General features: G+C 39.0%; 2 protein-coding genes across 6 annotated transcripts; both read left to right on the forward strand.

Annotated features, from left to right (window-relative positions):
• The first annotated feature begins 4,510 nt into the window (after positions 1-4,510).
• LOC104896346 (hypothetical protein) lies at positions 4,511-12,378 on the forward strand. 5 transcript variants are annotated; one of them, XM_048647456.2, is made up of 9 exons: positions 4,511-4,706; positions 7,103-7,488; positions 8,054-8,126; positions 8,215-8,290; positions 8,409-8,489; positions 9,024-9,157; positions 10,583-10,832; positions 11,353-11,416; positions 11,591-12,378. In XM_048647456.2, the coding sequence occupies exons 2-9, from the start codon at positions 7,188-7,190 to the stop codon at positions 12,061-12,063; spliced, it is 1,452 nt and encodes a 483-aa protein (XP_048503413.1). In that variant the 5' UTR covers positions 4,511-4,706; positions 7,103-7,187; the 3' UTR covers positions 12,064-12,378. The 5 variants fall into 5 exon arrangements, with proteins under 5 accessions (XP_048503413.1, XP_057251553.1, XP_057251551.1 ...); XM_057395570.1 differs by having other exon boundaries at positions 7,107-7,488; XM_057395568.1 differs by lacking the exon at positions 4,511-4,706 and adding an exon at positions 5,506-6,465 and having other exon boundaries at positions 7,107-7,488.
• Positions 12,379-16,440: 4,062 nt separating this feature from the next.
• Positions 16,441-17,770, forward strand: LOC104896348 (protein MIZU-KUSSEI 1). The gene has a single exon (XM_010683093.4). The coding sequence runs from the start codon at positions 16,739-16,741 to the stop codon at positions 17,615-17,617; it is 879 nt and encodes a 292-aa protein (XP_010681395.2). The 5' UTR covers positions 16,441-16,738; the 3' UTR covers positions 17,618-17,770.
• The last annotated feature ends 54,319 nt before the right edge of the window (positions 17,771-72,089 follow it).

Raw genomic sequence — 72,089 nt, forward strand, 5'->3', positions numbered from 1 at the left:
TTGGGTCAGTTTTTGCCAGCCCTAGATGAACCATGGGCATGGAATCCCTGTCATCATCGTCACTACCGGCCCCCTCGACCACCGACGCTGGTGGGGATTGACGTAAATCGGCGAGCGGGTTTCAGCGACATGTTGTTTATTGGCTCGTAGTTTAGATTAAGGTGCAACGTCTCCCAGATAAGATGCTCCCAGCCTATACACGCATAAGAACGAAGAATTAGAAATGCGATCAACACCAATGAAATTAACATCAAAACTATATAGAAGCAAAAGAGGCAGGTAAAACCCACCGTGTGGCTTAGAAATACAGAAGCCAAGAGCAGATAGGGTCGGATTGCCCAGTATGTAGTCCACATGAGGCAACCAATACAACGGTACCGGACCCTTTTCTTCCCCCTCAATGCCGGAATGGTAGTGGCAGCAAAAAAGTCAAAAGCCTCCCTCTCCCGGCCACTTAGTCCTCTATCAGGGATGTGCTCCATCCGGGAGTGGGGTCTAGTCCATTGGCGACGAAGGGGAAAATCTGATGGCACTCTCACCCAAAAGAATCTCTCCCTACAATGCTTTAGGGAGGTGAGTTTGGGGTATACAGTAAGTTTGCCGGCCCGGGTATACGGAGACATATAGCCTCCGCGACCGCCTTGGTCATCAGTGGTACAGGCCCGTTTCTTCCTCCCAGCGCCCTTTTCCTTTGCGGAGCCATCCTCCTTTGTCTAGTGAAGTTTTCGGAATAAGTTAAGGGTCTTTAGGAACCCCTTATACCGTACAACCCAGGCATAGGCGATTAAGTTGCGCCACCCTAACGGCATCAACTGTGCCAAACATATATTACAGGCCCGGAAGATCTTGACAATAAAAGAGTCTAGTGGGAAGCGTAGGCCAAAATCTAGCATGTGCGCATAAATCGCAACATGCCCGAGAGGGCAGTCCAGTATTGTATCCCCTACGACCGGCATCGCCAACTGATACTCATCAGGGAAAGCAAAGTATAATGGCCCCTTAACGAGAAAGTTATTCTCGTGGCATATGTCGGCCCACCTACTATCCACTTTTACGATGGCAGGACTACTGGCCTTCCGGGGCAGTAGATATGGTTGGGCCAGTTCCTCCTCGTCCTCTTCTTCCGCGATAGTTTCAGGAGGATCCTCATCCTCCTCATCCTCAATAGTAGTCGACTCTTCATCGGACTCCTCTAAGGCGGGGACTACACTATCGACTTCGTCCGAATCCACGGACGACACTTCCGGTTGAGCAGGTGGCGGCCTGGCCGAGGTCTCCCCCTTTTCTATTAATCTTACCAGTCTCGAAGAAGAAGGCCTAGTAGGGGGAAACAACTCGAGAGAGCATTCAGCAAGGCCTAACATAGTCCCATACTGGCCATAGATTGACACTCCTAATGCGTTGCCAAGTCCCACTACCACTCCTAAAGGGGAGGCACGCAATGTCGGTTCATCATCTGGCCTACCAGAGGTACTACAGTCATTTTGGCTTTTGGCCCTAAGTTCTCTAATATTATCCTCTATCGGTGAATTGTCAAAGACTATTAGACTAGATGAAGTGCTATCAGAATTGTTATCACTATCGGACATAGAGGCGGGGCTTCCAGATATATTTTGTGAATCAGAATTTGAAGATATGATGAATAAGACGGTATGAAAGATAGGGAAAGATTTTGTGGAAATACCTGGAAGAGGGAAATTGAAGAAGGAGTAATAGGTATCCGCAGGTGCGTGAAGACCGGAAGAAGAGATCCAATAAAAAACCATCAAGGATGCAGAGAGTCAACTTAGAGAGAGAAAGTCCGTCATACGGATCAAAGCAAATGAAGGATGATGAGAATGAGGAGCGAAGGTCACTCAAAGCGTATTTATAGAAAAACTCACGGTTTGGATTAAGCGACTCTTCGTCTTCCCGTCCTTGATCACGCCACGTGTTATTAAGCTCAGCAGCAGTTGTGAAGCAACTTCACATAATGAGCTATAACAGCAGCCATCGAGGCGACGATTGAGATTCCCGAGCAACGGTTAACCTTCTCACGCTACTTCATATCAAACATACCCATGACGGTCTAAAATGTACTAAGCAGGATACGTCTTCGCCAGACATACCGGCTTGGGGGCTAGTTGTATGGGGGCTGACTAAGTTCCATACTGATCTCCCCATACCGATATTAATCATTCTGGTCAATGCACTCACTATAGAACCAGTATCTATCCAGAATAGCCTATGGGCCTAAGGATAAAACTTCAATAGAGGATAAAAGTATATCCCAAAGGAATATACCTGCATCCAACCAATAGGAGCAGAGTCCTACTTGAACAAGGCCTCTTGCCGGCGCCTATAAATACCCCGTTGATCTGAGTCATAAGGTACGTTCACAAACACAATCAGACTCCACTTGAGAGCCACTGGTTTACCCAATACTGACTTAGGCATCAGAGGGGCGTTCCTCGGATCAACCCCCGAGGTTAGTTTACATGCTCTGTTTTACAGGACTTCGAACCGACTTACACATACGCAGGAGGTACCGGTTCACACCCTACCATTTATTCCATACCGGACCGGTGGACAGGAATCCTGATATTCGGCGGACCGTAGACCGGACTGGACCGAAATCTGCGAACCGGGGATCAGACCGGTTTCTGCACACCCGAACCATGAGTATACATAAGACAAAGATAATTATGCAGAATCTTGTTTAATTCATTTCAATTGACTCCCATAAGACAAAGATAATCATGCATAATCTTGTTTAATTCGTTTCAATAGACTCCCTCCATCCCTCCAATAGATTTCCATTTCCCTATCATTTTTGCAAATAAACGTTTTGTGTCATTAATATCTTCAATTATATATTAATAAAAATTATAAAAGTTTGATTTTTCTAATAGGCATAATGAGACGAAACAAAGAAGACCCCTACATGACTATGTTTTTTTTCTTGTATATAGCAATTTTTTGTAGGATTTTCTTTGCCTATGGATAGTGCTCAAATTAGAAATGAGAAATCTATTGAGGAACAGATGGAATATTAAGTATATACTTAAAGAAACATCAATGGATCTTATTGATAGGTAAAGTTTGGCGTTGTGAGAGACGGAGAATAACTGTACAAAAACACACGAATTTAAGTTTAGAAAAAAAAACTCCAAGAAAAAAGTTGAGGAGAGTATAGCCTTTAAGAGCATGGGCACTAATGACCGAAAAAGTCATACAGTCGTCTCTCTCTTATCAACTTTCTCTCTTATCTTATAAAATTGATCATACCTCATGACCCATTTTGACAAATGCACGCTACTCATAACTAGAATAAACAACATCATCCGAAAATAAAAACTCAAGTGTATAAAATCTAAACAGAAAAAAAAATTTAAAAGTGTGTCAAAATATAGCAAACTAGATGTTCATATATAGAACTCAAAATTTATCACAACTGGTAACTTGTGTAATTTATTTTGCTTTGTGGTTTTTAAGATATTCCAATTATACAAATTTCGAATTACATATCATACATGTGATCCCCACGACCCCGACCTTTACTTGCTCATGACTTGTTCCATGACTTTGTCATGGGATGATCTGAATTGCAATATGTAATGGGATGATCCAAATTAAATCACCCAAAAATTATGAGTGAAAGACTATAATTTTTTTAATCGGTTTTTTCACCAATACCCCCAAATATTCAAAAAATTCATGAGATACCCCCATCCTTTCAAAATACACAGGGTATCCATAAGTTTCATAATAATACATCCATATGTCCTTAATAACTAACGACAATTAATTTCGTTAATCTTAACCCTAACTAACTCCTAATTAAACCCGAAAACCTAACTTCTAACTAACCCCAACCTCTCTCTTCTAAACCTAACCCTAACTCCCTCCCACCACACAACAGCCCCCTCCCCAACCCCCAGCAGCTCCCTTCCCCATCGAATTCCCCTTCCCCTAACCCCCGTCGAAACCCCCTCCCCTAACATCCGTCGAATTCCTTCCCTTCTTCAATTTCCGCCGCACAGGAAGGTCAATTTCCGCCGCACAGGGGGTCCCTGTTGAATTGAACTGGGTTTGGGCTGCGGGGTTAGGGGCGCGAGGATGGGAAGTGGGGAGGGGGTCTCGGGGGTAAGGGCTGCGCGGGGGGGGGGGGAGGGTAGGGGAGGGGGGCTTGGGTGGCAGTGGCTGCAGGGGTGGGGGAAGGATAGTTGGGATTAGAAGTTAATTAGGGTTTAAAATAGAAAATTAGGGTTAACGACTAACGATGGTTAACAACTTAGTCACTAAGAGTATTTGAGTGTATTATAATGAAACTTAGGGGTATTTTATATATTGTGAAAAGTAAGAAATATCTCGTAAATTTTATAAAAACTCGAGATATTTGGTGAAAAACATGTTTTTTCAATCAATCCATGACACATTTTCATAATCTGAACAGACGTTGAGTGGCTTGGGCTTAGGCTTACGCCATGTTGTTGGATTGGGCGATAAACCTCGTCGGTGATAAGAATGAAGCAATGCTGAAATACTCATTTACACAATTACCCATAAAAACATCGAATCTCCTCATCTTCCTTGGAATTTCTCTCTCTCTTAAGTCTCAGCTCCTAACTGACTTCTGAAATTCTGAAGGCGGGCGAACCCCTTTCAATTCTTTATCTCTCCTCCTCGACGGCTTAACTGCCCTTCAGTAGTAGCAGCAGCAGCAGGTTAGTCTTTATACCTTCAATCAAACTCTTTTACTACTTGTTGCATCACAGCATCAGCTTCGACTTTATATTTTATATTGCATATTATAGTATCACTTCTAAGTATTCATTTCGGCGAAATGTTTGCTCATGCTTGAAGCTTTTTTGTAGTTATGGTTTAATTTTCTTATTTCTTAATGTTCTTGATGAAATTATCAGTCCAATTGACAGATTAGTTTCTGTTAACTGTTCTAACTTGTAACTTTTGAGAAAATTAACATGCAAAAAACTAGTTTGAAGGTGAAGGACACAAGTAGCTAGGAATCTTGTGTGTGTGTGTCTCATTGGGTTTCGGTATCGGCAATTAGAGAAAGATGATGAAACTTTGATTGTGGTTCAAGGAGTAAAGATTTGGACTTGGAGTTGATTAATTTGGGATTTGGATTATAGGTCTTGAAGTTGAAGTGCTGGACTGCATTTTGGTCATAGTACTTTTGGTTTTAGTCTGCAGCTATATGGTGATGGGTGCATTTGTAAATTTTCGAAAGGGATTTATGTAGTGAGGGATCTAAGGCTTGAGTTTGGAGGAACAATTGACTAGGGTTTGTTTAGGGCTAATTGATTTTGATATATGTGGAATATATCATATATGGGAAGATGCACAGGATAGATATTGATTAAAGATGGCACAGGTTGTGCCGGTTCGTGCTGGAGGCTCGCCTGTCTCATTCTATATGAGGTCGGTTTGACCAAAATATACGTATGGGCCCGTCATGTCAGGTTGTGCTCTGCTTTCGTGCCAATATTTAAAAATTGTGAGTTTTCCGCGCTTTTTGATGCCGAGGTTCGTGCCTCATGCATGCTGTGTTTTTCCATCCAACCATGTATCATAAGCACTACCCACAGCCTGGCACATATAGTTCCCTTCGTGCCCGTGCCGTGCAAGTCTAGCTTAGTGCCATATTCAGATGGAGTCACATTAAGCTGGCTCTAGTTAATGATTGGTTGTTTGTCGAAGAAAACAAATCAGACTATGCACTTTTGGGGAGGATTTATATACTTTGTATAGATTTTCATGAAGCTCTTAAAGGTTAAAGGAGGGTTGATGATTTGAAGACAAAAACAAAGGAAGTAGGAACTTTATTTTGAAATGACAAGTCACCATAGTCTCCTTATGACGAAAGACTTGGAATTTGAAATCCTCGGTTTTAGTAGAATGCCCAAAAGCTAGGTTCTATGTACTTTAAAGTTGAACTTTTATCTGATAGTGGGTCAAACTATTTTGAGAAGGAGGGAGTATATGTAAAAGATCATTTAAGTATGTGAATCGTAGTTTGCCTTAGATGGTGTAGAACCTTTAAAATACCGAGTCGAGGTGACTCTTATGATCTCCGTCCAGCCTGACATGCTATGGACCCACATAAGCAACTTAAAGGCATGTTCATTATCACTGTTACTTTAAAGTCATAAGATACAGGTAATCATGTTTAGTATGAAAACTCACAACAAGGAAAATACTTTCTCTGGTTTTGATATCTTTGTTTATAGTTCTTCAAAGACGCTAAAACCTCGAAACTAGAAAAATATAACAATTAGGCACTATGTTGTTTTTGGATTTGGCTCAGCCTATGAAACATGCAGGAGGAGCTTCAGTGTACAAGCTACGAGGATAACAGGGCCTGCCATCCGCTTTGGAATAGGATTGACCTCAACCCGGAGATAGATTTTTATGAATTAGGAGGATAAAATGACAAACGACAAGAGAAACAGTGTAGCAATTGTAAGGCACTCTATGATTGATTTGAAATTGAAGTATGATGACAATAGGTTATTGCCTTTCATTTTAACTTGCTACAGTTGGCCAATTACAACTCTCTGATTTACTTATAATACAAGAGAAAAGGGCTTGTACATTGGTGAAACATTAAACTGGGAAGCAGAGGACTCAAATATTAGTGTATAGGTAGTTGGATTTAATTTATAAATACTTTGTCTCTGTATCTGCCTGTGCTAAAGATTTCCTTCTTCTTTTTTTGGGTAGGAATCTCCCATTCAATTTCCAATCTGAGCATGCCAGAGTTATAAATTGGTCTAATCATATGCTTTGTTTTTTATCCTAAAGGGGGTTTATGCAACGACCTTCTCGTAAAGATTGAATAGATGCATGAAAGAATTATTGATGAACAGAAATGATCATTTGTAAACGTGCCTTTATAGTTTTTCCTGTTGAGTGGACAATATTATTCTAGTAGTTTATTTTGTTCCTGATTAATGATTGAATTTATTGAACTTTCTCATTGTTAATCATCTATTAACAATCCACTGCTCTACAAGCTTAAATTGTTATGGATCGAAGTGCTTTATTTACAGATCAGTAATATCAGTACTAGTTTTGCTAAAGAAGCTCTGTTGTTTAGCTAGATTTTGGGGGCAAGGATTGAGCCACGAAGCACGGTTGCTGAGAAGGTCGTTCAACACTGTACCCAAAGTGAAGCAAATGATATGAAAGCATTGGATTCTTATTCCAATGTCGAAAATATTTCAAATGGACTTCAACCGGGTGTCTTTAGCATGGAAGATTTAGGACAGGCAAAGGAAGTAATTCAAGACTCTAATACTATGGTTAAATGCCTCGAGAATGAAGTAACTTTGCAGCCACCAATGCAGAGCCTTGAATTGGTTGAATCAATGTCAGCTAGTCACTTTTTAGAGTTGGATGCTATCCAATCTAACAATAATGGTGGAAATGGTTCCCTGGTTGGCCTGAATGAAGAACTTGGCAGTGGCACTGATGAGGTTGATGGTAAGTCTTCCTAGTACTCTAACTTGAAACTCGTGAAGTTGTTACTGAGTCCACAACGTCTGCTTGCCTCCTGGAATCATCTCTTTGTTTTATTGTTATGAAATCAACCCATGACTTTATATTTTGTTGACTTTTGGTGTTGCTGATGCATTATTCTGGAAAGTTGATATGATAGGCAAAGTTTAGCTTGTAAATGTTAAGTCTATGTTCTTATCCTTGTGAGGTTGTAGATAAAAAGAATTAAAATATCATGTTATAGGTAACCAACTATGTGTCTATTATTTGCTTGCTGTTTTTACAAAGTAGCCTGTTATTAGTTTGAGGTACTTGCTTGGATATGTATTTTGGAAAACAAGCGTTATCTTGTTTAATTTTTACTTTATAGTATCTTTGAACCATAGCATTTGCATTGTGTATCTTTGTTGCTGTCAATCATAAAGAGATTGCTGTAAATCAACAGTTCTTAGCAGAGATCCAATGATATGATGCTTATAGCTCTCTTAGACACTTACTATAGTCTTATATCTACTTTTCTTTCTTAATGTGGGTTTGCCACCATGAATAGGCTCTAAAAGACCTGAAGATGAATGCAAAAACAAAGAGTCATCAGTTCGTATAGTTTATAGTTCTTTACCAAGGTTGGTATGAATGTCGGTATTTTCTAGAATAATATTTTTTTACTACTGCAGTTTTGTTTACTTTAACTTTGCTATGTTCTTATTGCAGTCAGAGCAAAAGAAAGCTTGAAGAACTCTTACACCAGTGGTCTGAGTGGCACACTCAGAATTTTAAGTCAGCTGATGTGAGCATTTTTCTTCGAACCACCAGGCTCATGTGCGCACAGCCGCACATTGATGTATCTATCTAGTGGGGGTAAATTTCACTTGCTAACTGACCATGACATATTGAATGTATTTCAGGATCTAGCTGATTGTTTAGAATCTGGTGAAGAAACATACTTTCCTGCAATACATGTAGGTTCAGAGAAGTCTTTGACAGTGGTATGTTCTCTTTCTCATCCAAGTAATTGAAAGTCGAAACGCCCAGTGTTTTGTTGTTGGACATTTAAACTCTTCCCAGCTATGCCAAAGAAAGTCATTTTATAGTTACTATGAAATGCTGAAACTGAACAATTTTATCAATTGGATAAAAAAAGATTAGCTCCCCTCCTCCCCATGAGTTTTGAAGATTTAGATTTCTTACAACTAGAGGTTAAATGGAGGGTCATTAGTTTACTTCTTCACAACCATATAATATGTTTTGAGTCAAACGTTTAATATGTATTTTCCATGTTATGCACTTAAATTGCTGTTTTGGGAATGGAAACCGGAAAACCTAGAGGTTTCCATGCTTCATAGGTCATGCATGTTCAAAGCAGCCTATATCGTGAAACCATCGCTGACCTTTAACCTTTATTAGACATTTACTTACAAATTACAATCTAATTTAGCATAGGAGTTAGCGGTGTCCTTGTGATGAAACTAACTTCTATATTCAAAGTTTCTTCCTAACCTATATTTTCTTTTAAATGCTAGTCATTTTCGATGGATGTTCATGTCCGGAAAAGGCAACGTAAAGAGTCATTATCCCTGAATAATGATGGCTCACCGTTGTATGATCGAGGATATGCTGTTGGCTTGGCATCTGATGAGGGGATCATTGAAGAAAGGTAAGAAATGTGCAAGGCCTGGTTATGTATGACTAAAGTAGAATGTTATGATAAGTACTCTAGTACCTTATTTGGTGGACCAAAGGGAATCGAGAAATTCATCTAAGAATTAAAGTGGCTATGGTTCCATTAGGCAAGCTCTCTGCTTCAAGAGGCTGCTGCTTAAGTATTGCTTACCCCTGAGGCCTAAAATTGTATGTTATAGAAGGTTTCTGTTTAGGAGACTTTTCTGCCCCCTTTTTCTTTGAAAAAGAATGTGGGTCTTGGCATCATTAATTTGGTGGTGGACATGGTCCATAGGCTTCTTCTTGATAATAGCCAGTTGGTTTCTGTGAGCTTATGGAGTTGTAATAGCTGAATATCGTGTTTTCTGTTCACAGTTATTCTTTTCTAAGTTTGTGAAATGACCCATCCCCGGTGGTTGGTAATAATAACAATGGTGCATCACCAAATGGAATAGACTTCTGTAAAACCACATAGCACACTAGCCCACAATATAAGCAAATTCCCCAATGATGAAGCCAGAAAATTCTCTGGTCAGGTAGGGGTGGGGCTATCAGTATAGATCTTTACAAGAAGAAGAAATCTGACAGGCTAGTGAAAGATAGTACTTCCTCCGTTTTTTTTTACATGTTACACTTTCTATTTTAGGAAGTTTCAAATTAGATGTTACACTTTTATTTTGGGTAATAACTTTTCTCTATCTCTCCCCTATCACATGTTCACATGAGACCCTTTTGTTTTCTTTCTCTCTATCTCTCTCCTCTCCAAAAATTATCTAAGAGTCCGTGATTTGAAAAGTGTAAGATGTAAAAAAAAAACCGGAGGAAGTAGAATTTTTTTATAAATGCTAACATTCAGATTCAAATTTTAACATTTGGTTTACTTAGTGTTAGGGCTCCTTCAGACTATCATGCATAAGATTTTTTATTTTATAAAGTCAGATTCATGTCTTTCACTTGAATTCTTTTCTTGTGGGGTGGGGTCAGGGGTCAGGGGTGGCACTCCAAAGTTCTGTCTAGCTAGAATAATACCAAGGTTGTTGGCTATGCAATGACCATAGTCTGTTGATTTTTTTTTTGTTTTGTTTTGGGCCTGATTTCTTCTGAAAACAGCTCTGCATGTGTAATAATTGGCAAATCCTTGCCTTATCCTACTGGGTTTTACCCTTCTTGTAGGGAGAGTGCAGGGGATTCAGGGAAATAGAATTTTTTTGTATAATGCCTAAATGGTGAATATTACAGTTTAGTTTATATGTGCATTTAGAATTCTTATATAAAATAATAAAGGACTGCCCTAGTGGGATATTTAATGTCTCAAAATTGCAATCTCTACAACAATTTTCCCCTTATTGATTTGGAGTGCAAAGATTCTGGATTTTCAATATATGGTTATGTATATTTTTTTTTGTCCCTGTCATTTCAGAGTTGTAGATTTGCGTGAAGCTCCTCGTTGCTTCAATTGTGGCTCATATAATCATCCTCTTAGTGAGTGTCAAAAGCCTCGTGATAATGCTGCTGTAAACAGTGCCCGCAAACAATATTTAAGCAAGAGGAACCAGAATACTGGTCCCCGTGTTCAAACCCGGTACTACCAGGAATCTCCAGCTGGCAAGTTTGATGGGCTTAAACCAGGTGCCCTTTCAGCTGAAACAAGAAAGTTGCTGGGTTTAGGGGTGAGATATACTGATTACTTAAGTTTGCTGTATAATTTTATTTACCATGTGATTTTCATTTATAGTTTTGCATTTTGGTACAGTTTTTATCATTATTTTTTCTGTAGGTGTGGGGTGGTTGTGGATTTGTGGGTATGTGGAATGCAATTTTCTAGCAGTTTTTCAGCATCTTGTAAATTCCTCTTGATGATGGATATGGTTTTGGACTCAACAGCAACTTTACACAGCATAGGAACTGCTGTTTAATTACACTGCTATTTTAGTAAATTATTATCAGTCTGTATCTGTAAATATGTCCAATGAAGGAATTATACAAGTATGACATAACTTAATGTCTAATCTACTATTATAATTTTTGCATGATTTTGTTGTCATCCATTGCTAAAAAGAGCTCACTGTCTTATTGCATGGTAAAATATTTGTATGGAATGCTCACAGAAGACCTTTCTATGTTTAAAGGTATCCTTGACAACTGATCATGTATCTTCAAGCTAATTAGTTGTTTATCAATGTGTTGCAGGAGCTTGATCCACCTCCATGGCTTAATAGGATGCGCGAACTGGGATATCCAGTGGGATACTTTGGTAAGTTGTCCTATTTGTGTTATCTGAAATGAACTAGCTATCATGGTTTGTATCTCTATACTTTCTATGTTATAAGTAAATAAAAAATTATATGAAACTCGCTCCTCATTTTATCTGAAGAGTACTGCATGTAGCGAACCTTTCTTTAAGCTCCTTGGGACTATTTTTAATCAGATTCAGAAGAAGAGGAGCAGCCTTCTGGAATTGCAATCTTTGGTGATGAGGAAAGTCAAAATATGGACATGAGGAATGGCCTGTCATTAGATGTAAGAAAATCCCAAAAGAAAATGACTGTAGGTTTTCCTGGAATTAATGCCCCTATACCGGAGAATGCAGATCAGAAGAACTGGATGGGTCCATCACCTGATAATTCTTGGAATCAGTCAAACCATCGATGGAATCATGCTCGAGAGGCACTGAATAATGGGCATTTCCATGGTGCGTATGTGCCGAGAAATCACATAGAGGCCCCGCCTTCTCCCTTTGGTCTGGAATTTAGTCCACCTGTACCTCATTATCTGCAAAACTATCCTCCAAGAGAACCATTTAGCCCAAGAGATGCCTGGACTCCTGGAAGCCCCCACTATGGGAGGCCAGCTGATGCCAGGAGGCCTTTTATGCTTCATTATGACTATGGTAGTCTCTGATCTCATTCACACCTTTATTTATATGGTTGTTAGCTTAGTTTGAGGGAAAAAGAATTCAAGCAGTCCATGCAGTGGGTTATTTTATCAGTTAGTTAACTGATCTAGGCTGTTTTAATGTATGCTTTAACAGCTATCATTAGTTAGTCATTATAATTGATGATGATTAATTTCGCTCACTAAACATGACGGAGCAGAGCCGTCGGTTATTAAGTGAAGCCAAATATTCTGAGATGTTACCTTGGTGGTTTTACTTAAAGTTGGATATCCATTTTACCTGATGTGTAATATATGAATGTCGTTATCTTTGTTGGTTCATCTTATGTCATCAAATGTGTTTAAAATTGTGGTATTATATGCTCTACTCAATGTGAGTGGGTTCACCCACAAAGAAGTGCTAAAATATGTCAGTGTTAAGGTGGTTGGTTCTTGAAATACAGTTAGGTTATCTGTGAAGTTGCTGTGGCCCCATGAAAATATTTATGTGTTACGTATGACCGTTGTTTACTAGATTTGGTGTTAGGTGTTATCTTACTTTGTGTTCACCTGACTACCAATAGTTAATAGTGGAGGAATAATAATCAACGAGGATTGACCTTAGTTGCGTATGTTTCTCCATTACATGTGGGCACTGGGCTGCATATGGTCACATTGGATCTTTCACGGGGTAATTTATTAGAGGTAAAAAATGACTAGGAATTATTCTAATTTTCGTTGGTTCAGATGGTTCTCTTCGAATAATTGTAAATTTTAATTATGTTAGAACAATTTTTTCTTCTCGTTTCAGATTTGTCTTATTGATATTTTATATGCATGTATGTTGAGTTTTGGATACTTTGGCATTTTCAAATATACCTCCTGCCTTGTTCCAAATTATTACATATAAGTAGATTAAGGAGAAATATTATGTGAATAATTTAGAAGTTATTCTTGTTAACCGGTTCACTGAGTAGATGTGATTGAAGACGATAATTTTGATAGAAAAGTGAAAGAAAGTAGATTTGGTGTGGGTAGGGGTGAAAGTTCGGTGTGCGGTTTGGATTAGGGCCTAATCCAATCCGATCCGAATAAAATTTGGATTTTAATTTTTCAATCCGAATCCAAACCAATTAGGGTTTGAATCCGATCCAATCCAATCCGAAATTTCATACTCTAGATTGGATCCGATCCGAAAATCCGATTTTTTAAAACTCTAGTTTTTCGATAAAATAAATTAAGCACAACAGAAGCCTAGTAGATCTAGGAAATGAGGAATTAAGTGCAGTTAGTGTTTTAGGGGAAGGATTGAAGTGCTACGTGTATTGGGCTATGGAGTAGTTTTTTTTATAATAAAAAATCAATTAAACACTTAAGCCAATCCAGATACATAATACAAGACATATTACTATTTGGTTATATTGGATTTTTGGATCCAATTACCCTCAATCCAATCCGATCCGAAAATCCAAATTTTCAAAAAATCTCAATCCGAATCCAATCCGAACACAGTTCGAATCCGATCCGAATTACTAATTCGGATTGGATTGGATTGGATTTTGGATTTTATCCGAATAACTTTCACCCCTAGGTGTGGGTGTACCCCCTGCTTTTTAGCATTCCTCTTTGGCTCAAATATTTAGGATATGTATGAGAGGATGTTGGAACCATTATTTATAGGTAGATGAAAGATAGACAATAATAATATTTATATAAGCAGATGAAAAACAATAAAAAGAGGTTAAATAGTTATAATATGTGAGCACATACTAAAGAAGATGGAGCAAATAATTTGGAACAATTTATTTATGGTAAGTGGTAAATAAAAAGAATCGGGTGGTGTAGTTAAGATGTTCCAATTGAAAAAAAAAAGAAATGGAAGTATTTTTGAGACATTTTATAAAGGAAAAATAAGTAACGAATTTTGAGATAGTTAGGGTTTGGGTGTCTTCAAATTTTAGTTAAATGACTTGTCGGTTAAAAATAATAGAATACATAAACTTTAGGAAATTCAGATTGTAGACTTGGGTTTACTATATATATATTAAGACTACTTTTTAGCTCATTATTAATGTTAGAAGGTTTAATATGAGCAAATAATAAAAACACATCCCTTTGGCAAGCTCGGGTAGGTAGAAAATGTTTTGTGGACTTGAGACATGACAAATACATCGTTGGGTTTGCATATACATACACACACCAGAACCAAGCTTGTTTGGTGGAGGTGGTGAGGAATTCACCTCCTCAAAGTTCGAAACTACTACTACTTGTGCTTGTGAGTAGAGATTCTTCTTATATCTCCTTATTCTCAAGCGTTGACCTGTGTTGTTGGGCTGGCTGATCTGGGATAGGTGTTGGTCCAATAAGGTCCTTCCTACCAAGGGGATCCTAGTGTGGGCCACAAAAAAATACATAGCCACACCAGAGGAGAGAGTGACCACACAAATTTAGACGATGTTTCATCATGAAATCAATTGACAATAGGAGAAGATTAACTCTCTCTTGTTTTTCAATATAGGACAAACTCACATGTGGGTTAACTAGTCAACAAGACACCAAGAGAAAATAGTTTGAATCTATGATAAGTTTTAGATGTAAAATTGCAATTTAGTAACGATAATTTATTATAAGATGTCTTCTCTCATATGGTGTTGGAAAAGGCATGAGCCTTTCGTAAAAGCATATAGATACGCCGACCTAAGATGAAAAGTAGCTTGTGGTTAAAAAGAGTTATTGATCTCATGTAGTTGCATCAAGTTAATAATCACAATAGGTAAAAAAGATGAGGAAAACAAGGAAAAGAGGAGACAAAGAGAGATGCAAATTGTATGTAAAGTCATAAACACATAAGTGGGTTGCTCATCATAGATATACGTGCGTTAGTGCTTGATGTTTGTTGGTGGGGCTTTATTTGGGAGTATTGTGTAGATGTAGTCATGTAGATCCCTAACAAATACTGGTCCTACTGCTGCTACGTAGTACTCGTAGTAGGACTATTGGGATAAACGAATTGGGCTTTGGTCCTGCTAACGCCTAGTGACTGCCTATTGCTTTGGTGGGTACAGTTTGGTGTGTCCTTACCTTGCCCTATACCCCCCTTTCCAAAGCAAGTCAAGCATCTTCAGTCAATCTCATTCTTTCTTTTTCCTCCAAGATTTGAGTTTTTTCAATTTCCAAAAATAATAATAATAATAATAAAACAATAGTCCTAGGTAAAATAAAAGTTTAGGGCTAATATAAAGTTAGACCACCCTTCTATCAAATGGGGAGTTACTTGATGATACAAGATAAATAAGGTAACTGAAATTTGTATCAAATTCAACAAGGTAATTAATAAATGAAGCAGAAACTGATTGAACCTTTTCATAATGATAGTAATTTGGTTATGTAGTGGCTATCTTCAAAAGTTTTATTTACACGCATCTAAGAAAAGTAGAATTTATGTGCTCTTTCTATTCAAAATTAGTTTTCTCTCATACGAATTCTTACGTACTTTACTCTTTTGATCAATTCTTGCTCATTTCACATTTCTCAAATGAGTAAAATATGAAATGTTCCGTAAATTGTGAGAAAGTGCACTTGATTCTAGGTACTATTGGCATTTGGATCTATGATCCAACCCTATGTATTAACCAAATAAGTTGTCTTTTTTGAGACTAAAATTGTCGATCTCTAACTTGCATCTCAACCCCACCCATAGTTAGTAGAGAATTTTAAAACTAATCCTAACAATCTGATTTGACCTGTTTATCATATATTTCTAAATAATAAGTTTTACAAAATCAAACCTTTTACACAATTCGCTAACCCAAAGTGCCAACTCTAATGGCAACCCAGTGTATGTGTCGCACAACTAACTTATTAACACTTGTATAGTTGTACTAAATGGATATCGATGTTTTCAGTATAATTTAAAAGATTTTGAAAATTCAACCGTCTACAAGTGAATGTAGAAAAGTATGGTCTCAGATACCTTGATTGATCTGAATCCAAAACTCTAGCTAGGTTTTATAACTAATTTAACTCGAGATAATTCGTAATCCAAATTAATAAAACGACAGCAACACAAATTCAACATAATCGATGTCCTAGACAAGTCTACCTAATACATTAATTAATCATTTAATCTACATCCAAACAACAAATGTTAATTACTATGAATGACATGCTCGATTATTGAATACCTAATCAATTTGACAATTTAGACATTGTTTTTCATGATTTACCATCATATAGGCTATAGCAGACATATCACTGTAAAGCTATAAACAGCTAAAATACTATCATTAACCACAATATCATAATTTATGTGAATAACTCCAACCCATATTTCTCTTTACTGGGACCCAAACCGAAATATAAGCAAATGTGACAGTCCCTTTGTCTCCCTCAACCTTTACTAGTATTTCCATTCCCATTTTCAACTCACTCTCTCTTAATCTCTCTCTATCTCCACTTAAAAAGTCCACTATTTTGTCCACAATTCTCTCATTGTCTGCTCTGCAAATTGCAATCTGCTCATTTGTTAGGTGGGGGCTGCTCACCTTCCTTAGCTTTCTCACCCCTTACATACATTTATTTAACATCTTTAATTCATTTCATTTGTGTTTCATAAACAACACCCACAAAATCTCCAAATTCATCCTTTTTTTCCTCCAAAGTTTAATATACTTTCCTCTTTTAGAGAGAAAGAGATAGGATCATGAAGACAATAATGGCAAAAAATCCTCTGGAAACATCCTTCTCTTTCTCAAGAAGATACTTCAACTGGAAAAAAAAACCAGAAGATGTTGATGATGATAGTATTAATGATGAAGAAGCTCTTACTTTTGATTCTTCTTCTCACTCATTTTCAAGCCTTCCATCTCAAGATCAAATAATAAGTGATCATACATTATTAGCAGATGATATTGAGATTAATGCTAAGATAAGTAGTCATACTCATAAGAATAAGAAGAAGAAACTTTATGTTACAAAGTTCACTTCTTTTTTTACTAAGAGCAGATCATCAGGAGATGTATATTCTAGCCTTGGTTCAAAAGTTGTTGGTACACTTTTTGGTTATAGGCGTGGTCATGTTCATATTGCTTTCCAAGAGAATCCCAATTCTACCCCTGCTTTCCTCATTGAGCTCTCTACTCAAACGAGTGTTCTTGTGAGAGAGATGGCATCAGGGTTGGTGAGGGTAGCATTGGAATGTGATAAAAAGTGGGATAATAATAAAAAAGAGTTTATCAAATTACTAGAAGAGCCACTTTGGAGAGCTTATTGTAATGGGAAGAAGTGTGGGTATGCCATGAGAAGGGACTGTGGGCCCCATGAGTGGCATGTGTTACGCTCTGTGGGACCCATTACCATGGGGGCTGGTGTTTTACCAGCCATTGGTGGTGGTGGTAGTGGCGGCGATGGCGATAACGATAACGATAGCGATAACCATAAGGTGAAGGAGGAGGGGGAGCTTATGTATATGAGAGCTAAGTTTGAGAGGATAGTTGGGTCTAAGGATTCTGAGGCATTTTATATGATGAACCCTGATGGAAATGGGGGTCCTGAGTTGAGTTTTTATTTGCTAAGAGTATGAGTTTCAATTTTGCCATGCATATTGATATTCAATATTGTACTATTGTAGTGTGTTTGGTATAATGAAAACATGATATTAGGAATTAATAATAATGTTTAGATAAATGAAATGTTGTTATTATATATATATTATTGTTCTAAGTTTTGGAAATGATATTAGGTGGTTGGAGATGATCTTCATGTTTCTGTTTCGTATTTCGGGTCTTATTTCTATGCTAAATTTCTACTTTATGCTGTATAGCTTTTATTTTGTAGGTTTTTATCCTTCTCAATGTGATCAGTGGGGAGATTGTAAGTTTGTAACATGAGTACACAACAAGAATCCGCTTATTTAGCGTCTGACATTAGCTCATTTCCTGGTTTTCAATTTTTTTTTCCTTTGCAATCCCTTTTTTTTCAAAAAGAAAAAGATCCACTCAATTTAGGGGAGAAGGGGGTTATGGACATAGGTAGGAGATGCCGAGATGGCTAATGAGTTCACATGTTATATGCATGACACTCCTATAAATTCAGATGTTGCAAGAGTTTGGGTTTAAAAAATAATTTTTCTATGTTCCTGTTCTTGTTTTGCAATCTTTAGTATATATTGCAAATTATTAATATCTTTATTATATTATAGATGATAAGAAGCTAATTTATTAGAAAAATACAAATCGAAATGAATTTAACAAATTCATCATTCATGTATAACTATATCCTTCCTTGTATGTTGGTTACCGTGGTTAGATATAGGATCATCTCTATTCATTACCATAGTAATAAAATAAATTTCATCTTAACCATGTGATATTGTTTATTTACAAGTTTCTATTCCCATTCAATTCCAACTGATGTTGTAATGAAGATTGACAGGCAATTCAAGAAGTTACACTTTTGTATGATATTACATAAAATGGTGAAAGTTGCTTATATGAATAAGCTTCTTATGATTAACCAAATTATATCTTGCGCTTCTTTTGAGCTATATATACACAAGAAAATACAATATTTTATGAAATTATGTCCTATCTTCAACCAAATGAGAACTTAAATGCAAGTATACATAACATTGAGTTATAACTTATGACGGAAGATTTAGATTTAGGTCCTTAATACGAGTTCATTCATCATATACCCGGGTTTATGTACATGATACACTCAAAATTAATTTATATTCATTTGCTCTTTTGAAACTCTTTTATTTAGTACATTTTGCTCATTTGAACAATGAGAAGAAAAATAGTACTTAATATACCATGTTCATGGTATACTCTAATGTATGATAAAATTTGTTCTTAAATACCACCTTCAACCTCAGTATAGCTCTAATGTACTATGTTGTTTGTGGGGATTAATTCATTTAAAGGAAAGAAATTAAACCTAGTATAAGTGCCTAAGTAGACGTTATTTGATTTTCCGAGAGAGATTTGAAATGAATCTTGGAATTAGTGGCAGACCAATTTTATTGAAGATTGCTTCGTATCTTTGACAAGGATGATCCGCGTGCACGTTCTCCAATATTAGTGTGAGTTCCATATTCGACGCCATTTCTTTCCCTTGAATATATTGCTATGTTTTATTGTTTTTGAATTACATCATCTTTTAGGTCATATTCATCAATTAATTTAGCAATTAGTAGATGGTGGTATGAGGTGTATAATAAGCATTTTACACAGCTTCAAAACGCAAGGCAAAAAGAATGAAATGCACCATTCAACATGCAAAAAGTAATTGATTTGACAACCAATGTACATTCCCATTACATCTAGTGTACATGTCGAAAATTCAAAAAATAATTGATTTGACAGTTACTGTTCACCATTTAATAACTGATTTGTTGTCAACCGTCATCATTTCTCCCATATACTGTTCACCACTTCTCTCTTTTCCACACTCAACCTCCTTGTATATTCTTGGTTTCGTGGTTGTTCACTAACAAAATCAAAATGTACAATGACAGCCTCCCAGCTGAAAGTAACCCAATTCCTGAAACTGATGTCAAGTGAGTAATTTGCAATCTTTGTACACTAGGTGTATTGATGTTTGTTCACTAATGAAATACAATTTGTACAATTACAGTCCCATACCGAAATATGTCAAGTGAGTAATTTCCAATCTTTGTACACTGGTGTGTTGATATTTGTTCACTAATGAAATTCAATATGTACAATTACAGTCCCATACCGAAATTCAATAAATCACAATGTACACTGATGGTCATTACTTTGATCACTGGAAATCCCCAAATGTACACTCGTATATTATTGTACACCAAACCATATGCATTTGTACATTAAAAAAATTGTTTCAGCAAATAAATGAGAGAGAAAGAGAGTGAATGAGTGAGTGATGAGAGAGAAAGAGCTGGCCAACTTTCAAAAATACTGCCAAAAGCCAGCCACATGGGCAAGGTGTAGGATGCTCATCCTATACCTCGGTGTAGGATCTAATTTGTGTTAATTTAGAGATATTATCTCACATAACTCTGACAGATAGATTATTTTTTCGAATAAACTTGACATTTTCACTTTTATCATGGATAACTCTAAACTTGTATTTTGTCATTAAACCTAACGAAATGTTGCTGTTAAGTAATTGACATTTATAATTAAAAATCTATTTTTCAAAAATTATGGAGATGGACACAACCACCAACCCTAACAATACTAGGAAAAGGCTTTTACTCAATTAACTGCAAAACCATCCAAGAAAGACAAAAAATACTTGCCAATGGACCATGGTGTATCCAAAACCACCACATATGGGTTCAAGAATGGGAACTTGGATTTAAACCTTCCCAAGCCAAGTGCAATAAGGGAGCAGTTTGAGTTAAACTCCTTTAACTCCCTATAGAACTTTTTAGCCAATATAGTCTAGTACAGGTGGGAAAAAAGTTGGGTTATGGTAAAAATAGATTACAATATCCTTAAAGGGGAAGGAAAGAGGTATGCAAATATTTGTGTACATGTGGAAAAGGACAGTCAACCAATCACTGGAATTTGGTTGGGGAATGTTTTCCAAAACATTGAATATATGGAAGGTTAGTTCATGGTTCTGCGATAAATGCTCAAAATTCGGCCATGGTACAAGAACTTGTGCTATTGCAGGCCCTCAACAAAAACAATCCGAGGAAGAAGACCAAAATGCCTTCCAAAACAGGCAAAAAACGCTTTACAAAAGAATGGGGCCCAACAGTCCAAAAATCATCCTTCCCATGCCCAGATGTGGACTCCGGTTAAGACTTCAAATGGGGATGTTAACCCCTTACCCTTTGCCTCCCAAAAACCAGTGGACTCTGCAAAACAAAAAAGAAGCAAATTCCTATCTTGTCACATTGCAGCTGAACCTATGGAAACTCACAATACCTTCCACGCCCTGAAAAACTTGGAAAATGAGAAAGAAGATCTTAGTGAAGACCCTTTGGCTAACCACCAGTCGGAAGGTGGTAAGTCAAATCATCAACCTCCAATATTACCTCCCACCTCACCCAAAATTCTCTCTCATCAAAGCTCACAAACGAATCCCCTCCCTCGAATCGCTCCACCGAAAACCCAAAAATGGAACTCAGCCTCTCCCCCAACTCGTCCACCCCACCTCCTCCCCCCTCACCGGACTCTCAGAACTCAACACCATCCCCAACCCGTCTCATTCTGAGAAAATGGAATTACCCATGCACCTTCGACACTCCACCACTTCTACTCAAACGCGAAGTCAACCAAGTTCATGTCTTTTACCTTTGGAAAGAGGGAGACAACCTCATAGAAATTTCGTTGCAGCAAGTCAAGAACTTTATCCTAAATATGATGTTAATCCCGACCTATCTCTTGAATTTCGAAATGTACAATGAGGACGGAGCCATAGTGCCGGCCCATCTCCCTCAAATGAAATACCTTCTTCATCTACCCCAACCACTCTTGACCTTCATCACTTGGCTCTTGAAAAAATAGGTAGCCACGAAGACGAGGAGAGGATGCTCCTACATCGCCTAGGCCCATGGCTCGACCATGTCGTGATGCTCCAATTTCTGAGGGAAATATATCAAGTGAAGCACAAGAGCATCGAATGGACATTCATGAGTCACGCGAATGCCATGATAGAGATGAGGATTATTCCCATGCTACATCAATTTACACTACAAGTTAGTTGGGAAGAGGGAAGAGGAAGAAAAATTCCAAACAAGGCAATGATGACGACTTTTCCTCAAAGAAGGTGGTGGATCGAGCCGGTGACAAGAGAAGAAGTAAATCCGTGGGCCGTGAACAAATTCCCAATAGTCAAGGCCTTGATGGCCAAGCCAAGCATCCCCTTTAATATATGTCGATTATCTATTGGAATGCGAGGGGCATTGCTCACACATCCTTCAAGTCAAACTTTCGCCTAATCATGCAAGACCATAACCCGGATATTGTACGTAGTCCTAGCCGAAACCCATGCAAGTCGTCGCTCAACTGAAAAAATCATCCAAAAGCCCCCCTTTCGAAGCTTCCGGGAACCTACAATATGCCAATGGCTCATTACGGCCATCCGAATTGAATGCTGAAACAGGGTCAAGAGTTAGCTTCGAATTATAACTTAAGCAAAAGGAAGTACCAGTAAAACTTACGTCGATCCAAGAAGAATGCAGAGCTTCGACCTCCTCCTCCTCGATCAGGTCTCGGATGACCTCGGTGTCCGCTCTAGTAAGGAAACGCTTCACTGCTGAATCGAAGCGACTGGCCTTCTCCATCCCGGACAGCTCCGTGAAGGGCTGCAATGCAGGTTCCGAGTCCGAAGTCCTCCTCTTCTTGTGGATCGGAGAATCCTCCCCCCGAAGAGGAAATACCTCCCTAGTCTCTCAAGACTCGGATGATCCCCCCTTGGGTCGAGGAGCCGCATCCACAACCAATTTCCTTCTGTCTCCACCCCCTCGAGGAGTAATGATAGCCAAGGCAGTGAGGGGTCGTGTTTTAGGCCTCTTCGAAGGATCCTGCGAGTAAGAGGATCAATAATCTAAAAAAAAAAGACGATAAAAATCATTGAAGGAAAAGTATTACCTTAGGGGCTCGAGGAACTCAAGTGTCTCCCCTCGACACCTTCTGTCGAATTTGGTCCTGCATCCGTTCGTTGGTTGTTAGACACTTCTGCGTCTCCTCGTTGGGTTCTCGGCAAGCAATAACTATGACAAAAGAAACCAAGTTAGTAATCAAACTACAAGAAGTCGGTCGAGCACCAAACAAGATCCGTACCCTGGGGATAGGCGGGGCTCAACCCTATTGCCGATAAAAGGTGCTCGTTACTTAAATCCTCTGCGCCAGGGTTCTAGTACTGAGGGATCTGCTTTCGATCACCATTGACTATTGTGGTGATAGTCTGGCAATAGATGGCCACCCTGGCTTCATCCTCAGTCATTCGAGGTACAAATCTGTTCAAAACCAAGTTTGGCCCTTCGAGCAGAGGAGTAATAGGAAAATCCCATTGTTCGCCTCGGCAAACATACACGAACTCAGTGAGAAAGTGTTGTTGGTTCGAGGGCCTTGTTCCCACGACCTTATCAGGAAAGCGGGCCTGGAAACTCCACCACCCTTCTCCGTTTTAAGTCCCAGACATGACTACCAACTTCATCATGTCCTGCCACAACGTTAAGGAGGGTTCTGTGTCCATCATGACGCAACTAGCGAGGAAACCCACCATCGAGCCTACATTATTAGGCATGAATTGGCATAGGACAAGACCATATGAGTAGAGCACCTCGACTATGAAAGGATGCAAAGGAAATCTCAAACCCAACTCGAGGTGAGCCTTGTAAAGAGCTATGCAGCCCGTTGGAGGGGTACAAACGGTCTCAGTAGGCTCTGGTATGTACAAGGCATATGGATGTTTAATCCAATACAAGCTCTCGACGAATCGAAGGTTAATAAAAGGGCCTCGAACATGAAAGTGCGCTATGCCCCTTGGCAGAGATTGAACTTCTTCTTCCCTACCACTCATACTCGGGCTAAGGGAGTAATCCTCATTGCTCCCCTCCATTACGTGAACCACCTGACTATCGAGAAGATCGTCTAAGTAACTCGTAATGGCCGGGGGTCGAGTAATGATGACAGTGTGTGGGGGTTGTTTAACTCCTCCCCCCATTAGAAATAACAGAAATACCGTCGCTCGAGCACGATAGAGCATCGAGCACCTTAGATGGATCAAGGTAGTCGAATGCCACAGACACCACAAGAACCCCATTCATTAAAACCCCATCGAACAGTGGTTTGATTTTAGGAGGAAGGGTCTCCGAGCTAGATAGCGAGCCCCCAGTATCCATTAACAGGGGCTCCATCCAGAAGGGTCCATTTAAAACTATATAAGGAAGCGAAAGAAGTAAGTCGTACCTTGATTAGAAGGTCCTCGAGGTCCTCTCCTGGTTCGAAGTCGGCTGTCGACTTCTAAAGCTCTCGAGATGGTATATGTGGAGAAACGGCGAATCTTAAGAGAATCAGGATGTGTAATGAGATAAAATGTAGTACTTTACCTCCATTATATAAGACCGCCTGAAAATGACGGTTGACATCTAACGGGATTGAAAAGGCTCTCGAAAGGTGTCCGGTCTGGGCCTCACGACAAGCCCAAGATTAGCAAATGCCCAAATCAGTCCACCCCGGCTCACTGAGGTTGACTAAATTCAGCCGAGTCTAGGGACCGGGCACAAATCAAGCACCAAAAGGCCGCCCCTAGCCGAAGCGTCTTTCCTCGGTCGTCGTCCATCCATACAGGCCATCAGGCTGATTAGACGCGACCAAATCAAAAAGACCTACACTTAGGCACTTCACCTAGATCGAGTGACTGATACCCCAGGGTCACCGCAACCACTGAGGTCGGCTCCAGTCAAGTGCTACGATGTCAAGGCCCCTCGAGTTACTTGGGGCTCATTAGACCCCGCGTAATCTCGAGTGAGGTCTCATTAACCCCCTCGAGTTAGTTGAGGCTCATTAGCCCCCGAGTAATCTCGTGCGAGGTCTCAACAACCCCATCGAGTTACTTGGGGCTCATTAGCCCCCAAGTAATCTCGAGTGAGGTCTCGGCACCCCCATCGAGTTACTTGAGGCTCATTGGCTCCCAAAGTAATCTCAATCAAGGTCCCAACACCCTTCGAGTTACATAGGGCTCATTAGCCCCAAGCAATCTCGAGCGAGGTCTAAGCAACCCCCTCGAGTTACTTAGGGCTCATTAGCCCCCGAGTAATCTCGAGTGAGGTCTCAACAACTCCCTCGAGTTACTTGGGGCTCATTAGCCCCCAGTAATCTCGAGCGAAGTCTCGATACCCCTCGACTTACTTGGGGATCATTGGCCCCCGAAGTAATCTGGATTGGTGTCCCAGCACCCCCTCGAGTTACTTGGGGCTCATTGGCCCCCGAATGAGCGAAGTCTCGGCACCCCATCGAGTTATTTGGGGCTCATTGGCCCTCAAGTAATCTTGATCAAGTCTTCCGCACCCCTCGAGTTATGTTGGGCTCATTAGCCCCAAGGCAATCTCGAGTCATGCTTCATAGTCTCTTGAGGTTTGACGTCTCTCGAGCTACACTACGACTCTGAAGTCACCCCTCTAAGGGAAAATCCGGTAATCCGTAAAACACATGGCTCCAGGCACTAGTAGAATAGATGATTATTGCGGCGGTCATTAAGTGGCCTTTTGCGGCGGTTTTGGCTGCGCAACAATTAAGGGGGCAGCAATAGGTAATTAATATATTTCTGCGGTTTCTGGGTAAAACCGTAGCAATATATTTATTTTATATCAGATTTATAAAGTATATTGCTGCTGTTCCTAGCCAAAACCCTAGCAATATATTACACCTATTGCTGCGGTTCCTAGTCAAAACTGCAGCAATAGGTACTGGTACAAGTAAAAAAAACTTTTTTTTTTTTTTGCATTTGGCCATCAAATTTGAAAGACAAAAAGACTGAAAAAAAATAAACACTACTGACAAAAAATTATTATACAAAATTCAAAAACATAAAAAATGCAAAAAAACTGATTGAAATATATTATTACAATATATTTAAGGCAGATAATAAAAAAATGAAAATTATTTTACCAAAAAAACAGGTCTGAAAAGAAAATAATAAGAATCATATAAATCATAAGTAGTAATTTCGTACACAAATAATTATAAAAATATTGTAACAACAACTATTATAAAAATAACAACAATTACAAAATAATAACAAACGGTCGACGACGGTGAAATACAACGAACGAATGAACGGTCGACCGCCGCACGCACGAACGAACGAATGAACTGGAACGACGAGCGAACGAATGAACTGTAACGACGAACGAACGAATGAACTGGAACGACGAACGAACTGGAAGACGACGGATGTGGTTTCATCAGGACAGACGGGAACGACGACGGATGTGGTTAAAGACGCTGGAACAAACTGGAACGAACGGGAGGCATGAAACTGATGTGGGTTCGCCTGCTGTGCATATTCTCCGCCGTTGTTAGGTGGTTAAAGCATCATGCGAAGAATTAAGAGGATAGGAGAGGAGAAGAATTGAGAGTGAGCGGAAAGAGAGAGAGGCGTGAGAGGAGAGTGAGAGATGTGAGGGAGGCGCGGTTGGTAAGGGTTAAATTTAGGGTTTAGTGAGAGGGGTGTGATTATACTTAAACACTATTATATAATATTGGGCCTTTCTATTTCTGCGGTTTTTTTATAGAAACTGCAGCAATACATTAAAATATTAATATTTTAATTTATTGCTGCGGTTTCTTAATAAAACCGCAGCAATATAGCTGGTCAAAGTAGTCAACTAAATTTGAAAAATTGTCCCGTTAACATCTATTGCTGCGGCTTTGGTTGGGAACCACAACAATAAGTTTATTTTCGATTTATTCTTTTCTCTTGACGTCGTTTATTGCTGCGTATAGGTAAAATCAAAGCAATATAGTCGCAGCAATAAGCAATTATTCTACTAGTGAGGGAAGCCTTCTCCCACATATTTTGCGTGCGGCTAATGTTTGGGCCTAATAAGCTTTTAGTGGGTCCCTGTTGTCATCAAACTCTATGCCAGCCTGGCAAGCCCCTAGTTTTCCCCACCCGTCTCGGATCTTGTGCCAGCATGGCAGGGCATTCCTTTACATATTCCAACACCTATAAATATGGATCAAATCCCATTTATTGAGGTAATGAATTCTAGACAAACTACTTCACACTTACCAATTAAAGCAATCAACTGACCTGATCGTCGGAGGGGCGATCCCGAATACACCCCTAACTTTTGTTTTTGCAGGTCTCACGTCATTCCCGGAGTAACCGGTCACCATCTCAATTTTTGATCTCGATCCATTCCCCATCTTACAAGTTTTTACCCGAAACAATAGTATCAGCAGTTAAGCTCGCACATGTTCTCCCAATATATCAAAACTTACATTTTTTTACGAGAAGTTTTCACTGTTTACTTTGGTTGAAATTTCTGAGATGCTGCCACGTACAACTCATTTTGGGCGCAAAGTAGATTAAATATGATCGTTAGATTTGATAAAATTATAGAATCTGAATTCAGAATTGGTATTAAGCATCCTAGCTTCCTTTGAAATAAAAGGTCCGTGTGAACTGGCAAAAATGTTCCCACTTTTTAATGGCAAGATTTACTATGCTGTATTCAATTGACCCAATAAGATTTAGGCTATGTTTAGTTCACCTGAAATTTTCTGATCTGAACTTATCTGATCTGATCTGAACTTTTTTTTCTGATTTTGATCTGAACTGATTTGATCTGATCTGATTATAAGATCTTATCTTTTAGATTTTTCTCAATATAGAAGAAAAAATATAGTCATGTGGGGTCTTGTTTGATTCGTCTCAATGAATACTTTATTAATATTCAATTATTATAATTTTTACTAATATGTAATGAAAGATATAATGATTTTTAAATATAAGCATAATCTGAACTGAACTGATCTGAACTTATTTTTTCTGATCTGATCTAATCTGATTAGATCTGAAATAAGCAAAAATAAGTTTTTTTTTTTTGATTGGGAAATTAAGTCAGCCCAAGGGCTAACCCCTACCAAGGCTACTAGCCTTGTAGGAACTACCAAACATTGGCTGGTAAAGCATGCAAAGCATGCTAAGGAAATACCCCAACATAATGTTGGGGGTAAGGATCGAACCCCTGACCTCAAGGATCAGAGGGGAGTGCTCTACCACATGAGCTAGCTCCTCATCCTTATAAGCAAAAATAAGGTGAACTGAACATAGCCTTAGTTATGTGCAAGTATTGACTTGTGTAAGTTATAATCTTGGTATTGGTTGAACCTGTCGACGGATTTTGGGTAATCTCGGAATCAGGATCCTCAAAGAATGTCGAGATAATTACGCAGAAATGTGGGATTATTTCACATGCTAAACCTTAGTCAACAGTAATGTATTACTCCCTCTGTTTCAAAATATAAGGCATTCACGTTTTGCGAAAATTTGCTTTGACCACAAATATCTCTCAAATACGATAAATAAAAATTATAAAAATTATACCGTTGGATTCGTCTTGAAAAATACTATAATAATATTATTTTTAAAATTTTTTTATCAACATAAATTAAGAGTAATAAGCGGTCAAGTGCGTGCCTTATATTATGAAACGGAGGGAGTAGCTTTGAAAACAAAATTTGCTACTTTGAGAGAAAGAAGAATAGTTATTTGAACAACCGGAAAAATGTTTATAATATCATATACGGTCCGTTCGGTAGTTGATTATAAATGATCGTAATGGAAATGAATTTATATGTATACTTCCACCGTTTAGAAATAGTTGCACCATTTTTATTTTATGCACAATTCACATCTTACACTTAGATTGTCTTTGGTGATTTATATTTTAGGAAAACATAGTCATATGTGGTCTTGTTAGATTTGTCCGATGTAAATTTTTCTAATATAAACTTTTTATAAATTTTACTTATTGATAATTAAAGATATTAATGGTTAAAATCATGCATCGACATGCGTGAAAGTTAGAAATGGTGCAACTATTTCTAAACGGAGGAAGTATATTTGAAGAAAATCATTTGTTCATTTTCAGGTTAATGCTAATTTATCCTACACTTATTTTTCTTCTTAAATTTTCATTCCTCAATGCTACTTTGCAGGTGGTAATGAATGATAATGAAATTTGTTCCCCTTGTAAGAAAAACATAAGCTTAAGGGTGAGATTATTTTCCTATGGAGAAAAAAAAAACAAACTTGAGGATTAAATTGCCTCCTTATGGAGATTTTAAAGGTGCTTGCCTTATAACATTACACTTAAAATTTACAGTTTTTTCAGCATATACCATTAACAATTTTTTTTGCACCATATACCCTCGCAAGTTTTCAAATTCACCATATACTCTCCTCTTTTCAAAAAATACATCAAAATCCTTTTGACTAATGGTGTTATAATTCTGTTAGTCATTAACTCCTAATATCCCTAATCCTAATCAAATAACCTAAATCTAAGCAAAACCTTAACCCTAATCCCCTAATATAATACCTTAATCCTAACCACCCCAACTCTCAACTGCCCCCACCACCCTTTACCCCAGCCCACCCAACCCCCACTGCCCTCACCACCCCTTAGCCCAGCCCACCTTCCCCCCACTGCCCCCACCACCCCAACCCCCACTTCCCCCACTGTCCCACCAGCCCCAGCAAACTCTAGCCTTACCCCCTAATCTAATACCCTAACCACCCCTCCCCTACCTCCCTAGTCCCTGACTGCCCCCACCACCCCTTACTCTAGCCCACTCAGCCCCCGCTGCCCCCACCACCCAAGCCCCCACTGCCTTCACCACCCCTTACTAGAGCCCACCCAACCCCCACTGCCCCCACCACTCCAGCCCCTACTGCCCCCACTTTCCCACCAGCCCCACCAACCCTTCCCCCTTTAGACCCGCAATCCCCCTCCTTTTTCAGTCCCTCAACCCCCTCCCCCATGTTTCTTCATTCGTCTTCCTCTTCGCATCTGCCACCAACCACCATCATCACGTCCTCCGTGGTTTTCGCACACCACCCACACTCCCCCTACTCCCCTCCTCTGTCCCTTCGTGGCATCTCTACTAGCCGCACACCAGCACAATCAGACCAGTAGGTGGTCGCAGACGCGAAGAGGAAGACGAAGGAAAGAAATAGGGGGAGGGGGGGTTGCGTGATTCTGTAGAGGAATTAGGGGTTAATGACTAACGGAGTTTAACGCCATTAGTCATTAACGATAAGTGGATGTTTTTTTTTCAAAAGTGAGGGGTATATGGTGCATTTCAAAAGTCGAAAGGGTATATGATGCTCTAAAAAAAAAATTCAGGGGTATATGGTGAAAAAACCGTAAAACTTATTCTCCTTACTACCATTTATCAATGACTACCCAACAAGCTGTTATAATATTAGTTATTTTTAAATTTATGTTGGTATTGGTTCATACTTCATACTACCTCACTCTTTTTTTTACCTTATTTGTTTTGACTTATGATACTATTCACATACTTTAATCATTATATGTAATTTTTACTTAGTAAAAGATATTATCATGTAGAATTTTATTAGATTCTTTTTTATTGTGTATTTTCAACTATCAATGTCCATACTAATTTTGCTCATTGGTAATACAAGGTATAAATGGTTATATTTGTGCGTTGAATATATAAGTCATCTAAATATAAACAGAGGAACCATAATATTAAACAGGTATTAATTAATACATATATGTTGGTAAATGTTCTTCATGATTTTTTTTAACAATTGAAAGTTCACGCTAGTTAATTTTCATCTAATTTTTTAAAGTAAAATATGCTCGTAAATCTATGTGAATTAAGATTGAAGATTCAACTTGTTTTTTTTACATCATACATTCATATTGGTAAATGTTCATCCTAGAATCTACATTTGCATATCCATAGTAAATTACACCCTTAACTTATAGCAAATGTGAATTTCAATCCCTTAAATTTTCAGACGAAAAATGAGACCCCGGCCCTTTACTTATTTTGTATGCGTAATAGACTCTAAACGTCATATTTTTACAAACTAATCTGAAGTATTATTTTTCTACAGATTCAAAAATTAATTATATTAACCGCATATATGAAATCTAATATCAGTGCATATGGTTTTGAAGGTTGATAATTACGTATCTGAATTCTACGTATTTGTAATCATGTAGATAACCTTATACTCCTTAATAGACTTCAAATAATTTTATATATTTTGAAATACAACCTTACTAGCTTCCTCTCACCGCAATCCAGTGGCAAATCTTGACCAACTAAGTAACAGAGGCCAAGTAGATAAATTTTTGATAAATAAAAACGCTTATAAGAGTACACCAAAGTTTAATATACTATTATTAATGATCGCAAAGAAGTTGTAGCTAATGTAATTATTCTAAATTTCAATCGTATCCATTCAAATTTTAAGCAACTTTTTTCATTTATATATTTGACCATTATCAAATATTCAAGAAATTCAAAAAAATAGCTCATAAGTGGATGCATTTTAAAGAAATTGATGGTTTAGTTCATCATTAGTGACTAAGGCCTTGTTTGGCATTAACGTTTGAGGTATCGGTTAGCGGTTTGACAAGATTAAAACGCTACTTAAGAAAATTATGAGTGTTTGGTAAGGTAGTGGTTGTAGTAGCGTGTAGCAGTTGGAGTATTATGAGTAGCGGTTGTGGAACGTTCCTACAAGTAACGTTTGAGATTTAGAGGTAGCGGTCTAGCAAATAAACACTATATAATAGCATAAGGTAGAATTATTAACCAATGTTTTTCATTTCTTTCTCCTTTTATTGTTTATTAATTGTTTTATTAGCAATTTAATGTTTATTTTACAATAGTAGAGATGTAATTTAAATATTTATTTTAAAGATAAGATATTTTACAAGTATTTTAGTAAAAATGGTAATATAAATTTTTCGAGAGTTGAATATTTTCTTAGATTTATACATTTCTTTGAGCAGCTAAAAAGTCTTATACTCCTTTTTGTGTAACTTCTTTGAAAAAATAAATCTTGAATTTAACTATTGAACGAACATATGAAATTGTTGTAGTTCATTTCATATTAGAATAAATGTCATTTATTGTCTTTTACAATTTCAACAGCTACTTTTGCCAAACACTTCTAATTAAACAACTAATTTAATCGCTTATTGCTGACAACTACTAGTAGTCATATAGCAGCTAACCCCAACAACTACAGCTACTGCAACCGCTAACAACTACTAGAACCGCTAGTTTTGCCAAACATAGCCTAAATAAACTGCCAAATTGCTTTTTTAAGTCACTACAAAAAAGTAGCTTATATCTTATGATTGTTAGGAATGATTTGAGGGGAAAAGTACGAATTATAGTGGGAGAAACATAAGCTTTTTATTTTTTTTGAAAAAAAATAGTAAGAACAGTGTTAAAATTGTAAAAAGAAAAGAAAGACACTTAAAATAAAGAGAGAAGAAACTTTGAAGTACAAAAATAGAGGTAAACTTAAAAGAAAAGCACTAGTAAGATGAGAGAAGAAACTTTGATAAATAAAAAAAACCACAAATCTAGGTTGCAAGGTTCGAACCTCCAACCTAAGCTTTTCCTTAATACCTAAGCACTTTTAGCTCAACCATTGTTCCAGCATTAATGCATGTGATACAATGCAATTGTTTAATTTTATTACATAGTTATTGGGGCTAGGCCCCCATCAGCCGCACTTAAGATCAGCCCCTACACCAATCCCTACCATTCCCATCTGTAATGTGTGTGCCTTGATTTTCATGACCAAGGAGGAAGAAGAGAGGAAGCTTCGAAGTTGTACGCACGCAGCCCGGATGAGCTCATCACAAAAGGGCCGAGAGAAGCAGCCCGAGCGGGCTTGCTATGGGCCCGGGCGGGCTGGTGGGAGGCTCGGGCAGGCGCTTTCTTCCTCTACATTAAGCAGAAACTTGGCCAAAACCCTGCACCGGGCGAGCAGGATTGCTGCTCGGGCGGGCGGGCGGTCCCCGGCCCTCTGCGGGCGGTCCCCGGCCCTGGCGGGCGGTCCCCGGCCCTGGCGGGCGGTTCGCTCTGTTTTGCGGGATTTTGCGATTTTAATCCGGACTTTTTCAGATTTAATGTTTTGGGTTTTGGGAGATTGTGTAAATTTTAGGATGCCATATATAAGGCATTCTAAAGTCATTTGGTAATCCAAGATTCAAATTAGCCACAAAATAACTCTCTCTCTCTTCTTCTTCTCTATTGTAATTCCTCCATTAGAGAGGCTAAAGAAAACTCCAAGGTTCTTACTTGTGGATGTAGGTCAAGATTGACCAAACCACGTTAAATCTTTGTCTCTCTTTATTGCTTACCTTTCTCATTTAAAGTTTACAACTTGCATTTATTGTTGAACTTGAACTTAACTAGCAAACCTTAGGTCCTAGAAAATGCATTTATTGCTAATAATTGGTATCAGAGCTTAAGGTTTAGGAGGTTTCTAGTTGATTTCTTTGAAAAATATGTCAACAATGAAGCTTGATATTTCGAAGTTTGATAGATCCATTAACTTTGGACTATGGCAAGTAAAGATGAAGGCAATATTGATTCAAAATGGTCTTCACAAGGCTCTAGAAGGCAAGGTGAAGAAGCCTACTACTATGACCGAAGCGAAATGGAAAGAATTGGATTTGAAGGCCTTATCGGCTATACAACTTTGCCTCTCGAATGAAGTATTGAGGGAAGTTGCTAAAGAGGATTCGGCGGCAGGTCTGTGGTTGAAGTCGGAGTCTCTTTACATGGCAAAGAGTGTCACTAACCGACTTCTACTGAAGAGTAGATTGTATGACCTTCGACTTGAGGAAGGTAATTCTCTTAAGTCTCATTTAGATGAGTTTTTTTCAATTGTAATGGATCTTCAAAACATTGATGTGACTTTGGATGATGAAGATTGGCTATTTGGTTGTTGTGTTCATTACCACCTTCATACAAGCATTTTAGGAAACCTATCTTATATGGTAGAGATGATTTGAGTATTGATGATGTTAGGGATGCTTTGAAACAAAGGGAATTAATTGATAATCAGCTGACATCTAAATCATCAAACTCTAGTGATGGCTTTTTTGTTAGGGGTAGATCAAATGATGCTGCATCTACTCATGAAGGTGGTAATGGTGGTAAGAATAGGGGGCGTTCTAAGTCTAAGAAGCCCAATTCTAATAGGCACAAGACTTGTAATTATTGTCATATGAAGGGACACATTAAGTCCGAATGCTACAAGTTGAAGAACAAGCAATCGGGGGATAGTAAGTCCGGGAAAGGCAAGAAACCCATGAACTCCGCCGATGTAAGCTATGTTGATTCCGATAGCGGAAGTGGTGCATTGGTTGTTACTCATGATAGGATCAAGAGCAAGAGTGAATGAATAATAGATTCGGGATGTTCTTTTCATATGACACCCTACAAAGACATGTTCACCTCATATGAGGAGTACAATGGAGGCACAATCACCATGGGCAACAATGCTACTTGCAAGGTGATTGGCATAGGGTCCGTGGATATCACTATGTTTGATGGCACGGTTAGAACATTGTCTAAAGTCCGCCATGTTCCAGAAATGAAGAAGAACTTGATCTCTCTTGGTACACTTGACAACAATGGGTCTAAGTACATAGCGGAAGGTGGAGTATTGAAGGTTATTAGGGGTGCACTTGTGTTAATGAAGGGCATTAAAAGGGGAAGTTTGTATGTGTTACAAGGTTCCAAGGTTAGTGGTTCGGCAAATTTCTCCACCGGCACTATGAGTGATGATGATACCAAGCTTTGGCATTTGAGGCTTGGTCATATGGGAGAGCATGGAATGTCCGAACTTTACAAGCAAGGTTTGCTAGAAATGTGAAGCTTGGCAACCTTGGCTTTTGTGAGTATTGTGTGTTTGGTAAACACAAGTTGGTTAGCTTCAAGCCCGCAATACACAACACCAAAGGACCTCTTGATTATATCCATTCAGATTTGTGGGTTCCCTCTAGGAAGGCTTTTTTGGGTTGTTGTAGTTACTTGCTCACAATAATTGATTATTTCTTTAGGAAGGTGTGGTCGTTCTTTCTCAAGCACAAGGATAGTGTATTTGACGTGTTTCTTCAATGAAAGACTATGATTGAGAAAAATACCGACAAGAAGATCAAGGTTTTGAGAACCGACAATGGCCTAGAGTTTGTTGAAAAGAAGTTTACTAAGTATTGTCTTGATGAAGGCATTGTTCGTCATATCTTTTGGGCCGAAGCGGTTGCAACGACATGTTATTTGGTGAACCGGTCTCCCCACTCCGCCCTTAACTTTAAATCTCCTCAAGAGGTATGGTTCGGAACTCTATGTGACTACTCAAATTTAAAAGTTTTTGGTTGTCCGACCCATATTCATGTAAATGAGGATAAACTTGAACTTAGAGGTAGAAAATGTGTATTTGTTGGCTATAGTTTGGGGGTTAAGGGATATAGAGTTTGGTGAGAAAAATCTAGGAGGGTAATAACTACTTCTAGAGATATTGTGTTGGATAAATCATGTATGATCACTCCGCAGAAGGGGCTTTCTATTTGTAATAATGTAGGTTCATCTCATGACACCGGGGAGAAGGTGGAGCTTGAAAGTGCTTCACATGATGATGCTCTCACTCAAGAGAGGCATGTTGATGGTTCACCTCAAACCCAACGCAAGACACTTGCTAGTGAGAGACAAAGAAGGCAAATCAAGCCTCTTCAAAGATATGTTGAGGAGTGTGACTATGTGCAATATGCTCTCACCGTGGCAAATGAGGTAGAGACATTTGATGATCCATGCTCCTACAATGAAGCAATGTCTCTACCCGATTCAAGCAAGTGGTTGAAGGCAATGAAGTAAGAGATGGAGTCTTTGCACTAGAACAATACTTGGGAGTTGGTTGTTGCACCTAAGAAGAAGAAGATCGTTGGATGTAAGTGGGTGTACAAGATAAAGGAGGGTACACCGGATTCGGGAGGTCCCGTCTACAAGGCAAGAGTTGTGGCAAGGGGTTTCACTCAAGTTGAGGGTGGTGATTTTCATGAAGTTTTCTCACCGGTTGTGAAGCACTCGTCCATCAGAGTTTTTCTTGCCTTGGTAGCAATGGAAGACTGGAGCTACACCAACTTGATGTTAAGACCGCTTTCTCCATGGGGACTTGGAGGAGGAAATCTACATGAAGCAACCAGAAGGTTTTGAGGTAGAAGGGAAAGAAGAGCATGTGTGCCGCTTGATGAAATCATTGTATGGGTTGAAGCAATCGCTTAGGCAATGGTATAGACGATTTAATTCGTTTATGTTGGCTCATGAGTTCATAAGAAGCTCCTATGATAGTTGTGTCTACTACAATGAGCTAGTAAGAGGTTCTTTCATTTACCTTTTGCTTTATGTTGATCATATGTTGGTTGCTTGCAAGCATTTGATTGAGGTCAACAATTTGAAGAAGTTGTTGAGTAGTGAGTTTGATATGAAGAATCTTGGTGAAGCCAAGAAGACACTTGGAATGGAGATTTGGAGAGATCGATCTAAAGGGGTGTTGTACCTTAGCCAAAGGAGGTACATTGAGAAGTTTCTTGAGAGATTCTCAATGAACAATGCAAAGCCCGTTTCTACTCCTCTCGGTTCTCACTTCAAAGCTCTCAAAGGAGCTTTGTCCTCAATCCGAAGAAGAGGAAAGGGCCATGGCTCACATTCCCTATACTAGTGTCGTTCGGAGTGTGATGTATGCCATAGTATGTTCTACGCTGAACATTGCTCAAGCGGTGAGCATGGTGAGCCGTTATATGTCAAGGCCCGGGAAAGGGCATTGGGAAGCTTTGAAATGGCGTCTAAGGTACTTGAAGGGTACCTCACATGTTTGCTTGGAGTTTGGTCAAGATGCAAACAGTGTGATTGAGTATTGCGATTCGGATTATGGTGGAGACTTGGATGATCGAAAATCGACTTCGGGTTATGTGTTTACCTTGGGAGGTACGGGCCGTGAGTTGGCAATCTTCGCTACAAGATGTTGTAACTCTTTCAACTATGGAAGCGGTGTTCATAGCAATTACCGAGGCATTCAAGGAGGCAAAGTGGCTCAAAGATTTGGTTGGGGAAATTAGCTCGTGTTCTAAGGAGGTGTCCGTATTGTGATAGCCAAAGTGCAATTCACTTGGCTAAGAACCAAAGCACGTTCCATAGAAGAACGAAGCACATTGATGTGAAGTACAACTTCATCCGGAATGTCATTGATAAGAAAGAGTTGACATTGATGAAGATTCGTACCGAGGAGAACCCAACCGACATGTTGACAAAGCCTTTTCCAACCACAAAGTTCACTTTGTGTGTGAACTTGGTGGGTCTTTCCTCTTGTTCGTTATAGGCCCTTATAGGGTTGGGCCTTGGAGTTTTGATTAGTATTTTTTTTGGTGTTATTGGAGGTGTTTGGAGAAATTCAAGTCAAGGTGGAGAATTGTAATCTGTGTGCCTTGATTTTCATGACCAAGGAGAAAGAAGAAAGGAAGCTTCGAAGTTGTATGCACGCAGCTCGGACGAGCTGATCACAAACCGGCCGAGAGAAGCAGCCCGGGCGGGCAGTGAGGCCTGGGTTGGATGGTGATAGGCCCGGGCGGGTGCTTTCTTCCTCTACATTCTGCCTCGAAGGCAGAAACTTGGCCAAAATCCTGCACCGGACGAGTAGGCTTGCTGTCTGGGCGGGCGGTTCGCTCTGTTTTGCTGGATTTTGCGATTATAATCCGAATTTTTTCGTTTTTAATGTTTTGGGTTTTGGGAGATTGTGTAAACTTTAAGAGGCCATATATAAGGCATTCTAAAGTCATTTGGTAATCCAAGATTCAAATTAGCCACAAAATAACACTCTCTCACTCCTCTCTCCCTCTTCTTCTTCTTCTTCATTGTAATTCCTCCATTAGAGAGGCTAAAGAAAACTCCAAGGTTCTTGCTTGTGGATGTAGGTCAAGATTGATCGAACCACATTGAATCTTTATCTCTCTTTATTGCCTACCTTTCTCATTTAAAGTTTAAAACTTTGCATTTATTGTTGAACTTGAACTTAACTAGCAAACACTAGGTCCTAGAAATTGCATTTATTGCTAACACCATCTTTAGCAGGCGGCGGTAATCGGACCCCTTCCAATCTCATGATTGGCTTCTCCTAGATTATTGACCCGCGTGATTACTCAAGTGTTTTTAGGGCTACATTTCTTTACTTTATGTGTTGTTATCTTTTCATTAACTACTTTTTCGACTCTAGCTATAGTTTTTTATTGTATATGGAGTTACCTTTTTCTTTTATCCCACAAGACCGACTTTATATTATTTTTGGTTTGATACATGAAGAAGTGTTGACATCATCTAAAAAAGTTCCTTTTAGATAAGTGTTCCTAATAACTCTATGCAACATTTTTAAAATACTACAATATGGTAGTTTTCTCCACATATAACTATATATGGGAGTAATTAAGAAATGTTGACATGTGGGATATCGATCCCTTTGATAGGGTGTGATCAAGATTAACTGGCCCGATCCTAAATTAGTGGATTTTGGTAAAGGTAGAGGTGATCTACATTAAACTGACCTTGATTTTTTGGGGAAAAAAGACGGGTCGTGGACAAATTTTATCCGAATATTTAGGCTAAATTTCGGCTGGATTGAAAAATGGCTATAAAATCCTGCTTGATCGCCCCGGAAAAGTGGGTTTTGACGCGAAAGTTTTGGCCTGAGGTTTTGGCCCAAAACAGGCCACTTCTTTTTTTGCTAAAGTCTGGCTCGACCCAACCCTAATCACCTCTATTTTGCACCATAAATGACATGATCAAATTGTAGTTTCGAATGAAGTTGCAATGTTTCTAAACCAATTTTTTTTCTAGAAAATCTTTATCCAAAATATTGTTCATTATTCTCTTGAAAATCTTTTTATTACAAATTAATTTTCAAGACGTGTACATACTAAGTATCTGTCCTTTTTTTTTATTTATTGAAAATAGGCAATATAGTCATGTTATACCTACTGACAATAAGGGGTATGATGCTGCAATCTAGGAGGTGAAATGACCTTAAAATATTAAGGTACAAAATATGAATTAAAACGTTTCACATCCTTTGGTGGTGAAAAATTAATCTTCGTCCTCGTCATTGGCGAGGTCAATCGGGGATGTTCAAAAGATGGAAAAAGAAACAAAAAGTATGGTAAGAGGCCGACTTTGGAGAAAGAAATTGACATGAAGAAGAAGTGTTGGAGAATTAATTGCCATGTAGAAACAGTTTTGGAGAAAGTAGTGGTCATAATAAAGCATCTAGATAAAGAAGTAAAACACTTTGGGAGGAAAACATTAGCTTTTAATTGAGATCTACGACCTCGTCTAACATGTATCAAAACTAAATAAGTTAAGAACATATGTTCCTGAACTATTAAAATCCAATCCGATTCCCATTCTTTATATCAATTGTATTAATTTGAAGTCTATTAGTACGTAACATTGTCATTCTTCTTTATATAAGTTGAAACATTACAATATCAATAAAGATGTCTAGATGTGTCGTTATTCTTATATGAATTTGTGTTTCTGATCAGGAAACGTCATATAAATATGGTTGTGCATCATTTATTTTTTTACATAATCACTCTGTATAAACCCTGACTTATCAATATCCATATTTTGGCATTAGTCATGATCTCACCAAGGTACATAGTTAATTACTTTATTCAGCTTTTACTTCAAATAGCCTTCATTAAAACCAATTTTTCTGTTGTTTTTGGTGAACTCTTTGCTTTACACTAAATCTGAATGACTGTGTGCTATTGTCAAAATATGTAATTGTTATTTCCAAGTAATAAAGTATACACGAGATACAGTGAGAGGAAGTGCCTTGTGCTTAGCTTTACTTCCACTGCATTTTCTATCAAATACCTTAGTTAATATTAATGAATTTCAGGCTTTTTGATTATGCATCAACTGCCACAAAATTCTGAATTAGTAGACAAGGGATTAATGTTTATATAATGTGTTTATTGAATTAGGATTAAGTGACAGGTTTGGAATTGATTTCTTCTGCACGATTAATATGTTACGAGTTGTGGTTCACAATGAAGGGAGCATGCTAAATGTAATTGCACTCCTTATTTAATCAATACTAGTAAGACTAAAAGAAAAATCACAAATTTGAAATTTGTTTGGGTTTTTCTATGTTATACCCTTGTATTTTTTCAATTTCTACATTGTACCCCAAAAATTTCAAAATTCCACACAGTACCCTTAAACTTACCTTTTTCAACGGACAATACCCTTACCGCTGATTATACATCATTAATTTCGTCTATTTTTTATATTCCGGTGGAACGAATCTAATTAGTGAGTAACCTTCTAAGGCTTAAACTATGTATAAGTCAAATTAGTTCCAATAAATTTAAGAAAATAAATGAAATTAATGACATATAATCAGCATTTTGGGCATCATGCATTAAAAAAGGTAAGCTTGAGGGTACCGTGTAGAATTTTTAAAAAGTTGGGGTAGAACGTAGAAATTGAAGAAACACAAGGGTATAACGTAGAAAAACCCAATTTGTTTTATTAATGGCCTAACTAGGAAATTGTGAAAATATGCCTTGAATATGTTATAATCGGGATATCTACAAATGGCGACTCGCGGTAAGTGTCTAAACTCGCGCCCAAAACGTCGAGAGCTGATCGCGAGTCGCGTCAGGCACCGCGAGTCGCAGGACTCGCGGCCAGCGCCGCGACTCGCGCTTTGCCCGGGATCCTTCGACACGCGTTTCCGAATTATTAGCCGAGTTAAATTCCTCTTTAACCTAATATCGTTTATTTGACGATGTTAGCATATATAACATCTGTAACTCTTTTTTTCCTCACATACACATCAACAAAATATTCTCTCTCTTTGTCCATGGACGTAGCAAAATTGGTAAACCACGTAAATCTGCTGTTTGTTTTATTGTTTTTACATTCGATTATTTGTTTCTTTCTAACGTCTGTTATAACAAATTAGTATCATGAGCTTTGTGTTCGATTTATTTGAGAAAGATGTCTGTGATGAATGTTAAAATTGATAAATTCACTAGGAGGAATAGTTTCAGTCTATGGCAAATCTAGATGCGGGCTTTACTAAAGCAACAGGGGTTGTGGGCGCCGTTGGCAAAGAAGTCAACGGATTCAGTCACCGCCGAGTTGGAAATTCTGGAGGGAAAAGCACATTCAACAATTATGTTTTGTCTTTCTGACGACATAATTACTGAAGCGGAGCAGGGAACTGTTGCTGGTCTGTGGTTGAAGTTAGGAAGTTTATACATGACGAAATCTCTAACCAACAAGTTGCTCTTGAAGCAACGTCTATTCAGCCTGCGTATGCAGGAAGGTAGTCTTCGAGGGATCATCCCAGATAAATTGAATACTATCTTACTATATCTTCGTAATATTGATGTAAAGGAGATGATGAAGATGCTACTTTAATATTATTAGTATCTTTGCCTTTGTCGTATGAGAATTTTGTAGATTCTTTTATTGTTGGGAAAGATAGTATGTCATTAGAAGAAGTAAGTTCTGCTCTTCATACTAGAGAAGTCCGTCATCTGGCATCTGGTTCTAGTACAGAAAATCAGGCATTAGGATTAGTTGTTACTGGGGGTAAGAGACAAAGTAAATCTGGTAAAAAAAAAATAAAAAAGAACCATAAAAGTTTGAATTCTAAGGTTCCTAAAACTACTGATGTCTGAAGGTAACTCTGAGGAAGATTTGGCCCTAGTTGCTAATAACTAGTCACGTTGCAGGGATGTGTGGGTTCTTGACTCTAAGGCATCGTATCATATTAGTCCATGCAGGGAGTGGGTTTCAACCTATGAGTAGGTAAATGGGGAAATGTTTCTATGGCCAACAATGCTGCCTGCAAAGTAGTTGGAATAGGCTCCATCAGGTGAGGATTTATGATGGTACAGTTTGCACCTTGAAGGAAGTTAGGCATGTTCCACTAGTGACAAAGAATCTGATATCTTTGAGTCTTCTTGATAGCAAGGGTTTCAGTTTTCAAGGTGAAGGTGGAGTTATGAGTGTTTGCAAAGGTTTGAAGGTGGTTATGAGAGGTATTACAAATGGTACCTTATATATTCTTTAAGGTTCTACTGTGACAAGTTCTACTGCTGTTGCATCATTTGAGATTCACAAGGAAGATATGACCAAGTTGTGGCATATGAGACTTGGACACATGGGTGAAAGGGGGATGCAAATTATGTCTAAGAGGGATCTTCTATATGGGAAAAAGGTGCAGGATCTAGTGTTTTGTGAACATTGTGTGTTTGGGAAGCTTCATCGCAACAAGTTCCCAAAGGCAGTGCATATAACAAAGGGTACTCTTGATTATATCCATTCTGACTGCTTGGGTCCTTCCCGAGTTGAATCTATTGGAGGTCACAAGTATATTTGTGTCTATGATTGATTATTATTCAAGAATGACTTGGGTAATTATGATGAAGCATAAAAGTGAGGCTTTTAAGAACATCAAGCAGTGGAAGGTTTTAGTGGAAAATCAAGTTGAAAGGAAGATCAAAAGGCTGCGTACTAATAATGGTGTGGAATTCTGTTGGTTTGAGTTTAATGAGTTCTGCAAGAATGAAGGGATTGCTCGCCATCAAACTATTAGGAATACGCCACAACATAATGGAGTAGCAGAACGCATGAACCAGACATTGTTGGAGAGAGCGAGGTGCATGCTCTCAAATGTTGGGTCAGCTAGAAGATTTTGGGCAGAAGATGTAAGTACAGCTTGCTATCTGATCAACCGTGGACCTGATCACACAAGTATTGACAGTAAAACACCTTATGAGATGTGGTCTGGTAAGCCTGCAGATTATTCTTTGTTCAGAGTTTTTGGTTATACTGTTTATTATCATGTAAATGAGGGTAAATTAGAATTTAGAGCTAAGAAGGGTGTATTTGTGGTTTTTGGGAGTGGAGTTAAGGGTTCTAGAATTTGGTCACCTTTTGAGAGTCGTGTTATAGTAGGAGTGTAATATTTGATGAAAATTCTATGCTTAACTCTCATGTGAAGTCTACTATGGTGTCTGTTAGTAGTGATGTTGATAAATAGGTGGAGCTGCAAGTCACTCACGATGAGAGTGAATCACATATACAGCACCAAGGTGGACAATATCACTGAATCTTCTAGTCCTCAGTCAACCTCATATGAAACACATCAACCAAGCATAGCATTTGATAGAGCTACAAGAGTTGGTGTAGGACCTCCAAAGAGGTATGGTTTTGAGGATATGGTCGCTTATCCACTACAGGTTGCTGAGGAGGTGGAGGTGGAAAATCATGATCCATCCACCTATAAAGAAGTTATTTCTTGTAGTGAGTTTGCTCAATGGCTTACTGCAATGGGAGATGAGATGGAGTCTCTGGATACGAATCAGACTTGGCAACTAGTCAAACATCCTAAGGAGAGAAAGATTGTACGTGCAAATGGGTTTTCAAGAAGAAGGAAGGAAGGTCACCTTATGAGGGGGTAAAGTATAAAGCTCTGGTTCTTGCAAGAGGGTTCACACAAAGGGAATGAGTTGATTACAATGAGATTTTTTCACCAGTAGTCAGACATACTTCCATCAGGGTGCTACTAGCAATGGTTGCACCATCAGGATCTTGAACTTGACCAACTAGATGTGAAAACAGCTTTCCTACATGGGGAGTTGGAAGAGGAGATTTATATGACCCAACCAGATGGGTTCCAAGTACCTGAAAAAGAAGACTATGTTTGCAGGCTGAAGAAGTCCTTGTATGGACTAAAGTAGTCTCATAAGCAGTGGTATAAACGGTTTGACAATTATATGATTGAGTTAGGCTACGACAGTAGTTTGTATGACTGTTGTGTGTATCACAATAAGCTTAATGATGGGTCATTGATTTATCTGGTCCTGTATGTTGATGATATGCTTGTTGTAGCCTGAAAATCAATGGCTACGATGATGACACGTGGCACCATCCCAGCCTTACATGTGGCATTCGCTTATGAAAAGAAAGTACATAGGTCTGCAGGTTATTTGGGATAAAGTACACTTTTTTGAGGAAAAGGTGTACTGAAGAACTCCCTTGTGGCCCTAATATTGTACTTAGGCCCAATGCAAGTAAAAGCCTGATTCAGCAATAGAGTAAATTGTATTCGCAAATCAGCACTTGCCACGTGTCATGATATTATTGCTTAGCCAATTAGATGCTCCCAAATTAGGGTGACATCAAGGCACATCAGTCATTTCAAATAGTATAAATAGTCCTTGAAATCAGGGGAAAGGTACGTTTCTCAGAGCATAGTACTGTTATCCTGCCATAAATTCTCTCTCTCTCTACTTTCTCTCTCTAAAAGTTCCGTCATATCCCGGATACCTGACTTAAGCATCGGAGGGGGAAATACCACCCAAACCTCCTGGGTGGTCCCTTTTTTGCAGGTTGCTGGTCAGAGTTCTGTATCGGGATCCGAGCCCAATCATTGTTGCACATGTCTCCAAATTAAGAACCTGAAGTTGGGAGTTGTTGTATTAAATTACTAGTTTTACACTACGTAACATTTGGCGCCGTCTGTGAGGAGACGCAACAATGACGGATTGTCACTCATCAAACGTGGCAAGGAATAGAAGTTTCAGAATTCAAGTAGAGGATACTGTGGATGACGAGAGGCCACCCCGAGGACGGGACAAGCATCATGCTGTTGTTCATATTGAGGGAAGGACTGTGACCCCTGTCATCCAGGAAAACCTTGATCGTCCAGTGACAGTTGGTCACCTGGAAACTGTTTTAAATGACTTCCAGACAAGAATGGCCGCTGTTATGGAAGAGCAGATTAAGAATAATATGTTGTTCTTTCAGATAAGCCCAGGGAGGGAGGTTGCTGAGCCGCTCAAAGGAAGGTCTCAAGAAGGTCGTTCAAGGACCAGCCGGCCACCGCGGCCAGAGTTGTCCAGGCCGCCTTCTAAGGGAAAGCAGCCAGCTGTTAGCGAGTCAAGGAGGAAGATGGACTGGAAGCTGGTAGTCCGTCCAGGAGATATTATTCCTCCCACTGGTCACAAGATGGAGACGGACGCTAGAGAGTACCTGCAGGCCAAGAGGGCTGCTGCTCTTCAGCGTTCAGCCTCTACTTCTACTCCTTACATGAAAGATCCATCATTGAGAGTTCCATCTAAAACAGCAGGAAGAAGTCATGGACCTTCGGCCATTCAGCTAAGGAAAGAGAAGACAGTTTTGCAGCCAATGGTGTATAGGCGTCAGGCCTTAGCTAACACCTTTTCAAACCCTGTATTGAAGGAGTACCGTAGGGAGTTCATACCCACTAGGGGTCAGGCTGGGGCACTCCAGATTAATTGGCCGACTCCCTTTTCGGTCAGAATAATGGAGTCTCCTCCTTTCCCAAAGGTTAAACTCCCGACGATCGAGCCTTTTGATGGTACAACGGACCCAGATGATCATTTGTCAGCCTATAAGCACCAGATGTACATCCAAGGAGTTGACGACGCTACATGGTGTAAGAATTTTCCAGCCACATTGAAGGGAGTGGCACAGAAGTGGTTCAACAACTTACCTCCTAACTCAGTGAACAACTTCACTGAGCTTAGTATCTTGTTCACTAGCCATTTTGTAGCAAATCGTCAAGAGCAGAAGACAAGCATGCACTTAGGGAAGGTAGTTCAAGGGCCTAAAGAAGCCTTAAGGAGTTATGTGAAGCGGTTTAATTTGGAAGCATTGCAGATCCAAGATCTGAATGCTGGAGTGGCGTTTGACGCCTTCATCCGAGGTCTAAGACCTGGCAGCTTTAATTTTGATTTAGTGAAAAAGAAGATAACAACCTTAACAGAGGCTCTGAAGGAAGCAGAAGCATTCATCCATGCCACGGAAGTTTGTGCAGAAGCCAAACAATCAGAGGTGAAGAAAGCTGAAGAGGCAGTTCAGCCAAAAAAGAGTCTCCCCAAGAAAGCTGAAACTTGGGCGATGACTTCAATGACCACCTCGTCCAAGAGGAGCAGGAGGTCTGAGCCGACAACTTCAGTTGAGCCCATAGAGTTCAACAAAGATCAGTATTCCATTCTCATGGAAATTAAAGATCAGCATAATTGAAGGCGCCGGCAGAGATGAAAACACCCTACAGAAATAGGGACAAAAGTAAGTACTGTCATTTCCACAAAGATTGTGGTCATGAGACGAATGAGTGCAAGCATCTTAAGAAAGCATTGGAGGATTTGGCCCAAAAGGAAAAAATGAACTCTTATCTACCCTCGTCAGGAAGAAAATTCCAGAAAAAAGATAATTGTCAAGGAAGAAGGAAAGATGACGAAAGTACTGATGAAGACGTTGTAATGGTGATCTCTGGGGGATTCGCGGCTGGAGGACCAACAACTCGCGGCCATAAAAACTATCTGAGGGAACTCAGCCTGGTGATGCTCACCAATCAGGCAGAGGCTGATCCTTTCCCCAAGATAGTGGTTAGTGAGCAGGATCGGGGAAAGATAAGAACCCCTCATGACGACCCGCTGGTGGTGGAAATGAAGATTGCTAATCTCAGGGTGCGACGGATCCTGATTGATACAGGAAGTTCCACCGACATCATCAGCGCAGATTGTCTTTCAAGATTAAGGTTTGATGAAGATGAGTTGGTTCCAGTAAATCATCCAATCATTGGTTTCGGTGGGGGGGTAATTCATCCTATGGGGACGGTTACCCTACCCTAGAGTTGGAGAAAAGAAGCTGCAAGAACGCTTTTTGTGAAGTTCCTGGTAGTACGAGATCTGACGGCATACAAGTCATCCCGGAGACCTACCTTAAATCAGATTAAAGCTGTCATTGTTACTCACTTAATGCTCATGAAATTTGAGTGTGATAATGGGAAAATTGGGTCTTTGTATGGAGACCAGCAGGCGGCAAGAGAATGCTATCTTATTACATTGAGACCGTCATCTTGGAAGGAGAAATAAGAACGGCCAAAGGCCATAGAGGAAGAGCCGGCCGAAAAAGTGAAAGGCCATATAACTGAGTTGAAGCATGAGGTGGAGAAAGCACAAGCAAAGCCCCTTCAAGAGGGCAAGCCGTCAATGCTCTTACCCAGCAAGAAAAGGAGGTATTTGGCTATTAAATAAGAGAAGAATTCATCCGATGAAGTTATGGCGATTATGAGCTTGGGACTAGAACGTCCATAGCCAGTAGAAAGCCCAGTAGAAATCTGTTTAAGACCAGAACATCCGGAGAGGACATTGAAGATTCGTTCCGTCCTAAGTTCTGAAATTAAGGACGCCTTGGTTGCGTTGCTGAAAGAATTTGAAGATGTTTTCGCCTATACTGTGGAAGAAATTCTGGGAATAGATCCTAAAGTTGCAGTGCATAAGCTGAACATTGAGCCAGGGCAGAAGCCAGTCCGGTAAAAGAAGAGGCATCTAGGGCCGGCTAGAAATCAGGCCGTTGACCAAGAGGTCCAGAAGCTGCTCAAGTCCAAGTTTATCCGGGAAACCTATTATCCGGATTGGGTGGCAAATGTGGTAATGGTTCCCAAGCCGAATGGTACTTGGAGGATGTGTGTTGATTACACGGATTTAAACAAGGCTTATCCTAAGGATACTTTCCCACTCCCCAAGATTGACCGGCTGGTTGATTCTACAGCAGGGCATGCACTGCTTAGTTTCATGGACGCATACTCAGGCTTTCACCAAATACATATGTGGCCGGATGATCAGGATAAAACCTCTTTCATTACTGAAAAAGGGCTATATGGCTGGCTTCAGATGCCCTTTGGCCTGAGAAATGCGCCGGCCACCTTTCAAAGGCTCATCAACACTGTCTTTCAGTTGCAGCTAGGGAAAAACATGGAGGCTTATATTGACGATATGATCGTCAAAAGCCGAGAAGAAAAGGATCACTTAGAAGATTTAAGAGAAACGTTAGAAAGTACAAGTTAAAGCTCAATCCGCAGAAATGCGTATTCGGCGTAGTAGCTGGGAAGTTTCTAGGGTTTCTGGTCGATCAGCGAGGGATTGAGGCTAACCCTGACAAAATTCAAGCAATTCTGAATATGACCTCACCGTCCAAAGTCAAGGAAGTTCAGCGTCTGACGGGATGTCTGGCTGCTCTTGGACGGTTTCTTTCAAAATCAGGAAATAAGTGTCATCACTTCTTTGCGACCATAAAAAAGAATGCAAAGTTTGAGTGGACAGAGGAAGATGAGAAAGCACTTCAGCAGGTGAAAGACCATCTTCGACAATTACCTAGGCTAATCAGCCCGGTCGAAAGAGAAAAGCTATATGTTTACCTGGCCGTGTCCCCATTCGCGGTAAGTGTTGTTCTCCTAGTTGAGAGAGATTCAGTACAAATACCCGTTTTTTTGTTAGCCGTGTGCTAAAGGACGCGGAAGGCAGATATTTGTAAATAGAGAAGTTCGGCCTGGCGCTGTTAATGGCCAGCCGGAAATTGAGGTCGTATTTCCTTGCTCACAGTGTTCTAGTCTACACAGACCAGCCGTTAAGGCAAGTCATGCATAAGATGGACGCATCCGGCCGAATGTTGAAGTGGGCCGTTGAGCTCAATATGTTTGATCTGACGTTCGAGCCCAGAAAAGCAATCAAGGGGGAAGCTCTGGCGGACTTTATTGTAGAGCTCACTCGGCCTACAGTGGAAAACGTTTGGGATCCAGTAGAGGGAAAGAGGCATTGGACCCTAATGGTGGACGGATCATCCACTGCTAATGGGTGTGGAGCCGAGATCATTTTCCAGTCACCAGAAGGGGGACAAATTTGAGTATGCAATGAAGTTCCACTTCCAGGCTTCAAATAACGAAGCAGAGTATGAAGCTCTCTTAGCCGGCATTAGAATGTGCAAAGCGGCTAGAGCCTTGGAAATTGAAGCAAAAAATTGATTCCCTGCTGGTGGTGAGCCAAGTGAATGGAGATTTTGAATGCAAGGAGGCGTCTATGAGTAAATACATGAGCCTAATAAAAGAGGAGATCAAGTCTTTGAAACGATTCGTCCTAGATCAAGTGCCAAGATCTGAAAACCATCAGGCTGATGCCCTCTCTAAGCTAGCCAGTTCGGCTGAAGGGGATGTGCCTAGAACAGTGTTCTGGGAGGTCAAGGCGTTCAAGAGCATTGATGCCAAGGAAGTCCTATTTCTTAGCAGAGAAGATAAGTGGATGAGCCCCATCATTGAATATAAGAAGACAGGCCGGTTGCCTCTTGATCCTCTAGAAGCTAAGTATGTGAAGGCTAGGGACAAGTGGTTTGAGTTGTGGAATGAAACTTTGTACAAAAAATCCTTCAATCGGCCTCTTCTCAAGTGCATCAGTAGGAAGGACGGATTGGATGTTTTGAAGGAATTGCATGAAGGAGCATGTGCTTCCGACATTGGGGGGAAGGCGTTAGGAGAAAAAACTCTAAGGACTGGCTATTTTTGGCCGACCTTGTAGGAGGACGCCTTGCTTTACGCAAAGAAATGTGATAGTTGTCAAAAACATGGCAACATCTATCAGAAGCCGTCCAATTACTTAACTCCAATCCTTTTTCCTCTACCCTTTGCTAAATAGGAAATGGACGTTCTTGGCCCTTTTCCTATTGCTCCCGCCAGAAAAAGTTCGTAATAGTAGCCGTCGACTATATTTACAAAATGGGTGGAGGTGAAGCACTAGAGGCATTACCACCAACGACGTCAAAGGGTTCATCTGGAAGAACCTCATCACAAGGTTTGGTATGCCCCAGGCCATTGTCTTTGACAACGGACCACAATTTGAAACACCCAAACTTCGTCAATGGCTAGCCGATCAAGGAATCAAGGCCCACTTTGCTGCAGTGGCTCATCCACAAGCTAATGGGCAGGTCGAAGCTTTTAATAAGATCTTGTCGGCCGAATAAAAAGAAGTTAGATAATGCAAGGGGATTATGGGTCGAAGAATTACAGTTGGTCTTGTGGTCAATAAGAACAACGACCAAAAACTCAACTGGAGAAACCTCATTCATGCTGGTATATGGCTCAGAGGTCGTTCTCCCCATTGAAGTTGAGGAACCAACTCTACGATTAATGATGTACTTAGAAGATGCCAATTGGGATGCTCTCCGGACGGCCTTAGATCTAGTTCCTGAAGTCAGAGGCAACGCGCTGCTGAGGATGCAACTCTACAAGGTAAGAATGGCTAGAGAATTTAACAAAAGAGTTGCAAGGCGGCCTTGAAGCAAGGAGATCTCATCCTAAGAAGATGGAAGCAGTAGGCCGAGCTAAGGAGCTAGGAAAGCTCACTCCAAATTGGGAGGGACCCTACAAAATTGTCGAAGTGGTTCAGAATGGCACCTTTCGTCTGGAAGGAATGGACGGACGTTCTATTCCTAGGACGTGGAATTCTGATACCTTGAAAAAATACTTTGTTTAAGATGTCTTGAGTAAGTGTAATATTTTCTTAGTACATTACAATGAAAAAAGTAGAAATATATACATGTACCTTGACTATCCGTCAAGCAAAATTCATATAATACATTCTACTTCCTCCTATGACTGTCTTCTTTTGATTTATTTGCTTAAGTTAAAAATACATACTATCATCCAAAGCTAACTAATAAAACAGAGCGGCGAGTAAAAACACCTTCTATTAGGAGATCGGCCAACATGTTATCATCCTAATATGGATAAGTACATAAAATTGGCCGGCAGACTTCTTTACTTGAAAAGTTAAACATCTCCTAAACAAGGTCGGCTGGAATTAGGACGCCTTAGTAAAAGAATCCTACTTTCCGTCCAAAAGCCATAATTAGAAATAACAACCTTTATAAAGGAACAAGTTATTTCACAAATTAAACAAAGATGGACGGGTTCCAATCATCTTCATAAAACGTCCAAGTTATTTGAGCAAATTATGGTCTTGTTCCTTCTTGAAGCAAAGGAAGGTCACTAAGACCTCCTCGTCCAAGAAGGGGGCATATAGGGACCTAATTTATTAAAAATAACTAAGTCTTTGTCCAATAACGAATGATAGCCAAAATTCAGGCCAAACAAGTTATTAACTTAACAGTTTTTAAACTCACAAGTTTTTAACTTAGGCAACTGATAAAACGTCTTGGTATATTCGGCCAAAAGGAGCCGTTGATCAGATAAAGTGTGTTAGGACGAATTGCTTTCGTACTTAGGCATAAATGTTTGATCAAAACAAGGCGTCTAGTGCATGAAAGTATAAAGCATTGGAAATGGAAAAAGATAGCTCTTTTATAAATTGAAGAAAAGATTACAAACTAATCTAAAGCAAAAGTACAAAAAAATACTACAAGTACAAGAGGCCTGCGGCCGAGATGGAGAATGGGAAAAGTTAAGGGTCTGGAGGAGTGTTGTTCTCTTCGTCTTGGGCTTCAGCTTCGTCTTCCGCTTCATCTTCGGAAGATTCCTGGAAGACGGGGGGTTCCTCCCCTTTAATGTTAGCCTTGTGCAAGCTCTCTTGAAATTCTAGCCGGCGAACATACCTAGGGATGTCGTCCTCTTCAGCCAGCATTTCAAAGGCCTGCACGACCCAAGTTTTCGAAGTTTCAATCACTTCGTTCATAGCCTCCTTGGCCGCCTCCTCGGTAGCCGAAAGTTCCAGCTTCAGCATATGACCCTTCCCTCGGAGATAGCGGTTCTCTCATTTGACTTCCGTCGCGGCCAGCAAGGCCATATTTCTCTCGTTCTGGAGAGTGTCTCTCTCGTCCAGAAGACTGGTCAGCCGGAGGAGATAGTATTTGATTTGGGCCTCCATCTCGGCTGACCGCTTTTCCCAGGCCGTCTTCGACTGCTGATGCAGTAACTCCTGCTCGGCCATGGAAAACTGGGCAAGGTTGGCAGCTTTGGTAACGTTAGTGACAAGTTTTTTGTTCTCTTTCCTTAGCTGCCTTGCCCAGTCTTTGGCAATAAAGCTGCGAGCAATGAGCTGTCAAAGGAAACACGAAAAGTGTTAGGACGGATGCAAAATTGAGAAAATATATCTAAGTATAGAATTCAAAACGTCCAAGGAAAAAGTTACCTTTGCAGCCAGTTGAGACATGTAGCCAACATGCTCTGATGAGGCTCCCCTCAAACCCTTGATGTAAGGTTCAGGGAAGCATTTGAAAAGCTCCAGCTTGAGCTTCTCTCTGTCAGCCGAGCTCATCTTCGAGAAAGTGGCCGAAGACTCATCGTCAGATAGAGTTAGAGAGCCGGCTGGAGCTTCTTCAGCTATTCCCTTTCCCTTATCTGAAAGAGGTGACTCGTCAGTATTTCTGACGGGTATAACGACAGTCTGACGGTTGGAGGGACTCATTGGCCGCCCGCCAACGCGCAGGGTTTCAACTATATTCAACTAATAAGACTCACCAAAGGATCGGGAGGCCGTCCTGTATGCCTCCGGCATCTGGGAAACGAGTTTGACAACTGGCCCAGAATAGGCAGACCCGTCCGCAGCCGCGTTCGGCATGGCAGGTTGGGTCCCTGCTCCGTCCAAAAGAGCAGCCACGTCCGGATGCTCAGTGGCCAGTGGGCCGACAGGGCCCGTATAGGTGACCAAGGCCATTTCCTCGGCCTTGGGAGGGTCGTCCTCAGCAGGAATATCGATCACGACCTTGGGAGCAGGCCGTGATGGTTTCTTCTTCTTTGCTGTGAACCCCTTTTATTTTTTTGGAGGAGGAGCATCACTAGTGGTGGCCGGTCTTTTCTTGGAGGCCGCCTTCTCCGCCAAAGCCTTGGACGTTGGGGCATTTTTCTGAAAAAATTAAGTAAAAGTGATTAGTCAAAAGAGAAGATTGGAAGAAAAAGGAAACCGTCCAAATAAGCTCAGGAAGTCCTATCCTTCGAAGAAGGAAGACGTCCAAAAACAGCTTTGGACGTTCTGCTCCGCAAAGAGGGAGCTCGTCCAAATCATCCCAAGACGTTTTGTCCTTCGAAGAAGGAAGACGTCCAGAGTCAACTTTGGACGTTCTGCTCTCCACGGAGAGGGAGCTCGTCCAGAGTCACTTCAGGACGTTCTGGTCATCAAAGGTGAAGGCCGTCCGAAATTAACTTTTGACGTTCTGCCCTCTAGAGGGAGAGCCCGTCTAGAGTCAATTCAGGACGCTTTGCTCTTCAAAGAAGAGACTCGTCCAGCAAAAAAAAAAAGAAAAAAATATATAATTATTCATACCAGGGTGTCCGTCCTTTTTTCAGCACTAGTTTTGCTGAACTCCTTCTAGAGGGAGTCTGTGAACCTGGATGAACTCATATCTCCTCTCCAAGATTTTCTGAGTTTCGCCTTGGCCGAATCTGCATAAGAAAAGGAAACATGGTTAAGACCCTAAAAATAGGACGAGGGCATTAACTTGGAAATTATTGCAAGGTATACCTCTATCCTCGGCCCGCCGCAAGCCGGCCGCGACCAAGAAATCGTCATTGTAAAACATCTCCTTGAAAGGGATCCAATTGGACGGACCCTTGAAGGAGACGTCGTTGATGGAATACTCCGAGATTTTGAAGTATTCCACCAACTGCTCAGCCGAGCTGTTTTCAAGCTCCAGGAAGGACGCTGTTCGTCCAGCATTGGTAGCTGCCCGGCTAGTGTAGCGATACCGTCTAGCCACCGCCTCGTTGGGAGCTTGGACGAACAGGAACTCGGCTTTCCAAGCATGCATCTTGGACGTCTTGTCCCAAGACGTCATGAAGCCTTGACGATTGCAAACGCTGAACCAGGCCCCATCAACAGTTTTGGGAACCTTGGAGACGTAGTGTATTTGCGAAAAAGTAGCCATGGACGGATCAACGCCCTTAAATTCGCAGACGGCTATGAAGGTGAAAATGTTTTGCCATGACTTGTACTTGTAGTAAAGAAAAAATGTTTTGCGATAGGTCAAAAATGTTTCTGAACCCTTAAATCAGCCGCCGTCCATGACTAAAGAAAAAGAATGCATGTCTGCCCGAGATAGGTCAAACTCTAGAAGATGCCGAGGAAGACAGGCCCTCTGTTCTAGGGTTAGTACAAACCCCTGAGCGGCCGGGATTGTTCGATGAAGAGGACGAATCCATTTTCTTAAAATATGCTTGAAAATACAAAAGAAATGAATGAGGAAATACTTATAGAGAAAGTTCGGACGATTGTCAAAGACGAATGAAACTTCGGACGAACGGAGTAGCAGGAGCTTGGACGGGAGTAACTTCTCTCTCTAAAAAAGCTCAGTAAAAATTGCGGAGTCTCTCTCTCTAGAAAAATTTGGCAGTGATGTTAAAATGATTTCAGAAACGACAAAGTCACATATTTATAGAGGGGTGAAAGTGACCCCCTCATCCGGTAAAAGTAACCGTTACTCTTGAGAGTTGACCTGTGAAGACCGGTAAAATGGCGCCTCTTTTTTGAAAAAGAGAAGGGCAGTTCCAGGTCGGTTAAAAGAGGAAATCAACCGTCTTGGCGCCTAAATGGTAACTTCCTCTTATAAGGGGCTAATGTTGTATCCTGAAAATCAATGGCTACGATGATGACACGTGGCACCATCTCAGCCTTATATGTGGCATTCGCTTATGAAAAGAAAGTACATAGGTCTGCAGGTTATTTGGGCTAAAGTACACTTTTTTGAGGAAAAGGTGTACTGAAGAACTCCCTAGTGGCCCTAATATAGTACTTAGGCCCAATGCAAGTAAAAGCCTGATTCAGCAATAGAGTAAATTGTATTCACAAATCATCACTTGCCACGTGTCATGATATTATTGCTTAGCCAATCAGATGCTCCCAAATTAGGGTGACATCAAGGCACAACAGTCATTTGAAACAGTATAAATAGTCCTTGAAATCAGGGAAAAGGTACGTTTTTTAGAGCATAGTACTGTTATTCTGCCATAAATTCTCTCTCTCTACTTTCTCTCTCTAAAAGTTCCGTCATATCCCTGATATCTGACTTAAGCATCGGATGGGGAAATATCACCCAAACCTCCTGGGTGGTCCCTTTTTTGCAGGTTATTGGTCAAAGTTCTGTATTGGGATACGAGCCCAATCATTGTTGCACAAGTCTCCAAATTAAGAACCTGAAGATGGGAGTTGTTGTATTAAATTACCAGTTTTACACTACGTAACAATGCTCATAGTTGCAAAGATCAAGCCTGAGTTTGACATGAAGGATTTGGGTGCTGCGAAAAAGATTTTGGGGGTGAAGACCTATAGGGAAAGAGGCCAGAGGAAGCTTTTCTTGTCACAGAAATGCTATATTCAGAAGATTTTGTCAAGGTTTGGCATGACAACATGTAAGCCTATAGATACTCCAAGGGCGTGAATAATTTGTCTGTTGTTTTTTCACCCAAGACTGCTGAGGAGAAGGAGTATATGAGTCAGGTCCCTTATGCTAGTGTAGTAGGGAGCTTGATGTACGCTATTGTTTGCGCTAGGCCGGATCTTGCACATGTAGTTGATGTCGTTAGTAGGTTCATGGGTGACCCTGGTAAGCAGCATTGGCAGGCAGTCAAGAGGATTTTATGTTACCTTAGAGGTACTTCTGATATTGGTCTTATTTATGGGAATGATACTCGGCGTTTAGTCACTCGTTATTCTGATTCTGATTATGCTGGAGATGTTGACGGTAGGTGGTCAATGACTGGTTATGTATTTACTCTTGGTGGTTCTATTATTAGTTGGAAGGCAACTTTGCAGGCTACAATTACTTTGTCTACTGAAGCAGAGTACATGACGTCGACAACAGCTGCTAAAGAGGGGATATGATTAAAAGGGCTAGTCAGTGATCTTGGTTTACATCACAACCAGGCTATTATGTATTGTGACAGTCAGAGTGCAATATGCTTAGCCAAGGATCAAGTCCATCATGAGAGGACTAAGCATATTGATGTGAGATATCATTTTCTGAGAAGTTAGACAAGAATTAAGGTGAAGAAGGTAGGAAATGCTGATAATCCTGCTGATATGTTCACCAAGCCGGTTCCGCAGAGTAAGTTTCATCATTATTTGGACTTAATCAACATTACTGATTATTAGTTGCCCTTATGGGGTAATTCTAATGGCCTTAGGGACTAATCTGGTCTAGTTATCTTGTGGGACAAATCTGTTTGTAAGGAGATTCGGGACGTTGTGATCAATGCATCTGTTTTCTGGTTTATTGTGAGAGGATTCAAGTCAAGGTGGAGATTTGTGAAAATATGCCTTAAATATGTTGTAATCGGCTATCTACAAAATGGTGAGTCGCGGTAAGTGTCTCGACTCGTGCCCAAAACGCCGAGAGCTGACCGCGAGTCGTGTCAAGCACCGCGACTCGCGCCTGGCACCACGTCTCACGGCCAGCGCCGCAACTCGCGCTTTGCGCGGGATCCTTCGACACCCATTTCTGAATTATTAGCCGAGTTAAATTCCTATTTAACCTCATATCGTTTATTTGACGATGTTAGAATATATAAAATCTGTAACTTTGTTTTTCCTCACACATCAATAAAATATTCTCTGTCCGTGGTCGTAACCAAATTGGTGAACCACGTAAATCTATTGTTTGTTTTATTATTTTTACATTCGATTATTTATTTCTTTCTCACGTCTGTTATAACAGGAACTTTAGTTTTCTGTCTGCGTTCATTCTTAAGTGACAGTTACTTGGACAGAACTCAACTAAGGTGATTTTGGTGCTGTGCTTTAAAGAGAAACGTTCTGAGTTATGGGTTAATGTTTGATTAGAAAATGTGGCACTAAATGTAATATGGTGTGCTTGGATTCATTAAACTAATCTTATTTCCTTGATTTTATTATGCCACCTTCTCTTAGTTTGCGGATAATTAAATACCATGGCTTTTGGTTTAATTTATATGAAGTTCTTCTTTTCACTTAGCTAGAGTTATAGCTCTACTTCACGGTTAAGTAGTTGTTCGGGTAAAAATGCGGGATGAGTCAAAGTCAAGGTCGATGATCGTTGGAGTTGGCTAGCTACTTAGATAGTGGTGCGAGACCTGCAAAAACGAGAATCAGACTACCCTAGGGGTGTATCCGGAATTGCCCCTCCGACGCTCAAGTCAGTTATCATCCTCAGCGGTTAGTATGGAGTAGTTGCTCTACAATTCATTACCAGGATAAGTGGGGAACGATTCCCTATTTATAGGCGTTGGAATATGTGAAAGGCGCCTGTCAGGCTGGAGCAAGGTCTAGGTCAGGCTAGACCTTTTGACCTAGGTAGCCTTTAGAGCGTAGGAGGGTAATTGGGTACTTCAATCTTAGGTTTACGGCCTAGGAAGATGTTGGGGCCAAACAAGAAGTTATAAGGAATTGCTATATTATTGACTATAAGATAATGCAAGTGAATTATCTGAATATACTTCTCACTAAAAGTGAGAGCATATCTCTCTAGAATCTGAGGGAGTGGCCTTTTTGAAAAAAAAAAAACCTTTAGAACCAAAGAAAAATCCAACAGTCACAATCACAAATCCAATTCGGAATTTCTTAAATCATACCAAAATCAATCCCCTCCACCCCTGAACAAAATGACCTCCACTCACAATGTCAACTTAGCTCAAGACCAGAATCATTCAATCGGATTAATGGGACCTAAACTCTCAGCCCAAAACGGAGATGTGGTGCCAGAGGACAGCTTACTTCTAAACGCGGTGGTGGGTAAGGTAAAAGACATTAGAGACTTTCAAGAAAGTACCATTAGAGACTGGGTTCACTTTAGGTGGACCACACATGATGAAATCTCAGTCAAAAAAATAGGAAAGTTGTTCTTCTTTTTCTGTCAAGACGCGAGAGATAAAGAGAATCTAGCAGCTCTAGGGTCAGCATGCTTTGATGGTGCCTTGGTCTTACTCACTGCATGCATAGCGTCAGCATCTTTTGAGCATTACAAATTTCTTCATGCACCTGTATGGGGTTAAAGTGGAAGGGTTACCACTCATGTACAGCAAAACCCAAGTAGCAAGAAGGGCTCTAAAAAACTAGGATGAGTTCATTACTTTGACAACAAATCAACGACACCAGGTTCCAAAGATTACTTAAGAGCTAAAGTAGTGATCCCAATTAACAACCCGTTGATTCCTGGGTTCTTCTTCGACCACCACAATGGAGAACAGGACTGGATTCACTTTAGGTACGAGGGAGTATTCGTTTTCTGCATAAAATGTGGAAGAATAGGACATAGGAGAGCAAGATGCAGAATGCCGATGAACATTGCCACGGACCACATTGATATAGTTATGCATAATATCATTCAGGGAGGAACTCAAACCCATATTCCCCCCTCTTTCTTCCCTCTGTAGTCAAACAAAATAAGAGGCCTCAAGAGAGTGGAAAGAAACAGAACAACGGAGGTGAATTTGGTCAATTACTCGTGGGATAGAGACGAGGAAGGTGATAGTCCATCCGAGATGACTATTGATGAAGACGAAGAAGATCCGCAAAACCAATCGTCCTCCTCCGAATCAGGAGACTCAGACGACCAAGATGACCGGGATTTCAGCACCAACCACAACCTTGGATCCCCAACTAATCAGTCTCAACAACAAAATCGAAACGAGATTCCAAATACCCAGGAATTAGTTCTCGGCAAGAGAAAGGCCAGGGAGTTTGATGTCCAGTCGGAGTATTCACAAAGCAAAAAAAGAAGGGTCGAGAGCAGAGTTCTTTCAGAAATAAGCATAAAATCTTTTCTCAAGGGAAGACAAGGCGGATCACGAATAACAGTAAAAGTTTCGGGGAAGAAAGGACCACCTGAGAAGCGTAACGCGCGGGAAGAGGAGAGTCAGGAACTTAAGTACATGTATGTATTTAAGAGATCATTTAAGTAAAGCTGAAGAAGGATTTAGCAGCTCAATATTTTTATCTTCTGACCCCAAACTTGATTCCCCCAACCTCCATATTTACTACCATGCATCAAATTACTCAAATACCCCCCATTTATCTCTTCAAAGGAAGGACACTCATGTAACTTACCCTCTAAAATCCACCTTTGTCAACGAAAGGATAAAGAATATCCGCACAAATTTGCTATTCACCCTCATGGTACTTGAGTACCATATTCACTCGTTTAAACTCCCACTACATTTATTTATCTACCCTCTCACCCACAGTTATTTAAACCACCCATTTGCGAAAAAAAGCCAAAACTTTATCTTTTCCAACCCCCTCTTTTCACGGAAGATAACAAAAATGGCCTTTGACCCACCATAAAGGAATCTTCAACATGATGTCCTCCCTTTCAACCCTCTGAAAGACCACGAAAAAAACGTTGCAAACCTTCTTGAACCCAAAAAAATCTTGACTCCTCCAATAGACTTAGAAAAAGTCCACCTTCGGGAGAATGACATAATGTACATCCCTTCTGATCCATTTGATGACCCGTTTATTCCATTCGTGTCCATCAACTACCTTGAGTTCAACAATATTTTCAGCTCATCTCCTCTTTCTCAGGATACTGAGCAAACTTCCTTCGGTTCAAATGATGAGAACCAGACACTAGTTAATTCACAGAAAACTGAGCTCTCTTTTGAGCCGTGGGATGAATTGGGCCAAGTAGTCAAAGAGTTCATTTCGAGAAACCAGGCCCACCACAAGGAAAAATTGGCCCAGCTGTTCCCAAAGGCCCAGGAGGGGCAAGTCACTACTAGCTGGGCCTCGAAATACCTCTCTCCCTCCAAAGTCAGCTCCTCAAAGGGTTTGACCCAGTTCCTTACCCCCAACCCTCCACCAAATTCACCCGACTCACTTACTACCTTTTTCTTAGCTCTCTTAGAATTCCCAGAAGAGGATTCTAGTGACTCAATGGATGCGAAAGAAGACCTGAACAAAACCCCTAACCAAAGCATCAACCCTCCCACAAAATTCAAACTTCAGGAAGATCCATACTATCCATACTTTCCAAAAAAAAAAAAAACAGTTAAGAGAAGGAGAGCAGATAGTGAACGAGTCCACAATTGGGCACCTTGTGGCTTCTTAGCTCTAAGCCTTGCTAAAAACTCTTCGAGTGATCCAGGGAAGCTCCCAGATCTCAATCTCTCTCCGCCAGCAAAAGCCTTCAAGGATTTCTACCAGGAAAGCAAGAGGAAGAAAATACAGAAGGAGAACAAGGGAAAGGGGGTCCTCGTATTTGGTTTGGGACAGGATGACCTTAACTCATCCCCATCCGACAAGGGCGCGGCTGGCCACATGCAGCCTTTAGAGAACAAATGAACATTCTCAGCTGGAACTGTAGAGGATTGAGTTCAAATTCCTCGCCTTTTCACTCTTTCATCTCGAATTTGACTAGTAGTAGTATATGAGATTTTATCTTTTTATCGGAAACCAAGTGTAATGTTGTAGACCTTGAACCAATTTTCAATAGGTGGGGTTTTAAAGGTTGTACGGGGATTGACTCCGATAACAATAGTGGAGGCCTATTTCTTTGTTGGTCTAGGAGCCTGGTAGTTTCTGTTATTTCCTCCTCCAAAAACTTCATAGCATGTAAAATAGTTCTTAACTCTGGCTATGAATGTTACATCGGCTTTGTTTATGGCTCCCCTGTTCTACAGGAAAGACACCTAGTTTGGGAGTCTATTTCTGCAATCCTCAACAATAATGACGGTAGTTGGTTGCTGATAGGAGATTTCAACCAAATAGAAAAATAGAAACATAAGTTGGGAGGGAACAATCGCATGAACAGAGTAAGAAAGTTTGTGAACTGGAAACACGAAAACGGACTGCTAGAAATCCAATCTCACGGAGTCAACTTCACATGGAGCAATAATAGGGAGGGAAAGGACACAATAATGGAAAAACTAGATAAAGCTTTCTGCAAGACTCTATGGAAGGACAAATTCCCGAACTCCTCTGTTAGAAACCTCCCAATTCTACTGTCAGACCACAGTCCCATTATCTTCAACTCCCATCCGCCTAAAATCAAGAGGAAAAGACCTTATAAATTAGAAAGCTGGTGTCTGAAGAACCCAAAGATACATGAAAAAATTAAGCTAATTTGGAGCGAAAGAACCCAGGGGTCAAGACCATTCCAGTTGCAAAGGAAACTAGGACACTTTTTATACGAAGCAAAGAGTTGGTGCCTTGCCCATAAGAAAAATCATGAAGTTGATTGGGCCGATATCCAGGAAGAAGCTACCAAAGCCCAAACTTTGATAGATGACATTGATAAGGCAGTCGGCAGTATAAAGGCCACTAAAAGGATCAAAACTGAGGTGGATTCGAAATGGGAACACTGGAGACAAAGATCCAAATCTAAATGGGACACTTTTGGGGATAGCACCACCTCCTTCTTCTATAAGAGCGTGAAAATGAGAGGGGCTAAGAATGAAATCAGAGAAATTAAAAATAAATTAAAGACGGAGTATGGATTGACAACCCCCAGGAGAAAAAGGATGTTTTCTTCAACTACTATAAGGACCTCTTAAGCAGGGACCCGTCCGCTCAGGTCATCGATCAGAATGATCCAATTTTTGACCACCTGCCTTCCCTATCAGATAACGACCTAGAAATTATTACTCTCCCATTCACAGAGGATGAGGTTCGTTCAGCTGCTTTCAGCCCTAAACCTTTTAATTTCCTGGCCCTGACGGTATCCCCCTTATCTTCTTCTAGCACAACTGGGAAATGATAGGAGAAAGCACCTGTCATTTTGTGCTCTCCTTTCTTAATAATGGCCACCTCCTTAAAGAGCTAACAAAACTTTCATCACCCTCATCCCTAAAACGGAAAGACCAGAGACAGTGGGAAGCTTCAGACCCATAAGTTTGTGCAATACTACATATAAAATCATCTCCAAAACTCTGGTCAGTAGGTTGAAATTCATCCTAGGGGATTTGGTAGGGGAATTCCAAAACGCCTTCATCCCAGGTAGACAAATGGTGGATAACTGTCTTATTGCACATGAGGTTATGGATTGGATTAAAAAAAGAAAGAAAGGGAATCTCTACGCAGGAGTCATGAAGATTGATTTGAGTAAGGCCTATGATAGAATCAGATGGGATTTCGTGATTGCAGTGCTAACTAAGATGAAATTCCCAACTATCTGGATAAACTGGATTCAGGAATGTCTGTCAACTTCTACGTATTCACCCCTAGTCAATGGAGAGCCAACAAAGTTCTTTAAGCCTGAGGTTGGGCTAAGACAAGGGGATCCCCTGTCCTCGTACCTCTTTATCCTATGCATGGAAGTCCTCTCTACAAATTTGTTAGCGGCCCAAAGGAACAAATGAATTCATGGCATCAAGATTGCAAGGTCAGCCCCCTCCCTATCTCATTTATTTTTCGCAGACGACGCTTTGTTCTTCTTCAAAGCCATCCCACGTGTCTGCTGGAAACTTAAGGAAATCCTCTCTTCTTTCTGTGAGAAATCTGGGGAGATGATCAACTTCGAAAAATCAACTATCCTATTCACCCCTAACACCCCTAGAAGATTCATTTATCTAATGAGAAAACCACTGTGCATGAGGAACTCCAACACAGTAACGAAATACCTTGGCTGTCCAATTCAAGTCGATGGGAGAAATACATCAGCTTTCCAGTCATTTGTCACAAATATCCAAGCGAAAATCCATTCATGGAAGTTCATTCACCTATCTCTAGCTGCTAGACTCATTCTTATCAATACTATTCTATGATCAATGGCCTCCCACATTTTATCTATCTATCTTCTCCCCTCAAAAACTTCTAGAATAATTGACTCAACCCTTCTAAAATTCTAGTGGACTTCTTCCATTGATAGAAGACTAATTTATTGGCGAAAGAGAAGTCTATTAGAAAGGCACAAAAAGGATGGGGGCTAGGGCTCAGAAATACCTTGATTATGAATAAAGCATTGCTTGTTAGCCAAGCTTGGAGAATCTACAATTCGAATTCCTCTCTCATCAAGAAATTATACTTAGCCAAATATAAAATGGATCCCTTATCTGCGGGTATAGCCAACAAAATTCCAATTACTTCTTCCCTCACATTTAAAAGCCTATGCAAGGCTTCTTCCTCGGTTAGTCAAGGCTTCAGGAAAAGAATAGGGAATGGGAATGAAACTCACGTCTTCAAGGATAAATGGGTCGGTGATGAAATTCTCAGCGAAACGGAACTAAAAAATCCATCATCAAACTCGCTCTTCCTAGTTTCTGATCTCATAAGCAATGGTCAGTGGAAAGCCCATATTATCTGGAGTAAATTCAAAAGGAAAACAACAAAAGACATTCTAGCATACACTCTCCCTTAAGCACCAAGAGAAGACTCTTACTTCTGGGGGAAAATTAATAAAGGTTACTACTCAGTCAAGTCAGGGTATAGAGAGCTCCAAGCTATGTCAAACCCAGTTGTAACCAATAAGGAAGACTTTTGGAAGATCCTATGGCAGCTCAACATTTGTCCGAAATGGAAAATTTTCATCTGGAAAGTGATAAATCGAGCAATTCCAACCTCTCTCAATCTAAGAAAACGCAAAATTCAGGTTGTCAAGGAATGCAAATTCTGTCAAACTGAACCAGAATCCTTGGAGCATCTCTTTCGAGATTGTCAATTCTCCAATAGAATATGGATGGTAACTATGGGCATCAAACCTCTAATGGGCGCTCATATCAAAATAGGCGCTTGGATCATGAACTTCATCAAAATCATGCACAAGAAAGACGTAGAAACCCATGAGGAAAACAAGGAGGAAAACGTGGAGTCATTCATTATCACCTTGTGGGCAATCTGGATGCACCGCAATGAAATAATTTTCAAGCTTTCCACTCCGAACCCGAGGAGAATCATGGTCATATTCGAAGAATTCAAACTAAGACAAAAACAAGCCCGGGCTTCGAGAACTTCAATGTCGGAAACTATCAATCATAAGAATCATAAGGCGGATCTACCTCATGTTTGGACGCGAGGAACGATTAAAGGGAAATCAATAGAAAGTTTCCAAGTTGATAGGGCTTGGAAAAAATGTAACGAGAAGGATCGGTGGAAGGCTGCAGTGGCATGGTTTAACAAAGGAAATCATAACAGTTGGGAGGTGATCCCTGTTCTTGCAACAAAACCAATCCAAACGGAAGCAATGGCTATTCTTCACTGTATTAACTGCTATTCTGCTAACATCCGGAAAGTAAAGCGATCTTCATCAAAACGGATAGCCAGGAAATAATTTCTGCTCTCAAAGCCCCGGGAAAAGCTGACCCAGCCATAAGGAATATTGTAGAACGGATCATTATTCTAAGCGATTCGATAGATTTTATTTCATGTATTAAAGTCCCAAGAGAAGGAATTTTAAAAGCCCATTCCCTAGCTGGCAAAGCTAGGAAAAAGAAGCTTTGTCTCTCCCTCTTTATTACCATTTGTCAAAAAAAAAAAAAGAATTATCTGAATTACGTTCATGCTAGTATACATACTTCGAGTAGTAAATGTTTTTCAAATACATGAGTTGGTAATGGTCTATGTTATTATAAAGCTTAGTTGTTCCAGATTATTCTTGATAATTAGAGTGACCTCAACTTTCTCTAGGTATATAATTAGACATGTCTTGAATGTTTCCTTATATATAGGGTTGGGATCCAGTGAGAATAGGTCCCTATGTGAGAACACTTTTTTATGTGAGAATGAATCTCATCCGTAGGTTACCAAGAGAAACAAGAAAACGACATTGAGCAAGCAGGGTTGTTCATGAATATTATTGGGCCCAGGGCAAAAAAAAAAAAAAAAAAGGGCCCCCTAACACATCGAAATTTAAGAAAAATATAAATGCTTATAGGATAACAAATAATTGAATATTAACTCATCAGTTATTTCTTAAGCCAAAAAAATCTCAACTCACATGATTAATATCTATTAATCTGTAAAAACTAGATCAAACAGTATCTTGATGAATAAAATCACAATTTCGAAAAACAAAATTAAATTTAAAGCTTAATGCACTTTATTATCAAATGTATTAAAATAAACATTAGAAATCAAATATAATTACAAATATCAATCAACAATTAAAATTGAAACTGAAATTTGTTGTCCACTTTGACTTTTGTATCTTCTAGCATACTACTTTGACCATTGATATCTTACTTATTCATTAGTGTAAAAAAAAGGTATAAGTATTATATTTTGTCTCTCGCAATGCAATAACTTTTATCACATATAATATTATGTTACTCTAAAATAGTTTACATAAATTTAGGGTAACCATAATATATACAAGTATATCCATTATTATCACTTTAAAGGCTATAATTTTTTTATTTTATTGTTATGATATAAAGTAGTACATGTAATATCATAATGCAAACATATAGATTTAAGTTGGTAAAGACTAGAAAATTGATAGCATAAAGAAATAAGCAAAGTAGCATTGTTGAGTGCAAATTGGGAAATTCTTGGAAAGTTACAATCTCTACCACGTAATAGTGCACCTACGCGTCTTCATCGACGTTGTTTTTTGACTTGAAGATCGAGAGCTAACTATCGACACTTTGGGTTATCCGAAGACATACTATGTGAAATGGTTTAGACATGTTTGTTGCCAAGGGTAACAAGATCAACTATTTGCAAATATGAAGGTCTAAAGGATATAAAAATCATACTCCTTTTTCCAAAAAAAATGAAATATTATGTGCAAAACTTTTAATATGTGGTAGATTGAAAGTTAAAGATTAGGATTTATGGTTTTTGATAATCAATAGAAGATGGCAAGAGAAGTATGGGTTAAAAATAAATAATAACAAGTCCAGGTCATTGTGAAAAGGGAATCTAAAATCTAGTAAAAAAAATCTAAAAGAACGAAAGTAATAAGAAGAATAAAATTTAAGGCAAGTAATATGGAGAACAACATTTAAGGCAAGAAAAAATATGGTCATGGGATTTGATCCTTGAATCTCGCACTCCCAAAGTCCTAGTAACTAAACTAGAAGCAAAATTTCAAACCGGCTGCGCCACTAGCCCACTACCCATCTACTGATGAGAAGATGAAAATAATGATCTTTAACTAATTTTGATTTAGGGGCCCTGGGCGGGCGCCCCGCCTTCCCTGGCCCAGGGCCGGACCTGTGAGCAAGTAAGCTTGCAAAATTATGAGAAAATATCATGATGACCATGTGTTATATCATAATAACTCATCTATAACATGTTTAAAGAAATTAGTCAAGAAAAAAATAATATTTACTATTTTCATATCATGGTGACCCTCTGTTGCGTCATAGTAACCAACACACTTTCACTCAAACCTAGAAACCACTAATGGCCTAAATATATATAATGTGTTTTATTTGGATTTATGTTGTCGTTTATCGTTTAGGTGCTTATGATGGTATATGATAGATGATGAAAATTTCGAATAATACTTGTTGAATTCTCGAAAAAATAGTGTGGAATCCGCAAGTAATCGAACTAAAACTTTGAAGAACAAAAACTCCATGAACGACGATATGGAGGAGAGAGAAAGAGAAGATGTGCAAAACTTTAGAGACAGGAAAAAAAAAGTAGCGTGAAAGGGGTGGGGAGGAAGGGGGTAAGGATTAAACTAAATTACAAAAATGCCATTACTCATAAGTGTATTTAGAATGGTTAGATTAGATTAGATCCAAAGGTCCAGATTTATTCTCACATAAAAAAGCGTTTTCACATAGAGGAGGTGTTCTGACAAGAGCCCTCCTCTACATATATATGTGTGTGTGTGTGTGTGTGTGTGTGTGTGTGTGTGTGTGTGTGTGTGTTGTGTGTGTGTGTGTGTGTTGTTGGTGTGTGTGTGTGGTGTGTGTTGTGTGTGTGTGTGTGTGTGTGTGTGTGTGTGTGTGTGGTGTGTGTGTGTGGGGGTGGGTGGGTGGGTGGGTGGGTGGGTGGGCGCGCGCGCGTGTATATATGTATGTATATGTATCCATTTTTAAATAAATTAATTTAGGAGAATATATTTTCAATTTTTTTAAAATGTATCCGAAAATCAGATTTAATTTTGAAAAGAAAATCGTTTGATTTATTTAAAATAAAAAGACAATATTTTAAAAAAAATAGTATCTTTTTCAATTAAAATAAAATATTTAAAATCTTTTCCTAACTAATTCCCTAAAATAGTGGATCTAGGCCAAACTTAACTAGGAATTATATTTTATTATTATTTGCCGAAAATAAATTAAGCGCTCAACAACGAAATAGGGTTAGGTGTTCTTAAGTACGTTTCTAAGTCAGTTCCCAACCAAAGTTCCTAAACTTGTGTAGATTTTTCATTCTTTCCTCAATTTTTTTTTTTCATTGGGGACAATGAAAAATGTAAGTGTGAGGGAGATACATCCTTATACGATCTTATGGTATAGTTGGTTTTGTATAGAGAATATATATAATTAAAACTTGTGCATGATTGCTGGAAATAAGATGCTGGGTTACAGGTTATAGATGTCACGTTGTTCTATTGCAGTTGCATAGTAGTTTTATTTGTTTTTTGTTCTGTTATTTAATTCAATTTTTTTAAAAAAAATGTGTTGTGTTTGCATTAGTTTTAGAATTATTAAAGTTAATTTAGGATTTCCACCTCTTAAGGAATGACTATTAATAAGTTGATAAGAAACTCTAATCTAACTTGTTTTTTAGGTAAAATAAAAAATTTCGAAATAAAAGGTTTTGGGAATGTTATATAATTGGAATATAATAATCAAACTTGAGAGATTCATAATATAATTGAAGAAAAGAAAATATCTTTGTTCTCTTAAATAAGCTGACTAGATAAATAGATAAAACCTTGTAAGCTTCTGAGCCTATTAGAATGACACATCCATATCAGTCTCATCATTTCTTGCGTGATAGTTCCTCAATGAAGGGTCGCTCTTGAACTTGACTTGGTACTCTTTGAGACTTTTGTGACAAATGCTATGAAGAAATGATTTAGGGATCCTTTGTATTTTTTTTTTAGCCTTAGAGATTTTCTTTCATATAATATTTCCCTTTGTTTAATCCCTTTTGAGCCTTAAAATAAATTCGTGTTTATTTGCTAACCATACATTACAAACCTGTGCCTCCTACATGTTATACCCAAGCTTGATTAAGGGGAGTTATTATATTGAGTAAGTATTGTAAATTTGAGTTATAGTAGAAACATATTAAAAAAAGTAGAAAAAAGCAGAAAAAGAAGAAAACAAGGGTTTGTGAAATTGAAAAAAAATTATTGCATAAATTAAAATAAAAGAAATAATTTAGAAAATAAATGCTTGAAACTCATAGAAAGGTGAAAATTCTACGAAATTTCCATATAAGTGTCGTCATTGCATTACTTGTGAAGCATAGGGTAAATAATCTCGAAAAAAAATTGGAGTATGATTTTTTTTGATGTAAATGGAGTTTGTTGTGACGGGAACATCTTAACTCATGTATTTCTGCTCCCTTGAGAGTTCTAATTAACTCCACATTCCTAAATCTTATCCCTACCCTTTAGCCTTAGCCACGTTACAACCATTTAAAAGACCTTTTGATCTTTATCTATTTTGTTATACTCAAAGTGGAGAATTCAGACGATAGCCCTAGTAGAATAAATGCTTATTGATGCGGTCATTAAGTGGCCTATTGCGGCTGTTTTGACCGCGCACCAATTAAGGGGGCAGCAGCAATATATAGGTAATTAATATATTGTTGCGGTTTCTAGGTAAAACCGCAACAATATATTTATTTTATATCAGATTTATAAAGCATATTGCTGCAATTTTCGGAACAAAACGCAGCAATATGTTGTATTTAATAATAAAAAATAGGCATGTTGCTGCAGTTTCTTGAGAAAACCGCAGCAATAGGTACTAGTACAGGTAATTTTTTTTTTTTTTTTTGCATTTTGCCATCAAATTTGAAAGACTAAAAGGCTAAAAGAAAATAAAACACTACTGATTGAAACTAATGACAAAAAATTATTATACAAAATTCAAAAATATAAGAAATAAAAATTGAAATATATTATTACAATATATTTAAGGCATAGTATAAAAAAATCAATAGTATAATACCAAAACAAACAACTAACTGACTAATTAAAAAAATATAATAAAACAAAAGTATATTAAAAAAAATAAGAAACCGATTTAAAAAAACAAAAAAAAATCAAAAAAAAAAAAACCTAAAACAAAAAATCTACATACACATCTAAAAAACGAAAAAAATCAAAAAAAAAAAATCTAAAACCAAAAATCTACATATAGATCTTAAAAAAAGGAAAAAATACGAAAAAAAAGGAAACGAAAAAAAAGGAACAAAGCAGATCAAACGAAGGACGAAGATGAACGGCCGATGAAGATGAACGAACAACCGAAGGACGAACAAATGAACGAAAGACCCATCGGTTACCTAAGCCGTCGAACGGTCTGCAAGTGACGACAAAGGGTCTGCGAACGACGAAGAAGGTTTGCGAGCGACGAACCAACGGTTGACTTTGGCGGAGGAACGGACGGTCGTGGTTGAAGCTCTAGCGGACGAACGGTCGTGGTTGAAACAATGGCGAACGAACGGTCGTGGTCGAGAGGAAGAGAGGAGGAGAGAGAGAGGGGAAGAGAACTAAAGAGGCGTGAACCCGTGAGTGAGAGGCGCGAGTGAGAGGAAGAGAGAGAGGAAGAAGGAGTGTTTAAAACCCTAGGTGGAATTCTTTCATTATTAATTTTAAAAAGCCTATTGCTGCGTTTTTTGTAGGAACCGCAGAAAAGGTTCAAATAATAACTTTTTATATTATTTTAATATATTGATGCGGTTCTTGCCAGAAACCGCAGCAATATGTTTGGTCAAATAGTTAAAAAATTTCAAATAAAATTCGTTCAAACCATATTGTTGCGTGTTTTCAGCCGAAACGGCAGCAATATGATTATTTTATATTTTTCTTTTTTTTTACGTTATATATTGCTGTATATGGGTAAAACCGCAGCAATAAGCAATTATTCTACTAGTGTAGTCAAGTTTAAAGAAATATACTTCATTTTGAGTCGACTTGGTTATAGGTTTGAGTGAATATTATTCAACCCCAAACACATGAGAGGTGATTGTTTTATTTATACCTGTGAGGGTCTATTTATTGACCTTGATACGCATACAAGTGTGGATTCATGCTAGATATTTTTAAGTTGTTAAGATAACAATTAGTTTATGAAGTATTATGAGATTTGATAGTTTGATTGTTTAAACCCTAAGAGTATGACATCTCCACTAACATTTTCCCCATGTTTTTCTGACTAACTTAAAATGGTTTACTTTCTTGTAGTGTACTTATCTAATTTAGTTATATCCTACAAAGAAAATTGAGGTGGTATATTAGGTCTTGCATTTAGTTTCATTATTAATGTCATTCTAATATCCATATTTGCTAATTGGTTCGGAAACCTATGTTAATGAGGCTTTGTGGGTATGCCATTTGAAAATCCTCATGAGACCTTACTCGTTCAATAGGGTAGCCTAGGGGTTTAAATGGCTTGTTGCACATGCTAAGTGCAATCGTGATTCCTATGAAAGTGAGTTAGGTTTATTGCTTTCCTAGTATAGCCTTGTCTATATTTCAATAGTGTTTTGTTCGAGGGAGATCAAAAGCTAAGTGTGGGGGAATTTGATAAGCATGTAATATGTTATATTTTTACTCCATAATTTTAGCTTGATGTTTATCCTTTATATACATATTATTTTTATATTTTTGCCTACTTTTATTACATTGGGTTATTTATATCAATATTATATTTTATAGAATAATTAGCTTAAATTGCATATTATCTTTATTATAGGTACTCTACAAGTACATATGAACAAAGGAGGATCAAAAGAAAGAAGAAAAAAAAAAAGATGAGTCAAAGCCTATGTAATTTTGTAATGTCACGTGGGTTTCTACACCAAGTTCCTAAACAGCCCCGTCGCTGATATTTCATAGACCCTCGACAAAATTTAAAAATAGGCCTCTTATCATTTTTTATGATTTGAATATATTTTAATAAAAACAAAAAAATTATTCAACATAATATGAGTACATGACTTAAAATATTAAGTTCTAAAAAAAACAACCTCTTCCTAAAACTTATAGAAAACAGTTTCTTCGAGCATTCTATAATGGAAAATATGAAAAATAGAAAGTTACATGTTGGAATAAATAAAATTCCCCCTTCTGTTCTTTGGGCAAAGAACGTAGATTTGTACTATACAATATACATTAATCAGAGAACAAAAATAGTACGTTTAACTCACATTCTGCAAATTTTTTTGTTTCAACTTATCAATACTTACAGTTGGATTTCACACTAACAAATGATTTGCATCAACATTCTCAAGTCATTTGGAACTTTTAATATCCAGAAAAAATGATAATAAAAAACAAAGCCAAGTAAATAACAAATTATCTCGAAAATATTCAATAAATCCAAGTAAATCAATCATCAATGTAACTAAATTAATAAGTAAGTTATACATACTACTAACTACAAAAATATTATCAATTACTCATTTGCAAATTTATAGAAAAAAAATTACATAACTAAACCAGTTTCATTTAATTTAGGTAAAATTCATCTAAAAACAGGAAAATTAGCAAGAACACAAAAAAATTACCCAAATTGCTGAAGATAAAGTACCCATATTTCAGATGATTTTTTTTTCACACCTTTGATCTTTGTCTGCCAAAAATTAGGAATTCGACAGCAGATAGTGGAGTAAAATCCAAATAGAGAAACACCCAAATTTTGTCAAATTATCAAGTTTTCGAACCCAATAATTCTGAGGAAAAACAACAAGAAAAAAATGGTAATTAGTGAGATAGAATATTTATAGAAGGAGCTTAATTTATATGTTACTAGTCTTCATATGCACGCGATGCGTGCGTTAATTTCAAAATTTGTTATTCTATAGATATTCCATTCGTACTTTATTTATGATTAAACTTAAATGTGAAAAATTCAACAGTTAGATGGATTTAGATATATTAATTCGCTAATGTAAAAAAATAAAAAGGTTGTGAGTGATTGTTAACATTAATTTTTTGTGAATGTATATTGAACAGAAAGAACAAAAATAATGAGTTGGTTTAACTAAATTAAAGAGTATCAAAGGTAGTGAATGTTCAGACTTTTCATGTGCACGTTATGTATGCCATCTTTTTTATAAGGTATAAATATTTTGTCCATTTAATTTTTGATTGAAGTATTTGATGCATATACCATTTTAAACTTGTTTTAAATGGCAAGTTGGAATGAGAATTTTTAAATGATTTGCTTTTGTAATTTTTTTCATTCCATTAATTAGATCATTAAGGATATTTTAGTCACTTCAAAAGAGGACACCACACCTCCTCCCTTGGCTTATATAATAGAGATATAAGCCCATTATAAAGTTTTAATACAAAACAACCATTTATGGGAGAATTGGGAAACCATCTTCAAATGCGAAGATTAATTAGGAACGAAATATTAAAGAGGGTTCAGATTTCAGAATATGGAAATGTGAATAGAAGGGTTAATTTAAAGAGTTTAATTTAATCTTGAAATCTTTCCAAAATTTAATTCGGTAATTGGAGAAGATAAAACAATTTTAAGAGATTTATGCTCCGTTTGGTAGGGCGTAAAATATTTTCAGTGTAAAATGATTTTCATGGAAAACACAATTCCAAAATTAGTCTTCCGGTGTTTGGTTC

The sequence above is a fragment of the Beta vulgaris genome, chromosome 6 (assembly GCF_026745355.1).
Source record: "Beta vulgaris subsp. vulgaris cultivar EL10 chromosome 6, EL10.2, whole genome shotgun sequence".
In the NCBI taxonomy this organism is placed as follows: domain Eukaryota; kingdom Viridiplantae; phylum Streptophyta; class Magnoliopsida; order Caryophyllales; family Amaranthaceae; genus Beta; species Beta vulgaris.

Coding starts and splice junctions, on each gene's coding strand:
- LOC104896348 (XM_010683093.4), top strand. CDS start 16,739: ATGAAGACAATAATGGCAAAAAATCCTCTGGAAACATCCTTCTCTTTC.
- LOC104896346 (XM_057395568.1), top strand. CDS start 6,433: ATGACAAACGACAAGAGAAACAGTGTAGCAATT. Junction 6,466..7,106: donor AGAGAAACAGTGTAGCAATT/GTAAGGCACTCT, acceptor TTGTTTAGCTAG/ATTTTGGGGGCAAGGATTGA. Junction 7,489..8,053: donor TGGCACTGATGAGGTTGATG/GTAAGTCTTCCT, acceptor CACCATGAATAG/GCTCTAAAAGACCTGAAGAT.